Source organism: Pinus tabuliformis, chromosome J (assembly GCF_031772625.1).
Source record: "Pinus tabuliformis cultivar Carrire ecotype Pingquan chromosome J, CPIR1, whole genome shotgun sequence".
Taxonomy (NCBI): Eukaryota; Viridiplantae; Streptophyta; class Pinopsida; order Pinales; family Pinaceae; genus Pinus; species Pinus tabuliformis.
The window spans coordinates 1,218,995,370-1,219,067,458 of NC_142295.1; positions in this window are offsets into that span (position 1 = coordinate 1,218,995,370).

A 72,089-nucleotide genomic window follows, 5' to 3' on the forward strand; every position below is an offset into this window, starting at 1 on the left:
CAATAACAATCGGCAATTGAACAACAATCTGTAAGTGAACAACAATAACTATAAAAAATTCCTAACTGATAAACATTCTATATTGAAATCCATAGAAGTTACTTAGTCTTGTTCCTCAAGATCTATGATAACATTCATTCGATCGAACAACAATCAACCATATATTCACTTATTCTAACTAGAATGCCTACTTAAGTTTATCTCGCAATTTCAGTATAAAGCTAAGTGAACAACAACATAGGTTAACATCAATCTTCAAGATAAGCAAGAGAACTAAACATTAAATCAAATACAAGGATTGAATGTAAACTATAACACAAAGGAGCACTGGAACTTCTTATGGCTGGGCTTAGAGTTGCCAGAAGCCTCTGCTTAGTAAAAGCTCAGAATACAGAGATGTATTACGTGCAAACTCCTTTCATTAACTTCAAAGTAACATTTGACAGAATCACTGAATTAACAATGTTTGTGCTCTCAAAAGAATAATTAAATATCAATAGTCTCCCCCATCTAGTTGCCTTTCGACTTTATATAACATGAAACAGAAACTTGGATAACAACAAATCCTCAGGATCAGGAGATCCTGAGGATTTCACCATATAAAATCTGATCATATGATAAAACAAGAGTACTCGAGCTAATCTTCTGCTTCCTTTCCTACCCCAAACGCCGTGGCTTTTCCGTTTATGGCCTTGTGCTATCCTGCCAACTGAACAACTTTTTCCCAATCACATCTCTGTATACAAAAATAGCAAAGAATTAGTTTTTTGTACTTAATTCGCCTATTCTATCACCAACTAGTTTCTTCCAACTTTGACTGATATTTTCCTCATTTTATTCTATAAATAGAGATAATGTTATAAGGATGATCGATAAATGAAGCATTAAGTGACAAGAAATCATACCTTTTCCTTGTCCCAACATACTCCCCAACTTACCATGTTGCACGTCCTCATGCAAGAATATAATTCAGATTCAACTGGGTGAGGGAATAAGCAAGGTATACTTCTTCCTTGTATTTCCTGAAACCATTCTTTTGCTTGAGGACAATGAAAGCCTGGGTTACCTCATGATCTTTTAAATTATAATCACGACGGTATTGATCAGGACTGTACCATATGATTGGGGTTCTGCAACGACATCCTATCTAGTCTAGTCCCAATGTTAAAATCATATTGCTATATTTGAAAAACCGGGACAAAGCAGCTTGGAAGTTACGGTATCCGAATGGCTCCCGACCCCTCACAGTGTTACTGGAAACTTCCCATCTTTGTTTGGATGCAGCTAGGGCTTCTTCTTTAATATCCTAGAAATATTCCTTTCTGTCCTGAATGATATTAGTATGGACTGGCCCCAAATTGCCTATGACACCATCTTTCTTCATAAACAGCTTATGGCGGACAGATAAGAGCAGTGGCTGGGTAGGTTCTCCTCTGACCCATAGGTCAATTCCATATTCACTCCTTTTGAATGTGTTATAAGCCTTGGCCCATTTTACTTGATTAGCAGCAAAGGAAAGGAATGCTTGAAATCGAATGTCCCCTATGAAAGGGGTAGGGTTGCTATCCATGTCATCCTCTAAAACAAAATTATACATATAGATCTCACAAAGGGGGTGCTGAATCTTCTCATTGTGTCCTCTAAAACACTTAATAAAATCAGTAATGGTTTTAATTTCTATTAATTTACCCACCCTAACGACCTTAACTTTTAACAGGGGATATCTTTCCATGAGAAATAAAGCATAATTAGTAGTGGGAGCTCAACAAGACAGTGTGTCTAAATAAAGAGAACAAACAATCTCCATTTTTTCTCGAGCTTCCTACAATTGACCCTTTAAATTTTCAACCTTCTTTTGGTCAGCCTTGTATTGAGAAAAAGTATCTTCCTCCGTCTTGGTAAGTGCCTCAAATTTATTCTTTAGCCCTTGATGTTCGTGAAAAGGGATCACCTTCTCTTTATGCTGAGCTAGCTCTTGATGAACTGTTAAAATTTCATTTTCTAATTTTCTAGTAACGACTTCTTTAACCAAGGGGGTGTAAAGAGGCGTTTCATCTATTTGAACTTCTGCATCTTGGGTCTCCTCAGGGTCAGTCTGGATAGCAGCTTCAACTGCTTGAGCATTTTCTTCAATCTCGGTCTGTACATCAGTGTCTTCTCTAGTAGTGGTCTCGGTCTGGGTTTCTCTTCGGCAACCCTTAAGAAGCTTTGTCTTTCAATGTTCCTTGGCTACTCCCTGCCCTCAGTAAACATTTCCATGTTTCCAAAAACCCTTGTCGCTTCCTCCTCAAAGTCTTTCGATGGAGGGTCTTGAGGTCTCAAAGGAGTTGTGCGAGATGGTCCAGCTTCTTCTGCTTGGATTGGAATCAGCCGCTAGGCTTTTACTCTCACCGAGCTTCTATGCTTAGATGATTCTAGGGGTGCGGTGGGGTTCTTTAATTTAATATTTTCGTTGGCCCTAGGGTTCTTGGCCCTTACTGCTCTATCTCCTCATTTTCCGGGGGTGGAGCCAAGGTAGGATTTATGATACTATCCCATGTTAATTGTTGTTGTGCCAATCTATTTGTGATGATTAACTTAATTAACCCTTGATGGCTGACTACACTATGTGGGTCCTTAGCCATCCTTACCCGTCGAGAAACATCATGTAACATGGAATTTAAATAAAATGGTAAATTAACTGAAATTATTTTCTTTAAAATGGCTAGGAGTTTTAGTTTTCGAGGCTTTACCACATCATGATGGCCATTGCAAGTGATGTATCTTTGGATGATGACCGCCAGCTCTTGCCATGGTTGCTGCAATGCCGAAGGACGAATTCCTTTCCCCATTCTTACCAGCGGATCGCCTGGGTCCTCAAAGGCTTCAATTTCAGTGTATAGAAGGACACATTTGTTTGCCCATTTTGCCCCTTCCGTCAGAAGTTAAGTGACTTCGGCCAAGACTTATTCTAAAACTATCATGCTTATGCCTTTGACCATTGTGTTACCGTTCTGTAGATTTTGCAGAAACTCCAGCGTTAGCTCTTCATGGAATACCTGCAATCTGTTCAAGTACTATAACCAGCTAGCGCGTTCAAGGATTTCGTGGCCGTGATCTGACACCATCAACACTGGGGGCTCACTCCGAGTTGATCTTCTGCCCATAGTTGTTGCAATTGGGTCTGGTTCTTCTGAAGACAACTGTGTTTTACCTTTGAAATGCAATAAAGCAGCAATGTATATCACAACGATTATAAAGGAAATGACTCTACTTGGATAAGAATTATCATTTTTAGTTAAGTCATTCATCCTGTCAGCCACACTTAACGCAAGATCATATGTTTGCATGCCCGCCATTATGGTTTTCGTTCTTCGACTAATCAGAATTTCCTGCCAATTATCACATATCCCTGCACATCATGCAAAATTACTCTAGATGTAATCTGAATGATTATCATTCATTTATTCATAACGGGAATACGTGCCATCCATACGTAGGCCATCCCCCCCTCTAATGAGAGAAGGGCATCCACGTCCTTTCAGAACTCAAAAAGTAGGCAAATAACTAATGTGATATAAATGTCAGCAACCAAAAAAACACATCACACAAATCAATAAAGCGTGTAAGCGACATGCATTGGCAGATGTGAATTGGCCAAAAATAACAACAATAATTTCAAGTCATTATGTCAAATATCTTACCGTAAGTAGAATTAATCATATTAGCCTAATCAGCAGTTTATATTTAATGAATGTCATTTAATACACGAACACATGGAGGATTATAAAAATCAGCATGCTATGTAGCTTGTAAAAGTGCTACCAAATGGAATTTTTGTTTAAACATAGGGTCATCGGTGATAAGAGGTAGATGTCATATGGAAATATAAGATAATACTTCAATACCACAGCAGAGCCACCACTGCCAGCAAGCATTCATATCCTTGACATGGTTGCTTTTTAACCCTCCCAAATGACCCAGAGTCCTTTTTACTTTTTGATTATTATCACAAAGAGACCACTATGCTGGCTTGGTGACCAGATAACCATAGTGCCACTCACCAGGGTGAAACATAGATGATCAGGCTCGCTCGTGATGAGACCCCCTATTCTTCTAACAATTTATTTACCAGGAAGATCATTACCTTGGTGTGGTAGCCAAATTGGAGTGTCACCTGTTACCTCCTTATGATCGTGGTAGGATGGCTCATGAAGAGACCCCCTATCCTCTTTGGACAATGTTATAAGCATTTTGCTATTTATTTTTATTTTTACAATTTTTCTTGTAAAAAGGGAGGCACATTTTCTCCTTAAGAGTTAGGGATGGTGTAAGAAGTAAGAAGATGCCAATGGGAGTATTATACTCTTATCCATTAACATTATATCGACGAGTTTTATCCATTTAGAAGTATAAACATAATCCAACATGGATTAAACGTAATGAATCATTTCCTAATGTGTTCCAAAAGAAAAGATATTTAGACAGCCATTATAAAGATATGCCATATTATATTGATGAATAAAGATAACCAAAAAAATGATTTTAGAGGTTATAATGACATTGTTATTACCATATATCTATAGAAAAGGCACGAATGCACATGGCGCTTATTTGGAAAAAAGAAGAGGATCATCGTATAATGATTTGAGGGAAAAGGAATGAGAAAAAATCAACATTTAGCTTGCAACAAGGTGCGGTTTACTTTGCAAAAATAAAAAAATCAAAGAAAATAAAAATGAATAAGGAAGAATGCGTTGTTAAAAAACAACAGTCATTCAATAGTGTGAACAACAAAAATAAATAAAAAGAACTAGTGTTGTTCAATCAAGTGAACGACAATTGTTTAATAACTTGAACAATGAAAACTAATGAACAGAAAATATGTCGTTCAATCCATTGAATGACAGTTGTGAGAATACAAAAAAAAAAGCAGTGTTGTTCAATCAATTGAACGACAACATTCGCTTGTTTGAACAACGACAATCAACAAAAAATGTGTTGTTCAATCAATTGAATGAAAAATGTCCCATTGTTTGAATAAAAAAAAATCAAAAACAAAAATGTGTTGTTCAATCAATTGAACGACAACGTTCGCTTGTTTGAACAACATAAAAAATGTGTCGTTCAATCAATTGAATGACAAACATCCCATTGTTTGAGCAACAAAAATCAAAATCAAAAATGTCTTGTTCAATTAAGTGAATGGCAACGTTCACTTGTTTAAACAACATAAAAAATGTGTTGTTCAATCAATTGAATGACAAACGTTCAATTGTTTGAACAACGAAAATCAAAAACAAAAATGTGTTGTTCAATCAATTGAATGGCAACATTCTCTTGTTTAAACAACAAAAAAAATGTGATGTTCAATCAATTGGATGGTAAACGTTCAATTGTTTGAACAACGAAAATGGGAAGTGTTATGCTCCTATACCAATAGGTGTCATATTTCATGATTGACTGATGAAGTGCCAAATATGTTCATCCTTTTCATGCTACAAAGGTTCCATATTTTGAAAGAATCAAAAAATTTTAAAAATAAAAAGAGGGTATGCCCTAAAAGAAAAATCAAAGGGCAAAAAGAATGAATTGGTCAAAAAAAAAGAAAATGAACCCCAAAGAAAAGACCAGGAAAGTGTGCTAGCCCAATATGCCACTACTATCCTATTTTTTGCAAAGAAGTTCAATATGTGCAATCAGTGACTTCTATCACTGTTGATGGATGGCCAAACAGCTTAATCTTGGCCAGTCCATGTTTAAATTTCTTGTTTTAGAGGTAGAGAATAAAATCTGTCCAAACAGTTCAAGCTTGGCAGATAATTAGTTAGGTAGAGAAGCAAGGGTGCTCAACAGTTAAATCTGAGCCCCTGGAAGAAATAAGGGCAGACTTAGATAGGATTGCAGCTGAAAGAAAAGAAGAGAGTAAGTGTTTGCTAGTTCAAATGCACCCAATCAAAAGGAAGAGAAAAGGTTAGGTGTATTAGGCTAGGTAGGCAATTTTGATGTTGCAGAAGCAGGTTTATGAGCAATTGTGTCTGGAAAAGGTCATTTATCTCATGGATATCATAAGTGCCATGGCAAGGTGGTCACAAAGCAGATGAAGCATGACTAATTTCCCTCCTCATTTCTCCAAGAACATTTACTAACTTCCCCAGAAGGACATTGATATCTGCTCAGTACTCCTAGTTCACTTCATTTCATGAAAAAGACAAAGTGAAACTCTGTTTCTACTTAGGACATTGAAGCCACATTTCTTGTGTAAAATTGTTTTTCTTCCATTATGCTAAGCTCTCCAAGTTCATAGCCTGGATACCTTTTATTTCCCTAAGCCTAAGTTTTACTTTTTAAACTTAGTGTCTTGATCAAACCTACCTTTCATATTAACATGTTAACTTTATTATATAGTTCCTATATAATGTTTTCCCCGCCCCTATTATATAAAAAATGCATAAAAAACCCCAAAGTGTAAATATCCTGACCCCCAGCAATTATAGCCATAAATCATTGTATTTCGGGAATTATGGGTTCTTTTGGAGCCATGTAATAGCCCTCCACGCATAAAAACATCAGGATTTATTTAACATTTGGTTAAATAAATAACCAAACCCCAAACCCCGATAACCAAAGGTTATGCCTGCAAACATTATAAAACGTTGAAATATTATGGTGGGTCCCCTGCACCATAGCCCTCTGCCACTTTCATTCACCGCCAACCATCGGATCACAACCCACAGATCCGACGGCTCCGATGCATATCGCAAGCCCTTTTGTGCCAATCATTAGTGCCTAGGGAACGGTGGTTTTTCTACCGTACCCTGGGACAGGTGGCAGGTGCTCAGTATGATCACTGCCCCACCCCCTCTAATACCACCATGGCCCAAAGGCGGTGCGGGGGCCAAACCACTTACCGCCCATGCTCCCTCCCCGCTGACGTCACCCTCGCGTCATCCCACATGTCATCTGCCACCTCACCTCCGCATCATCCACCGTGTCATCCACCACGTCACTGCCAAGTCAGCCTCCATACCCCCGCTACACGACAAATGTTGCGTCATGCTGACGTCACCCGACCGAAGCGCGCCAAAACCCGCCAAAATCAAATTTTTTGTCAAAAAGGTGTAAAAATGACGTTTTTGTTCATTTCTATTTTTTTCTTTTGTGCGACCTCTGCATGTTGTTTCTTGTCCATAGCAGCATTTGACTACACAGTCTGCCACCCAGCTAAATTGTGTCCACAACTCGGCCTCTCAGCTCGTTCCGCAACCTGAAAAATGCATAGTACACTGTCAAAACAGGTATTTACCCGAACTTCATTCTTAAACCGTGTGTTTTTTTGGTTTTCTTTGCAAAATCACCTGAAAAACCCAAATTTGAATTAAAAAACCGTGCTGCCTTCAAACCTGCGCTTTATAACTATTGTTGTTGCCCATTTTTCTGAGAAATCCCTCAAACTTTGTCTCCCTCTGCAAATTTCTCCCACTAAGCTAAATACAAATCGGTCTCGGCCTGCAAATTCTCTGTCAAAACCCCTAGAAACTTTCATTTTACCTACTGTTGCTGTAAAAACCCAAACTCCAAGTTGAAGACCGCAAGATAATTTGAATAATGGAGGCTCCAGTGGCCCTCAATGTTGCTCCCCTTAATGCACCTCACAAGGAGCTGGAATGGTTGCCCTTAGCTGAAAGGGACTTCCAAATACAAGATTTAACTGGTGTCAAAGACCATCTGCAAGCATTTTGTGAAATTAGAAACAGTTACCTAAACAAAACTGATCTCTATGGGATATGGGAATCCAATCTACCCATATACTATCTCCCCTTAGTTAATGTATTTCCAGATATAATCCGCTTGTGCTATGCCAACTATGAGCCTATTCAAAGAGCAGTCATATCTCCAACTGGGACTGTCCTTTTTAATATAACTCCTGACTCAATCAATGAGATGTTGCACTTCAAACCTAGTCAGCCTCTAACTCCTCTTTCCATGAAATATTTGTTGGACCAAGGCTCTAAACTATCCATTATAGAAATAGGCCGAATTTCCAAGTTATTCATGAGCCCAAATTGTCAGCCCAGAGATTCACCTGCTTTTCACCATGTCTAGTTCAATGAAGCTGGAAGTCTTGTTATTGATATGATATCCTATGTCCTAGGATTTAAGACAAGTGAGTATGTGGATGAGACAATTTTAGCTCTGATGTCCATATTTATTCCAGGACATCCTCCTGCTGTCAAATTTGACTTTGCTACCTTCATTAGCAACAAAATCCATGAACAATTCATGAGTCTAAACAGAGAAGGAGTCTTCAAGTACACATCATATATATATCATCTGTTCTTGTACTATCAAACAGATAGTTTTCAGTTCCCTATCAAGAAATTGGATGCTAAAGGAGAAAGGAGGTCTGTGATATTTTGGACCTCAGTCTTCCATCAAGTCCATAATTCTCCTTATACTTACTGTGAGTTCATTGATTTGTTTATACATCTGGTCTCCTCTCTGCTGATGAGAACTCCTCCTCCCAGACTCTCTGGTGACATGCAAAAAATTTTACAGCTCTCCAAAAGCTATAAAATAGGTGACTGGTACTTTTACCAGAATCACACTGAGATCAGGATATATGGCTGTGAGCTATGCCCCTATAAACTGCCAAAATATGTGCCTATGAGACTATTTTCTCTTGAATACTTCAGGCAATTTATTAGCTTAGATTTGACTCATTTTTATGCTGCCAAGAAAAAAGCTCAGCTGAAATTAAGAAACCAATTAGGCCCCTTCATCATTAACAAAAAGGAAGGGTGGAAAGATGTTGAAAAGATATTGAGTGAACAACTCAAATTAAAAAGGAGCTTTTGGTGGGTACCCTATGACCCAAATGGATTCATCTGTGATAGAAAGATAAAAAATAGGCTATCAGGCTATGATCATTGTAGAATCCCTGAATTAGAGTAGTATGCTAATCAAGATGAGTGGGTAGAGGGCACATTGGTAGAAGAGAATACTGAGGAAGAAAAAATGGAACAAGCAATGAAAAATCTTGAAAACTCTTGACCTGGACTCTTTTGGACAGGTCTCTTTCAAATTGCCTCAGCAAATTGGAGTGGGCACATCATCTGCTACAACTTCATAGCAACCAGCCCAAGAAAGCACTACACTAGCTGCAGGGACATCCAAAGGCAAAGAAGTGCTGCATACAGAGCAACACGAAATGATAGATCAGCCAACATCATCAAAGAAGCAAGCTCAAGGGAAAATTCCTCCTGCCTAGACCAAAGCACCAGAGGTACCAGCATTGCAGACTCCTCTCAATGAGAAAAAGGGCAGAAAAAGGGATCGAGAAGAGACCACACCTATAAGTGGGCCAGCAAAGCAACCAGAGGCAAAGAGGCAGAGAGTGGATGCTCTACCTGAAGAGGAAGTTATAGAGGAGATCATAAAAAGTCCAAGAAGTGAGAGGGAAACCAGCCCACAGACATCTCCAATGGTGGAAACATCTACCAGTTCTCATAGGTAGCAATTGGAGAAACAACATAGTATGGAGGTTTCCTCCTCAAGGCCACAAAGTAAGCAAAGTTCTGATATTAAAAGGACATTCATGGACATCAAGGCCCAGAATGAGCCAATAAGACTGCAACTTTATGACCAAGTTCTCAAGATGACCCCCGCCAAGCGACAAAGGTTAATGTCTGCATATGACATTAAGGAAGCAAAGATGATCTTGAGTCACTTCAAGCCTAAAGTGCAGCAGCCACAGTCAGTGGCTGATTATATTAGAAAAAATCTGGAGGCCCTTGCCAATGATATTCACCCTTTGGACCAGATTGAATTACACAAGCAAACTGGAGAGATAGTCTACTCCACATTGGCAGACAAGGCAATGTTAGCTTAGAAATTGCAGGATTCATTGAACAACACATCTGCCCAACTAGAGTTGGAAAAGGCATCTTCTTTGGCCAAGGACAACAGGATAAAGTCCTTGGAAGAAATTATCATTGAGTTGGGACATGATTGCAAGGAAGCCAAGGGAATAAAAGCATTAATGAAGAAAAAAGAGGATGACATAGCTACCCTAAAGAAACAATTGAAGCTGCCAGTTACTATGCATCCAAAAACCACAGAGGTTGTGCAAGAAAAAGCAGAAGAAGACATGATGGATTTGCTGATGAAAATGAATCAAAGGTTAAATGAGACCGAGCAGGAATTGGAGAAGGCATTGCAAGAGAAACAGGAGTGTCGACCTCCCAGCCATCTCAAACAGCTCCAATAGTTACAACTTCTCCTCCTACAACAACAACAGCATCAGGTAGTAGCACTACCATGACCACTAAGGAATTGATAAAGGCTATGGAGGATCTAAGACTCCAAGTATCAGAATTGAAAGAAACTAAAGAAAAATTGGCCAAGCTGGAAATACGTTATGACAAATCTAAGATGACTGTGGCAGAGAAGACAAGAGAGGTAAAGGCACTAGAAAACAAAGTAAAGGCATTGGAAAAGTACCTCTCCTTAGACAAACCACTGGGAGAAATCAGGGGCATTCTATGGGCCAACATTAGTGAATCAATTAGTAATATATGGATATCTATTAAAATTATATATGAACAATTTGATTTGGTAACAATAGCTCAAGAAGAAATTCAAAAGGCCAGGGATTCATTGGGACACATGCCCGAACAGCCCAATAGGCTAATACAGTTTTTGAACACCCACACCAAGGAAGAGCTGGTAGCACTAGATATCAGGGATAGGACAGGCACCATTCTGACAGTCAAAAGAGTTCTGACCTTGAGGAGCTTCATACAAAATCTGGAGAGGAAGTGCCAGGACATGTAAGTGGAGATAAATGCTTTCACATAGAAGTTTACAGCTTTGCAGGAAAAGGATTTGCCCAGTTTATTAACCAATGACTATAGACTGATGACACATGAGAACTATGCTCATAGGTTGAATACATATGTGGCTAATCAAATCGCAACATCATCAAGTTCTACAGAAGAGAAGGCACTCCCATCTGGATAGAGCCTGTATGACAATTTAGAAAATATGTTTTATATTGAGCATGAAGTGAGACATCTTTTCACAATCCAACCTACTTTCTTTAGACGGATGCTGATGAAACTCTAATAAAAATGCGTAGACACCAATTACCAGGTGACTAGTGGTGGCAGAGTATGCTGGAAATTTTTTAGGCGGATTTTAAAGTTTTATTTATTTTTACCAGAACACGGCAGATATCATAAAGTGGAGAAAAAGAGCAGGTAAAAATCACGCTGGGCAATGATCTATTAAAGCGCAATTAAAAGCACCCAAGAAAGCAACGCCAGTAGCGTGGAATGTCAGTAAAGTATCCATTGGCTGACTCGCTGAGCAAATAATCAATGCATCTCACCAGCTGAGCAGCCAGCACAACATCTCTTACTTCTGCATTCATTTCTCTCTGTTTTCAAGATCATTTACTTCTCCTATAGAGTAGGTAGAAGAAGTTATTGCTAGATATTATCTCTTTGAGATATTTTGTAAACATTTTTGTACAAATACCTCCCCAAGCTAAGTATCAGGGGTAAAAATGATCTTGTGAGTTGATTCCTCCACTTTTTCCACTCCAAATGTATTGAGATGGATGACAAACAATATAATGATCCAGTTCAGATCATTTAAAATAATGTTTTATCTCTTGTTATCATTTGGATAAGGGCATTGTAATTATTGTTGGGAAAAAGTTTAATATAATGTTTTTACTTAGTATAATCTTACAGTGGTATCAGAGCCACAATCTTGGCTAGTTATGGGATGCCAAGAAAAGAAAAACAAAAATGGATCGCTCTCAATTCGAAAGGAAGAGAGGATAGAAGTCAAGGAGGAAAAAACAAAGAGACCATAATTAAGGACTAGGAAGATCCAAAAGAGTTAGACGAACCGATGGGTGATCACGAAAGTACCAAGCTTGAAAATGCATTACAAAAGATCGCCACCACTCAAGACACAATTGTGGAACTTCTCAAATTTCATATAGGGAAACCTAACTTGCAAATAAATAACGAGGAAGGTGGCTCTCATTTAGGTGGGGATGGTCCATCACATGAACATGCCAACATTCGAAGCAACCCATTCAGCAAACGAACTATGCCTCCATTCTTGGATGATTCCTCCAAGGAGAAAGACTCTCCTTCACCAATTGTGGAGACAGTTGGATACTCCATATATGAGAGGTGATGGATATAGGTACTGTTCTAGTTCTGGTTCTGGTAGGCATCATGATCGTCATTGTTATCATCCTTACAAGAGGAGTGATAGGGGATACTTTCCAGATGAGTTTAAGAAATCAAATCCACCTACTTTTGATGGATATGTGAAGAAGACGGAAGATGGAGAGGCTTGGAGACTTGGGATGAAGAAGTTCTTTGACTTGCATGAGTACATAGATAATATGAAGGTAAGAATAAATATCTTCAGCCTGAGAGGTAAAGCATACATCTGGTGGGAAGATGTGAAGCGGGTTAGAGACATTTGGACAGATGACTTGACTTGGCACGAGTTCCAAATATTTTTCAGGAAGAAATACTTTTCAAAAAGGTACTACGACAGTAAGGCCAAAGAATTCTATGAGCTAAAGATGGGATCAATGGAAAATGAAGAGTACCCGACTAAGTTCCTGGAGCCATTGAGGTATGTATCGTATCTTACATATGAGAAGGCTAAAGTTTAGATATTTGTTAATGGATTTCCATTAGCATTTAGAGATCGGATTGAGTATGATGAGCCTCGGTCACTTGACGAAGTCATTGGGAAATTGAAGCATTGCTATGAACAGTCAAAGCATAAGGATGAATCTCGGCAAGGATGGAAAGGAAAAGACAAAGGTAAAGGTAAATGGCAGTTGAAAAGAACAAGGCCTCAGAATGCAGATGAGAAAGAGAATGTCGCACCACAAAAGAGATTTAATACAACTAGATAGGGACATGGGTCACAACAATAGCATATAGGTGAGGATATTGGTCAGTTGGAGTGTTGGACATGCGGTAAGGAGCACATTAAGAGATATTGTCCACAAAATCAAGGTGGTAGGCCTTAGATATATAGTGTGCAGGAGGCACAAACTGTTGGGTATGTTGGTAAGAGCGTTCCTCAAATTTATGCAGCATTGGATAACAAACAAAAAGACCAGCAAGCATCTAACATTGAGATGGACGATAAACTTTGTGATCAATTTATTTATATCTTGGTTGGCCATGGATCTAATTATAGTTATGTTAGTCCTAACTTGGTGGATAAGTGTGGTTTGAGTAAGGAATTGCAAGAATAATCTTGGTTAGTACAGATGGCTATAGGTACAAAGAATCAAGTTCATCATTCGATAAGAACTTGTGCATTTGATTTGAATGGTATGCCTACCATAACACATTTGAATGTATTACCATTGGGATCATACAGTTTGTTTTTGGGCATGGATTGGTTGTACCTGCATAGAACCAAGGTGGATTTTTATGACAAAACCATTGAGTGTGTGGATGACAATGGGCAAGCAAGAGCCTTACAAGGAAAGAAGAAAGCCACATAAGTTAGGATGGTGACAGCTATGGAGGAAAAGCACAATCGCAGCAGTGAGCCCTTCACCCACATCTGTGAGTGGAAAAGACGATCCCCTTCCTCTGGATTTTCGGGCTCATCTTTCTTGATCTTGGCGGTGGCGACAGTGGCACTGGGATCCGCATCAATGATCTGCTTCCCTTTTCCATTCCCCTTGTCGGGTTCTGGCTCAGGGTCGAAACATGCATCTGATTCGGAAGCCTTCAACTCAGCCACCAGCGACTGCTTGGTCCGACACTCACTTGTGTTATGAGTGGGACTCTTGTGGAACTCACACCACTTCCCTGTGTCCTTCTTCGGCTTCATGTTGTTGTTCTTTTCTTGCGGCTTCGACGGGTTGTCTTGGGTCACCCCGCCTTGGCTTTGTCCTTTGGGCTTCGGATTTGCAGATCCAAAGTCTCGCTTCTTCTGTTTGAACTTTTGCTCAATTTTGACAGCGTATCGGTACGCCGTGCCGAGTGAGGATATGTTCAAGAACACCATCTCTTCCTGGATGTATTTGTGCAGGTAGCCACAGTATTTGAGTACTAGATGCAGCTCAGAATCTTTGATACCCAACTTTGTGCGAAGGGTATGAAAAATGTTTGTGAACTCGGGCACATCTTGGTCTCATCCCTACCGCAGTGTGGTCCATTTGATGTATTTGTCCTCATAGCTTCCGACAGGGTAGTACTGCTCCTTGATGGCATCCCGGAAGTCATTCCAAGTGGGTGCGGCTGAAAATAGTGAGCCTGTACTTTCATCCTTCTGCTCGCAGTAGGTTTCCCACCAGTCCTTGTCGTGGGGGGCTGCTTTGAGAAGAGCGAAAACAATCTTTTCCCGACTTGAAAATTCGTGAACAGAAAAATACCCATCTAGCAGATTTAACCATTTATCTACGGCATCTACGTCTATTTTACCCTCGAAGATGGGGATTTCAAAATTAACTTGTACCTTAAATGGCGTGGCATTTCCAGAGTCGCTATTGGAAGCCGATGTGTCGCCTCTAGGTAGCCACTGAAGGATTTGGGCAAAGTTGTCCATCATCGTGTTCCTTTGTCGCTCGAGGGCTTCTTCGAGCAATATTCTGATAGGATCTCCTGCCCCCTCGTCTTTCTTCTCATCCGCCATGGGAGGTCATCGAGATTTGCGAGGCTGGTCTTGCAAAGGTTCGACCAATTCAAGCCCTAACTCCTTATATCTCGACCTCGTTGGGGACATGCAAAGAAAAACAGAGAAAAAGCAGACCGCTCTGATACCACTGATCCGGATTTAAGCAAGAACGCAATAGATTACAGAGATAACCATAAATACAGAGATGCGATAACCATATACACAAAGATGCAGCGGAAATAATACTTCATTTCATTACTGTAAAATATTGAAATATGCTTACAAACAGAAATGGAAAGAAACCAGCTAGGGCGATGGTAGCTTATCTTTGAGAAGAGATGTGGCGGCTACATGCCTCTGAACTATTCCGAACTGTGTTACAATGAGGCTCGAAGGCCTATTTATTGTTGAGAAACAATGGAAAACCCTTCACATCCCGAAACCTAACCCCTAGAAGATGAAACGCCAAATTGTGGGCCCCGTTTGGGTAAATTGGTACATCAATTTCCCGGGGTCGTAACTTTGGCATACGATCTCCGTTTGACGCGTACGATAGCTCGTTAGAAAGATCTATCCGAGTACTACCACTTTGGGAGGCAACATGGGTACATGGACCCATGTTGCCCCAGATTCCCAAAAAAACGTCGTTTAGGGACTCAAAACGGCTCCGGAAGTTCAGGACCCGAAAAACTGCTAAAAATAGTAAACTGTGCTACAATTTAGGAAACTGAAAAAGCTGAAAGAGACAGTTGTAGGGGTCCAAATGGGATAGGTGGGTGGCCACAAACATCCACCTGGATCAGTATCGCCTTAGGGTGCACCAATATTGTTTATGAAGAAGAAAGATGGAACTCTCAGATTATGCATTGACTATAAGCAGTTGAACAAAGTGACTATCAAGAACAGGTATATATTTCCAAGGATCGATGACTTGTTCAATCAGTTGAAGGGAGCGGCAATGTTCTCGAAGATTGATTTGAGATTAGGATACCACCAGGTACGCATCAAAGAGGAGGACATTTACAAGACAACTTTTCGGACCAGGTATGGGAATTATGAGTTTTTTGTAGTTCCATTTGGTTTGACTAATGCTCCAGCTACATTTATGTGCTTGATGAATAGTGTGTTGTGTTCGTATTTGGATAAGTTTGATATTGTGTTCATTGATGACATATTGGTATATTCTAAAAATGAGGAAGAGCATGATGAACATTTAGCAGTAGTGTTGAGGTTGTTGAGAGAGCACCAGTTGTATTTTAAGCTCAACAAGTGCAATTTCTTTCAGAATGAGGTATATTACTTAGGACATGTTGTCTCCAAGGAGGGCATTGCACTACATCCGGAAAAGATAAGGGTCATCATGGAGTGGGTAGCTCCTAGGAATGTGGATGAGGTGAGATCTTTCATGTGGTTGGCAAGCTATTATAGGAGGTTCATCAAGAACTTTTCACAGATTTCTTATCCTATTACATCATTGCATAGGAAAGGTAAGAATTTTGAATGGACAAAGGAGTGTACGGCCAATTTTGAGCAGCTTAAGCAGTTGTTGACACATGCACCAATGTTAAATATTCTAGAGCTTGACAAAGAATTTGTAGTATGTACAGATGCTTGCAAGAGAGGACTTGGTGGAGTCCTTATCTAGGAATGACAAGTGGTATGCTATGAGTCACGAAACTAAACAAGCGCGAGCAAAACTACCCAAGACATGATCTTTAGTTAGCAGCGATCATACATGCATTGAAGATGTGGAGGCTCTATCTTCTTGGCAGGAGTTTTGTAGTGATGAGTGATCACATTGGGTTGAGGTATTTGTTTGACCAACTGAATCTAAATGCCCAACAAGCTAGATGGTTGGCCACAATTAGTGAGTTTGACTTCGAGATCAAGTACATCAAAGGAAAGTAGAAAATAGTGGCAGATGCTCTTAGTAAGCAGGTACAGGAAATCACTTATCAACTATGAGCTCCTATGGGACAAACTTACAAGATAGGATCTTGTAGGAAGGTCAATAGGATGGCAGGTATATGGAGATTGTGCACAGGTTGCAACAGACTACAGGTGCAGGTACAGGTACATGTAGTGGTACAGGTACAAGTATAGGTAGTAGAATAGGTACAGGTACATGTAGTGGTACAAGTACAGGTGCATGTGCAGGTGCACAGGATGTGGACTATTGTCTTGCAGCAAATGAATTGGTTAGATTTAGGGACAAGATATATGTGCCAGTCAGTAGTGAGCTCAAGAAGGTGATCTTGAGGGAGTTTCATGTGAAACCATATTCAAGTCACCCGAGCTACCAGAAGACATTGACCACAGTGAAGAAATTTTATTATTGGCCAAATTTGAAGAAGGCTCTAACAGAGTTTGTGGCTAGATGTTTTGATTGTCAGTGCGTGAAGGTAGAGTGTAAGCATCTAGGTGGATTACTACAGATGGTTGTGATTCCATAATGGAAATGGGAGGTCATTTCCATGGACTTTATTACATGTTTGTTGAGGACAGTGAGACAGGTTGACAAAGGTAGTATACTTCATTTAAGTGAAGTCTACATTCTCAGTTAGCGATGTAGCATAGGTATTCATCATAGATGTGGTCATATTGCATGGAGTTCCAAAGAAGATTGTGTTAGCCATGGATGCAAAGTTCACTTCCAAGTTTTGGAAGGAGTTGTTTACAGGTTTGGGCACAGAGTTGGGCTTCAGTGCAACTTATCATTCGTAGACAGATGGACAAATTGAGAGGGTCAACAGGATATTGGAGGACGTGTTGAGGATGTGCATGATGCATCAGTAGCAAAAGTGGGAATATTATCTTCCACTTGTAGAGTTTTCTTATAACAATGGGTATCGGGAATATTTGAAGATGAGTCTGTTTGAGGCATTATATGGGTGGAGTTGCAATATGCCCATTAGTTGGAGTGATCCAGTTAACAGGGTGTTGATTGGACCGGACATGTTGGCGGACATGGAACAGGAAATGCAGGTTATAAAAAAGAATTTGAAGGTAGCACAACTATGCAGATCAGAACATGTTGTTCAAGGAGTTCCAGGGTGGGGAACAGGTGTACTTGCGCATCAAACTAAATAAGAGTTCCTTACATATTGGATCATGTGTCAATTTGGCACCAGGGTTTTGTGGACCCTTCAGTATTAGTGAGAGGATTGGGCCAGTAGCCTATCGACTTGCACTACCTCCGACAGTGAAAGTTCATGATGTTTTCCATGTATCATTTCTTAAGAAGTATGTTAAAGATGTTGATCATGTGATTGACTGGTCTGTATTGTAGGTGGAACCAGATGAATAATTCCAGCTAGAGCCTTAGTGTATATTGCAGAAAAAGGTGCTTATTCTCCATAAATGCGCAATCGAGAGGTTAAAGTGCAGTGGAAGGACTTTAGGCCCGATTAAGCTACATGGGAGATGGCAGATCGAAGGCAGGCTATGTATCCTTCATTGTTTTTTGGTTGAGGAAAAAAACTTTTGGTATGGTGTTTTTGTATATTTTTTGGTACATGTCTGATGATGTTTTGGTATATGTACATATGTATATGGATGTGAATACCTCCATGAGATATGTTATAAAGCTCCAATAAGCAGTATGAGTGTCATGTCATTTATAGTTGTCATGTTTTTATGTTATCATGTTGGTTTTCTTCTCAGTAGGGTGATCTTTGTAAATACTGCATCGAGCTATGTTATAAATCTCCATGGGCAGTATATTTGTTTTTCAGCGATTTTGCTGAGGTATAGGTGTGGTTGAATGCCGAGGATAGTATCCCCCAAGGGGGAGGGTTCTGTAACAACGTTGGTGAAAATTCCATGTAATAACAGTTAATAAAGGCAAAAATAATAACCACGGTTGATGGGACACTTAGTCCAAGTTGAATGTTGGGAAAAACATCCTAGTGGGTGTTCATTCGTTTATTATGGCTAAGGAAATTGGCAAAGGCAAATGCCAAAGGCTTTGGAAAGGCAAAATGATATTCTTCTCACATTTATTTATGAAAATAAAAGAAAATAGGAGAAAAGGGAGGTGAAAGGTCACAGGTTGCATGTGAGGAGGAAATTGAAGCAAAATAATGGAAAATGAAGAAAATAGAGGCCTAATTGATAAAAAGGCTTCTGAGGATCAGTTTGTAACCTTTTGTTATTTCAGTTTTGGAACTCTCTCATTATTCTCTCTCTCTCTCTCACTTTTGGACACTTAGAGTTTTCTTGGAGCATTTTGGCATTGGATCAAGAAAAGCAAAGAAGGCAAGAGGAAGGAAGAAGAAAGCAAGGAAGAGCAGGATCAGGCAGCTACAATAGTATTCTTTGCAGGTATCAATTTGCATGTGTATTTTCCTTGCTAGATTTGGCATGCATGGTATTGCATGTGGTTCTTTTGCTATTATGGTATGGGCTTTTCCAGGTGTAACAATGTTTTCGTCCTAGCCTTGCCATTTCTAGATAGCTATGGTGTGATGGGGTTCTCAAGTTTTGGTTGAGTTGGATTGTCGGATGGATTTGAAGCTGAGTGAGGTGGATCTCCAAATGATAGAGCACATGGCCTAGTGGTCCTTGAACCAGATCTTGGTTCACGATAAAGCCATTGTCCTAGTAACCTGATCCAGATTTAAACAGGAATGTAACATATTACAGATATAACCATAAATATAAAGATGAAGTAGAAATAACACTTCATTTCATTAATATCAAACACTGAAATATGCTTACAAACAGAATGGAAATAAGACTAGCTCAGGCGATGGTAGCTTATCTCTAAGAAGATGTGTGGCGGTTACATGCCTCTAAATTGTGTTACAATGAGGCTCAAAGGCCTATTTATTATTGAGAAACAATGAAAAACCCTAAACATCCAAAAACCTAACCCTAGGAGATGAAGTGCCAAACTATGGGCCCCGTTTGGGTAAATTGGTACATCAACTTCCTGGGGTCATAACTTTGGCATACGATCTTTGTTTAACACGCATAATACTTCGTTAGAAAGATCTATACGAGGACTACAACTTTTAAATGACCAACAACAACTTGTTTCAAATGTTGGTCTCCATTTTCCCAAAAAACTTCATTTATGGCCTCAAAACAGCTCCAGAAGTTCAAGACCCAAAAAATTGCCAAAAGTAGTAAATTGTGCTATAAGTAAGGAAACTGAAAAACTGAAAGAAACAATGGTGGGGGTCCAAGTGGAATAGGTGGGTGGCCACCAATATCCACTTGGATCATTCCTCCACCCTTAGGAAGCAATGGTCCCCATTGCGTTGAGTTCCTCCATGAGATGAGGAAACTTCTGCTGAACTTGGTCCCTGCTGAGCCACTTGCCGTGGTGAAGGAGTTGCCCTGCTTTTACAACTCAATATAGTTGGATCCTTTGTTGTCAGGTGTTCTTGATCTACGTGTCCATGATTCGATTGATTGTGGTTTGTTCCATGCAATCTGGATTTAACCCTATAGTTTTGAGTTGTTCTACAATGTATGATGTGTCTAGCAATGGTGGGAAGTATGGTCGAAGGCAGTCCAAATTGAACACTGGGTACAAGCCAAGGAATGGGGGAATGTTGAGCTCAAATGCATTGTCTTCCACAGCCTTGGTAATGGTGTAAGGACCATATCGGAGTGGCATGAGTTTCCGTTAGGCTCCGATAAGGTGTTCCTTTTGCAAATACAACCAGACTTTTTCACCCACCTGAAACTTGTGTGGCACCCTGTTGTAACATGCATATTTTCATAACATTTATTTTTCCTTCAAAAAATCTTTTGAAAATACTTTTAAAAAAATATAAAGCGAAAGGAAGAAGCAATAATGATATATCGGAGGCCAAGGGTTATATCGGTGTACATGTATATATGTATATCACAAAACATTATATCGGAAATCAAAATGAAAAGAAATGAAGAAATAAATCGCATTTTCAAAAAAAACAAGTGTTAAAACATTAACACCAGACACGATAATATATATGCCATATTTTATAATGACAGTGGGTCCGAAACAATGTAAAGTTCTTATATTACATGTATACGACTCCGTCGATTGCGATATGGGTGGGCCGGATCCGAAATAATATATACAGCGTGTTTAAAAGTTCGGTGGGTCTGCTGTATTGAAAGCCCTTTATATGCATGCATATGGGTTTCGCCAATCAAGATTTGCGATGACGGACCCGAAATGTTATGTATTATTGTTTTATATTGCGGCGGGTCTGTAAGATAACATATTATATATATATATATATATATATATATATATATATATATATATATATATATATATATATATATATATATATATATGAAACCGCTGATTGCGATTGCGATATGGGTTCCAGACCCGATAGTTCATAAGCTATATTTTATATGACTCAACGCATCCGTCTTATCGCAGGTTCCAAAGACTTTTATTAATATTCATATATATTGTTGTTTACGCTATTTTATATGGGTTTCTGTTATAAAAGATTATAATAAAAAGGCCAGACTTAAAGCATATATGTGTTATATTCTAAAACCCCCGGCGGATCCGCAAGGCGTGCAAAAGGCAGTTTTTAAGTTATAAGGCAATTTTCAGGCGAAGCAAAAGTGATGGATGATTTTTAATGGAATCAACCTGATTCCACTCAGCATTTAACACATAGCAGTTAGTTGGAGAAAGGAAACTGCCCATTTCGGGCAGGTATTCTTCGGGCTTATGTCCCACATGAAAACCTTTGTACATCATCTGATCTAAAAGGTGTAGATCAATGGCAAGAATGAATTGGCAGGTAGTATACCTTGGAAATTGTGATGAGCTCGTATTCGAAGTGGAAAAACATGTTTTATTATGTATTTTATTTATAAAATATATATGCATATTTCCAAATATTTTCATAGTTATTGTGGCCTCGTGCATAAGTTAAGCTTTACAGGGGTTTTCAGGCCGATTGCTATTTGCGATAGAGGTCAACGGGAGGTAAATTTGATAGGTTTATAAAGCAGGAGGATTAATCAGAAATTCGTGTTAATTTCGCTGTGTAATGTGGTCAAAGCCGAAGCTTAAGAGGAAGACAATTCAATATATTTCTTGGCATTTTGGCCAATCAAAATGCCCGTGTAAGCCAAGATTACATAAACTAAATGTATTTCATTACGGCTAAGAAGAATTAAGCATCATTAGAGCGTTAACAGAGGAATTTGGCAGCAGATCAAGAGAGAAAAACAACAGTTATCATTTCTTTCTGAATCTAGTTTTGTTCTTGATATTTCATGTTCTTTGAGGTGTTTTTACCTTCTGTAAATTCTGTAGTAGTTTATTTCATATAGTTAGAAATCATTTAGATAGGTTTCAGAAATCGATAACTGTTCAACAATGTATAAAAAGTGGAAAATTTACTAAGAAAGGGTTGGAATTTTGGAGAACCCGGCCACTATATTCCTGATAACATCATTGATTAATGAAACAAGCAGGAGTTTCCAGGAGTTGTTATATATGATTTTGTAAGTTTCTCTTTCATGTGTCATGTAATGTTTTCTTCTTTTCAAGTGTAGTAATGAAGCAGCAGGTTAAAATCCCTTAAAGAGCGCTCCTATACTTGAAGTCCTCATTTCCTTCCAAGTTGTAGATAATAGTTTTTGTGAAAGACCAGCATATTATCTATGATTTATTTCTCATTATCGTAATTCCTCTAAGTTACAGATAATAGTTCCTGTGAAAGATCAGCATATTGTCTTTAACTTCACCTTCAAACTTTCCTCATTCATCATTTATATTTAGCAACAAATGGCATTCTGAGATGTTCTAGTCATACATTTATTAAGAGTCTAAGGCCCAGTTTTCCAAATCCTTCATTTGAGAACACAGTAAGAAATATTTATTAATGTCTTAAGCACAATTTCCCTATAGCCAGGAAGTTGGTTTCTTAAGGAACAACATTAATTGGCGTCATTGCCGGGGAGACAAGACAAGAGGGTTTTTTCCCTGGGTTTCAATATTTTCCTCTGGTTGTTCAGTGAGGAGGAAATATTTGGTTGTTTTGAATCAAAGCAATAGCTCTAGCTTCAAGAAGGTCCCATACAAGACTAGACACTTCACAAAATAAGGTTCAAGCTCTTTCAGATCCTGAAAGCCTGGTTTCAAGGAGGGTTAGGAAGTCTAAGATCTCAAATAGACCAAGTCCTACATTTTCTGTATCAAGTAGCAATCTATCTAAACATTCATCTAATAGAGACTCATCTTTTTCATCATCTTCATTTCAGGAACCTAGCTGTCAATATCAATCTTTTGAGTCTGTTACTTTTCATTTACCGGCTGTAATTATTCAACCTCAACCAATAACCACATTACCTCCTTTGCACCGTCCATTTACCTCTCAATCAAGTTCCACATCTGTTGTTAATCAAAGTTCAGTAAACATGGTAGCACCTGCATTTTTAGTAAACAGGTATGCACCTCTTCAACTACCACAACCTTTAAATCAAATGCCACATGATTACCTTAAAACTCTTCCACGTTTTTCAGGAGAAGATGAGCAGACAGCAGAGAATCATGTAGTAGTATTTTGTAACTTTGCAGAAAGCCTAAATGTTGAACATTTAGATGTTGTTTTAAGACTTTTGTTCAATCCCTAGATGGAGAAGCAAGGAAATGGTTCAAATGACTTCCCAATAATTCTATTCCTTCTTGGGAAGAGATGGAACGTGTGTTTATTCTGAGATGGGGAGAAAAAAGATACCATGGATATTCATTAACAAAGTTTAATGCCATAAATAAGAAGTACGATGAGACTGTGGCTGAGTTTGTCAGAAGATTCAACAAATTGTACAATAGTCTCCCAGCAGAGATTAAGCCTCCTCCTACTGGTGCAAAAATAATTTTTGCATGGGATTTTAAATCAAATTTTGGATTTACATTAAGGGAAAGAAGAGCTCCAACCCTTGATCAAATCCAAACGGATGCTCTAGAGATAGAAGCGAATCTGGTGGCTGCAGGAAAAGCACCAGAAACACAACATTCCCAAGACAAGGGAAAGGCAAAGATAGAGTCCTCTCAAATTCAATCATTGGAGGATATGTGTAATATAATTAAAACCATGTCACATAAGTTAAATAGGTTAGAGTTAGAAAATAAGAAATCTCAAAGACAAACACAATATAATGAGAATTTTAATCCCCAATTTAGAAGGCAACCTTTGCAAATTTTGCAAAAGGAAAGAAAAGATCAAAATCAAATTCAAGCACCATTATATGTAGAAGCAGATCTTGGTGAAGAACAACCTAAAGATCAGATTTCCACATTATATGCAGTTGATGAAGATAAAATCGACATTGAAGGAGAAGATTATGTGTATGATGACGTATATGCTATTCACAATCAAAATGAAATTGACGAATATTGGAAACAATTTTCTGACTTTCTGCAGGCAGAACTACATAAAAAATATGACCTGAGATCTAGGAAAAGATCAAGAAATCAAGAAAATGAAGATGTGTAGCAAGTTTCAACTTCCTCATTGAAGGCGACTTCACAAGAATCTCAGTCTGAAAAATAGGTAGATAAAGGAAAACAGCAGCAAAATACAAATAGCAAAACATAGATACTTCGAGGTGAGTCTTCTCAAAATCAAGCTGAAAAAATTCATTTGGAGAAGCTTGTTTCAATTCCTCAAACAATTCCAGTCATAAAGAAAGGTGAAGAGGAGAATGAAAATATTGTTAAACAAGGTCACTTGTTTAGTCTTACCAAGGAGTTGGAAAAGGTAAGAATACAAGTTCCCCTTACAGAATTGGCAAAAACACCTACTTATCAAAAGGAGATTGCTGAGTTTATTAATTTAAAAGAAAGTGAGAGTGATACTGTAAATCTGCAGGAAGATAAACCAGTAGTGGTTTTTGGCCCGCATGTAGAGGAAGTGTTTTCTTCAATACCTCCTTTTTATATTTCCCTATTGGTTCATTATTTCCTTCTACATAATTGCATGTTTGATTTGGGGACTTCAAATAATCTTATGCCTTTATTAGTAATGAAGCAACTAAATTTACAAGTGACCAAACCTTACAGGGATTTGTACTCTTTTGAATCAAACAAGGTCAAGTGTCTGGGTGTTATTAAGGATCTGGCAATGTCATTAGCCCAAATTCCAGCTAAAAGCTTGGTCATGGATGTTGTAGTCGCAGATATCCCTGCTAGATTTGGAATGCTTCTATCTAGATCCTGGGGGGCTAAATTGGGAGGTATTTTGAAGTTAGATTTTAGATATGCTGTTATACCGGTTTTTGGTGGGGAGGAGAGGACATTGTACATAGAAACTAGGTTTGTAAAAACAATTACAAAAAATGGAGCAAGCAACTCACCTGTGTATAGTCAGGAGAAGGATGATTTTTCTTGTTTCACACTGCATGATAATGTAGAGCTGGCTGAAGATAATCAGAAGCAACTTGCTTCAGCCAATGTAATTACAAAGCTACAAATGAAAGAAGTGTGGAAATGTTTCTTTGATGGAGCTTACTCCAAGGAAGGAACAAGTGCTAGTTTTCTTCTAATTGCACTTGGAGGTAATTTGTTTCATTTTTCTTTCAAATTAGAGTTCGAGGCGACTAACAACGTGGAAGAATATGAGTCCTTGATTATTGCGCTACAAACATCCAAACAGATGGTTTTCAAGTTAATTTTTGCTTTTGGAGATTTGGAGCTAATTATTAAGCAGATAAAAGATCACTTCCAAACAAAGCATCCTAGACCCCGGGCATATAGAAATGAGGTATGGGATTTGATTGAAAATTTCTTTTAAGCTTTTAACATTCAATTCATTCCAAGGGAAGAAAATAGATTGGCAGATTCATTGGCTGTGGTTGCTAGCACTTTCAAGCCTCCTATTAATCCAAGATTAAGATATGAGGTAGAAATGAGACACATACCTTCCATTCCTGATAATGTTAAGAACTGGCAAGTTTTTGAATATGACCATCAGATTAAGGAGTTTTTGACTATGGTTGAGGAGTTCCAGGGTACATAAATTGATCAAGACGAAGAAGATACAATAGAAATTGTAGGAGCCGGTGGTTTTAAAGATTCAATAGCAAATCAGAAGTTCTTTCAATTGAAAGACAATTTTCTTCCAAAGGGACTTATCCCTCTTGAAAGGCTTTTTAATTCCAATGATGTGGTTGTGGACTCAGGGAAAATCTCACAAGATGAACTTATTCAGGATCACAACATTGGAACGCAGGAGAATCCCAGGTTAGTCAAATTATATGTTGGAGTTTCACCTGATTTTCAAGAAAGATATATTAAACTTTTCAAGAATTATGTTGATGTCTTTGCATGGTCCTATGAAGATCTCAAAACTTATGATGTAAATATTATTCAACATAAAATTCCTTTGAAGGAGGGGGTTAAACCCTACAAACAGAAGCTTAGGCAGATAAATCCTCTGCTTCTACCATCAATTGAAAAGGAGGTCAAGAAGTTGCTTGATGCTAAAATCATAGTCCCACTCAGATATTCTGATTGGGTGGCTAATCTGGTACCTGTGAGAAAGAAAAATGGAGAAATAAGGTTGTGTGTTGACTTCAGAAATCTAAATAGAGCTTCTTTGAAAGATAATTATCCTTTGCCTAAAATGGACCATGTGCTGCAAAAGGTAACATGATCTTTTAGAATGTCAATGCTAGATGGATTTTCTGGTTATAACCAGGTGGCTATGGACAAGGAGGATCAAAAGAAAACAACGTTCACAACTCCCTGGGGAACATTTATGTATGCCAGAATTCCTTTCGGATTGATGAATGCAAGAGCTACATTTCAAAGGGCTATGGACATCGCTTTTGTTGGAGATAAGTTTGTAGTAATATATTTGGATGATATTACTATTTTTTCTAAGTCTGATGAAGAACATTTAGATCATTTGAAAAGGACTTTTGATAAATGTAGAAGATTTGGACTTTCTTTAAATCCCAAGAAATCAATTTTTGCTCTAGAGGAAGGAAAATTGTTGGGACACATTGTTTCCAGAGAAGGAGTGAAGATAGATCCAGCCAGAGTACAAGTTGTGCAGAAAATACCATTGCCCAGAAGTAAAAAGGATATTCAAAAGTTTCTGGGAAAGATTAATTTCCTGAGAATATTTGTATCCAATTATGCAGAAATCCTAAAAGAAATCACTAATATACGAAAGAAGGATAATGAAGTGTGTTGGACCAAGGAAGCTAAAGAATCATTTTCCAGAATTAAAGAGGCATTGCAGGCAGCTCCAATCTTAATCAGCCCTGATTATCAGAAGCCTTTCCAAGTTTTTTCATTTGCCTCATCAAGTTCGATAGTTGTTGTCTTATTGCAGAAGAATGATGAAGATAGAGAGAAGCCAGTTGCATTCTTCAATAAGATTCTTAGGGATTCTGAGCTGAAATATAATATTCTCGAGAAGTAGGTGTATGCCTTGGTAAAAGCCCTGAAATCTTTTAGAACTTATGTGATGTAGTCCCAAATCACTACTTATGCGCTTAATGCTGCAGTGAAAGACGTATTATTGCAGGGAGATGAAGAAGGCAGGAGAGGAAAGTGGTTTGCCAAAATCCAAGAATATGATTTGGACATAAAGCCCACAAAGTTGGTAAAAGGACAAGGACTGGAAAAAATGTTAACAAAATCAAACTTTCAGGCATTGGGAATTAATTTGTTGGCACCTGTAGATGAAAAAGCAGCTGAAGAAAATGAAGGAGAGCAAGATCCAAGAATGAAGATCAGGTATAAATTTTTATGTTCAGAATGGTATAAACATATAATTCATTATTTGTGCTTTCTTTCTTGTCCTCAATCCTTAGACAGAACAAAGTATAGGGCACTAAAGATCAAGGCACAGCCATATGCGATTGTGGAAGGAAGATTGTACTGGAAGGATCCTACTGGAATTCTATTACTGTGCTTAACAGAAGATGAATTTACAGAAACAATCAAAGATTATCATGAGGGGTTTTGTGGGGGACATTACAGTTGGAAAGTAACTGCACACAAGATCCTTCAGGCTGGATTTTATTGGCCTACCTTATTTGGTGATACATATAAGTTTGTTAGAAGTTTCCAAAAGTGTCAGTTTTTTGCTGAGAAGAAGAGATTAGCTCCTTTACCTCTAATTCCAGTCTTCATAGAGGATCCATTTAGACAATGGGGATTGGACTTTGTTGGAGAAATCAATCCACCTTCAAGCAGACAACACAGATGGGTTCTCACAGCAACAGATTACTTCACCAAATGGGTAGAGGCAATTCCTACTAAGAGAGCAAATGACTAGATAGTAATGAAGTTCCTGGAAGAAAATATTTTCAGCAGATTTGGATGCCCTGTTAAAATTATAATAGACAACGCTCAAGTCTTCAACTCAAGTAAGTTCACATCTTTTTGTCAAAAGTATAATGTTATTTTGTCTCATTCAACAGCTTACCACCCTCAGGGAAATGGACTAGCTAAATCTACTAACAAGACTTTGATGAAGATCCTAAAGAAAACCATTGCAGAAAATAAAAGAGATTGGGATTCTAAGTTAAAATTTGCTTTGTGGGCTGCTAGAGTAACTACAAGAAGATCCACAGGAAAATCACCTTTTGAGTTAGTATATGGAACTCAGGCTCTGTTTCCAAGTCAACTTGTGAAACCAGTGATTGCGATGATTCAGGAGGCAAAAGAAGAGCCAAATGCTTTGGTAAGAAGAATGAACAAAGCGGTGGAGCTTAGCGAAAACAGGGACAAGGTAAGAGACAACTTGATTATGTATCAGTCTAAGATGAAAAATATTTTTGACAGAAAAGCCAGGGAAATCAATTTCAAAGTTGTAGACTTAGTATTGAGATGGGATACCAGAAGAGAGGATAAGGGTAAGCATGGGAAGTTTGATCCTCTCTAGTATGGCCCTTTTAGAATTTCTGAAGTGAGATCCAATAATACCTTCATCCTTGAAAATCTTGATGGTGAGACTTTACAGCTGCCTGTTAATGGGCAATATTTAAAACACTACTTCTAGTTCTAAAGAACAAGTATCATTTCATTGTGAATACCGGAGTGAATTCATTGTACAAATGCCATAGTATTTCAGTTTATGTAGAGCAATATATGACTCCATGCCCGAGGTGAAGGCACTAATTTGCGGTTCTTAGTGCTTCTGTGGCAAAAGCACTATCCCCAAGTGGAGCCAGATGTTGTAACATGCATCTTTTCATAACATTTATTTTTCATTCAAAAAATCTTTTGAAAATACTTAAAAAAAAAAAAGATAAAACGAAAGGAAGAAGCAATAATGATATATCGGAGGCCAAGGGTTATATGGGCATACATGTATATGTATATCGCAAAACATTATGTCGGAAATCAAAATGCAAAGAAATGAAGAAATAAATCGCATTTAAGAAAAAAACAAGTGCTAAAACATTAACACCGGACCCGCTAATATATATGCCATATTTTATAATGACGGCGGGTCTGAAACAATGTAAAGTGCTTATATTACGTGTATACGACTCCGCCGATTGTGATATGGGTGAGCCGGACCCGAAATAATATATACAACGTGTTTAAAATTTTGGTGGGTCTGCTGTATTGAAAGCCCTTTATATGCATGCATATGGGTTCCGCCGATCGTGATTTGCGATGACGGACCCAAAATGTTATGTATTATTATTTTATATTGCGGCGGGTCCAAAAGATAACATACTATATATATATATATATATATATATATATATATATATATATATATATATATATATATATATATATATATATATATATATATATATATGAAACCGCCGATTGCGATTGCGATATGGGTTCCGAACCTGATAGTTCATAAGCTATATTTTATATGACTCAGTGCGTCTGTCTTATCGCGGGTTCCAAAGACTTTTTTTGATATTCATAAATATTGTGGTTTACGCTGTTTTATATGGATTTCTGTTATAATAGATTATAATAAAAAGGCTGGACTTAAAGCATATATGTGTTATATTCTAAAACCCCGACGGGTCCACAAGGCGTGCAAAAGGCAGTTTTCGGGCGGAGCAAAAGCGATGGATGGTTTTTAATGGAATCAACCCGATTCCACTCAGCATTTAACATGTAGCAGTTAGCTGGAGAAGGAAAATGACCATTTTAGGCAGGTATTCTTTGGGCTTATGTCCCACCCGAAAACCTTTGTACATCATCCAATCTGAAAGGCGTAGATCAACGACAGGAATGAATTGGCAGGAAGTATACCTTGGGAATTGTGTTGAGCCCGTATTAGAAGTGGAAAAACATGTTTTATTACATATTTTCTTTATAAAAGATATATGCATATTTCCAAATATTTTCATAGTTATTGTGGCCGCGTGCATAAGTTAAGCTTTACAAGGGTTTTCAGGTTGATTGCGATTTGCGATAGAGGTCAACAGGAGGTAAATTTGACATATTTATAAAGCAGGAGGATTAATCAGAAGTTTGTGTTAATTTCGTTGTGTAATGGGGTCAGAGCCGAAGCTTAAGAGGAAGACAATTCAATATATTTCTTGGCATTTTGGCCAATCAAAATGCCCTTGTAAGCCAGGATTACATAAACTAAATGTATTTCGTTACGGCTAAGAAGAATTAAGTATCATTAGAGCGTTAACAAAGGAATTCGGCAGCAGATCAAGAGAGCAAAACAACAGTTATCATCTCTTTCTGAATCTAGTTTTGTTCTTAATATTTCATGTTCTTTGAGGTGTTTTTACCCTCTGTAAATTCTGTAGTAGTTTATTTCATATAGTTAGAAAGCAGTTAGATAGGTTTTAGAAATCGATAATTGTTCAACAATGTATAAAAAGTGGAAAATTTACTAAGAAAGGGTTGGAATTTTGAAGAACCCAGCCAATATATTCTCGATAACATCATTTATTAATGAAACAAGAAAGAGTTTTCAGGAGTTGTTATATATGATTTTGTAAGTTTCTCCGTCATGTGTCATGTAATTTTTTCTTCTTTTCAAGTGTAGTAATGAAGCAACAGGTTAAAATCCCTTAAAGAGCGCTCCTATACTTGAAGTCCTCATGTCCTTCCAAGTTGTAGATAATAATTTCTGTGAAAGACCAGCATATTATCTATGATTTATTTCTCATTATCGTAATTCCTCTAAGTTACAGATAATAGTTCCTGTGAAAGATCAGCATATTGTCTTTAAATTCACCTTCAAACTTTCCTCATTCATCATTTATATTTAGCAACAAATAGCATTCTGAGATGTTCTAGTCATACATGTATTAAGAGTCTAAGGTCTAGTTTTCCAAATCCTTCATTTGAGAACACAGTAAACAATAAGTGACAGTAAGAAATATTTACTAATGTCTTAAGCACAATTTCCCTACAGCCAAGAGATTTGTTTCTTAAGGAACAACACACCCGTTTCTAATCATATCGCTGCTTGTACTTGACATTTGATTTCTCCAAAATGTCATGGACCTGTTGGCAGATATGTTGGATGTGTTCAATGAAGTTGTTTTCCTTATCAACTTCGGACTGGACATGAGCCGAATATGCCTGAGTAGCTACAAATGACATGGCCACATCAATGAGACATAGTGGCTGGAATCCCAAGCCCACCTAAAATGGGTTGTGGTCAGTTGAGCTGTGGAGAGCCCAGTTATAGCTATGTTGGACATAGGGGAGGCTCTCATCCCATGTGTGTGGATGCTTTGAGTTGTACATGCGTAGAATGTGTACGATCATCCTATTGACGACCTCTATCTTACCATCAATTTGGGGATGGAAAGTTGTGGACTTAGTGAGCTTGGTGCCCAGCATCGACTAGAGATTGTACCAAAATGTACTAAGAAAACTGTTGTCCCTATTTGAGATGATAGATTGTGGGATCCCAAAGTGTACCCACACTCGTTCAAAGAAGATTTTAGCAGTGGCTTCTAATATGATATTCTTCTTGCAGATCGCCATAATGGCCATCTTCGAAAATCTATCAATGACCACAAAAACACAGTTGTTGCCATGGTTAGTAGAAGGAAGGCCCAACATGTAATCCATGGAGATGGATTCCCAAGGTCTACTAGAGGTAGGAAGTGGAGTATAGAGGCCTTGCTTCTTGATAGTCGGTTTGGCAATGGCGCAGGCATTGCAAGATCTGATGTACTTCCCAACATCCTGTCGAAGATTCAGCCAATAGAAATACTTCTACAGTACTGCCACCATTTTCTCGACCACGAAATGCCCAACGACCAAACTGTAGTGCGCTTCCCAAATCATTTTGGGATGCTCACTTGAAGGAACACAAAGGTGTCCTAGGTGGCATAAAAAGGCATCCTGGAGGTGAAAATCTAGAACTTGTTGACCCTCCAATAGCGTTTAGTATGTGTGGCCAAATTCTGGGTTGCTTTTGTAGAGAAGTGGCCAATCAGAAGTCTCGTGCCCACAAGAGTTGAGCACGATGGTTAACACCATGATTGGTGGTCGGATGAGGCAATTTGCAACATTATTGGTGTTTCCCTTCTTATACTTGATATTCAAATGGAACTGTTGCAGTTATGTGGACCACTTCTGATGGCGATCATTCTGCAACTTCCCTTGCATCTATATGAACTGCAGGGGCCAACAGTCTGTGTGGATAACCGTTTCCTTCCCCAAAATGTAATTATTCCATTGTCGACAAACCTGCACAATGGAATACATCTCTTTTTCATAAGTGGGATACTTCCAGACTGTGCCTGAAAGTGTCTCACTGTGATATGCCACTAGATGCCCCTGTTGAGTAAGGACTGCCCCAATAGCATAGTCTGTTGGCTTAATGGGGCCTGACCCAAGTTCGGAGTTATTTAGCCAAACAAATCCATACACTACTGGCCCTTTCGGCAACAAACTGCGGAGCGCGGACTGAAGTCTCACCCGAAGCAGTATGGGGGGATGTTGGAACCAAGTTTTCGCACCCTTGAGATGTCTAAGGTGTCGATTTAGTCCAACTGTGCCTACCTTCGCACAGGTCACTTAGCACACTGTTCTAACCTGCGAGACCTTCATGATCTATTATAATCGCCTTCGTGTAGCCCTAACCAGGGGCTGAGATGCTTTCGCGCAGCTAAGGTAGCGACCTGTGTTATTTCCCCAAACTACACCACGTATCTTACTTATCTTCTTACAAATGTTAGTTAACTTCGCGTAAACATATATTCTACCTTGTATTCACTTAATCAACACAGTCATATATGTTCGCGCATCATATAAACAATAGAAATGCAATTTATACCCAATATATTCAACGCAGAAAACAGGAAATAAATACACAGAATTGATTTGAAAACTTCTCTTTATTAATGCTCCAACGGTTGCAGACTTGACTCTCCCTGCACACTCAGCTGTAGGGGTTCACGCACTTAGCTGCGGACTACTAGGCCTCTGCGCACTCAACTATAGAGCCTTCTCCTACTCTATGACCCAAAACTAGACTTTTCACTTTAGTTCCGACTCAATTCTTCATCACCCATTACCTTTATTCTTCAATCCCTTAACTACTTAGAGCCTCTCTCTATTTATACAATCCCATGGTATGCGGACCATGGGTAGATCTCTATAGCTGACATTACATTACAAAATTAAGGGCGGACAACCTTATGACTCATTTACAAGCTATGTGCTCCACACCTACAAAATGCGGAGTCTTTACATCGAATTTACAACTCTTAACCAAAATCCGGCCTTTAAGCCTCAAAAATTCCCTTGGGGAATCCCGCGCCCAACAGGCCCCGAACACAAACATCGTGACTTGCCCTCGAGTCACTCTGTCAGTGTGGAGATCTTTGCGTGAAGACCTCCCAACTCTGCCTGGATCGCTGCAAGATTGATAGTGCACTGAGCAGTTGCCTACTGCACTTCCTGGATGCGCTATTCAGAGACTGATGTAGCTGAACTACTTCCCTGAACCTATTCCTATGTTCCCTGAATCTGCACGAGCTTGGCTTCAATAGATGTGGTAATGACGTATGCCTCATCAATCCATGGTTGTAAATGCGCCTTCAAAACTATTTCCTTATGTCACCCAATGTCTACCTGTTCCTTGAGCATTTTTGCCTGTTGCATCCGCTCGAGCCTCTGTGTAAGGCCCACCATCTGCACGGTCCCTTTTACTTCATAATACTTCTGTTGTAGCTCATGCACCTATGTTTCTAGGCACTATATATTTGGGTCCTCTTGCAGAGTAGTGAGAACCTTGAATGACTCTTCAAATAGCTTTGTGCAGTCTTTCACTGCACTGTTGACCTCCGTTACTACCACTGTAATTGCGCTGGCGCGCTGTTCCTTAACCTCTGGTGGTGTTGAAGGCTGCACCTTCAATTGTAGCTTGACTATCTGAAGGTTTAGCTCCAGCTAAACCTTGTTCATCTTTTCCTTCACCTTGCGCACCCCTCAACCACCTACACTAGTTGTCGGTTTTGTGCCACTACCTCGTCATGCTGCAAGCTCAATTGTTCAATATTGAAGCACTGCTCGCTCATGACCTGGAGCATGAAACCTTCCTTGGCTCGCAGTTCTATAGTAACCCCATCCTGCAAAACATAGATCATCTCCCGAGGGAGCGCAACCATATTTATTCCAACTCCCTTCAGCCCACTGACCATAGGCCTATTGGCCTCATTTTCTGTCACATGCTCCCTCTAGCAGTTCTATAGTGTTGGTCACCCAGGCGTGCATCATTTCCTCAGACGCGGCCGTGCCTACTACAAGGCTGGTTGACACAGTCCCAGCCTGTGGAGTGCGCACCTGCAACTCCTGTATCTGCACTCGGAGAGCCCCCAACACCATCTGGTGTTCCTCCGCAAATTGTTGGAGGGCCTCCGCGGTGACGTCCCTCACCATCTCCCCAATGTCATGCAGATCCCCCTCAGTGATGGTGATCGGGTCGAAAGAAATCTTTGAGGCCTTCGATTTCTTCTGTGGCCCCACTTGCTCTCTTGGGCGTTGTCATTTGAACTACATGTACGCCGCATGTGGGTCCTCGCCACCTTGCTCGGTATCTGTTTCCTATTATAGCGAATGTGACTTTTCTCCCCTGTGCTCTTCCTCAGCTGCCTTCTACTGCTCTTCTGCTGCCTTCGTAGCGTCCCATGCCGCCTGGGCCTTTTCTACTGCTACTTTGTTCCGTCGCTTCTCTGCCAACTATGTCATTCACAGTTTTGCCTCCTCCTTTTTCCTTTGTGCAGCGAACTTCTCTGCTTCCACCGCGGAGCTAGCTAGAACGCGCCACTCCGGTAGCCACAACTCAAGAAGGGTGAATATGACATCGTCAGTTGCCAGATAAGGGAGCTCGTTCCATGTCTTCACAAGGTCCTTCCACGTCCTAATGTACACATGGTGGAAGTCTGCCTTAAACTCCATAAGGCTCTACAAACTGTAGTAGATAGTGGGCGATAATCGCAGCTTGTGATTAATCCCCATTCTGATGTTCATCTCCATGAACACCCAGAATATCTTATTGTCCCTGATTCTCTGCGCATCTCTGGTTTCCCACAACGAAGTGTAGTTCGCTGCCTTCGGAAGATCCTGCGTAATCATTGGGAACTAGCTGTCCTCGAGCAATTCCCAAGCCACCAGAACTATGGATAGTAGAAGCCATGCATAGTGGAAAGTCTTCCCCTGCTCCTGTGCCTCGTGGCAGTTTTCCAGGAACTCTCTGCATAAGTAGTATGTCCAATTAAGCTGGACCCCTTCTACGCATTGCGTAGAAAGTGCAACCATCGACGCGGGCACCTCATCCATGCAGCACTTCTGCATAACCTTCCGGCCAATATTTGCGTCGCGAATTTGACTGTAGCGTTGTTAATGCTGGAAATCGCGTACCCCCTCTTCTTCTTCTCCAGCTTGAACTTATTCTTCATGGCCTCCGCGATGGCCAAATCGTCACTCTTACCCTTCGAGATATTCGTTGGGTCCTCCCCCTTACAAGGGAGTCGTGTCATTCTATGAATTAGGTGGTCAGTGACGGGGATGGGCTCCTCCAACCACAAGCACCCATCATGCACCAGGTAGAGTAGTTGCTTGATGACAAAAATAGTTATTGGGGCACGATGGTAATGCGGCACCCAGAGCAGGTTTAACAGTCCTACCTTCTCCACACCTCATAGCCATTGGTGCGACTCCAACTCTATAACTCTCAGTGGTGTGTTTTTCTTCTGGTGCATAAGCTGTGCGGTTGTCAAATGTGGGAATTTTGCATGGTCTGCGAGATCCCAATATTCAAATTTTAGAACCGGCACTCGTCCCAAGTGCGCTCCGTAAAAAATGATGTCGTCGGGGAGCAGCGGAGTCTGCAGAGAGATTTTTCTCTCATCTAGGTCTTTGGGCACCCTTGCTTTCCCCTTCTGCAGAGGAACATATGCAGGTAACCTAGTCAAAGGGTCTACACCCTAGGTTTCTACCTCCATATCTACGTCCTCCTCCTTTTCTACCAGGATTTCTTCAAATTCTTCCTCCTCCTCATCGGCTTCCAAATTGATCACCTTCCCCTTTTCTTCCATGGTGACCCTCATCCTTAACGGATTCCTAGGGGACACACGCACCAGGACCATAGGCTCCTTGTCTTTCTTGGGTCTCGGCATGCACAGCGATTTAGGGATTTCTGCAACTATCCCGACACTTCTGGGGGTTCTCCTACCATCATGGCCTACGCAGCCTCCTCAACGGTCATTGCTCCGGTATCCATGGCTTCCTCGGGCGATATCATACTGCTGTTCCACAATTCTCTCAATGGCTCAAGTAAGTGCTCAAACAATGCTTTTGACTTCAAAAGATCAAACAAATCTGGGTTCATGAATCTCTGGGTGCGCAACAGCTCAATTCTCAAATTGCCAAGTGTTGTTTGCTGGACAGCCCTTTGTAGTTTATAACACCTTTTGAATTCGAATTCAACCGTTCCCCCCACTTTCGGTCCATTAATGCTCACTTGGCAGCAGATTTTCCCAAATCTAGCCCATAAAGTCCGCCTTAATTACCTATCGCCTGCTCCATTTGTTCTCAAACCAAGCATCACATTGTGAATAGTGACTATAACAGTCACTTTCCAGTTAACCCGCACGACGGCGCAGCTACCCTTGCACTATCGCAGACCCTGTGACACTTCCCTACTACGCGTAGTCCTGACATCGTGTAGCTCCCGGGCAGAGTAGTTTATAGTCCCGTGCCTCCTTTCAGCTGCCTGGAGCGCTAAGACTGTGCTTCCTACAGCTAGTGATATGGTCGAGCCACCTGTATATGGCTTCAAATGACTACCGTTTACTTTTCCTAGGAAGAGTTCGTCGTTTAATTTCACCAACTGCACTACGCCACCATCTGTGATTTCCTTAATAACATATGGTCCCATCTAATGCATTCTGAGCTTCCCTGGGAATTTATCAAACTTACTATCATATAACAACACCAAATCGTTCACCTTAAAATTGTGCAACTTGATATGTCGATCGTGCCAAGCCTTTTTGCACTAATTTTGTACCTATTGGTGGAATCCAGCCAAAAATAGTTCTTCTTCAAGCTCCTCCAACTGCGCGAGCCTTTAGTCCAGGGCTCCGCGGTCTGTCATACCTATGAGCACTGATATGCGTAGACTAGGCATGATGTACTCCATAGGGATTATGGCTTCTACTCCATAGACAATCCTAAAAGGTGTCTGTCCTGTTAATTTCTTGCATGTCGTCCTATAAGCCCATAATACTGAGGGTACGCGCAGGTCCCAATCACTTCGTTGCGCATTTCATACCTTGGTCAGTGCAGTCTCCAATACTTTGTTAAACGCTTCTAATGTCCCATTAGCATATGGATGATCTAATGTGCTTTTCTGATGATACACCTGAAACTCTTCCGTCAGCGCGCTGACCGTCTCATTCAGGAAATGTGTACCGCGATCACTCATCAAGATCTTTGGGCATCCGAATCGCGTCAATACATGTTCAAACAGAAGCTTCAGAGCTGTCACAGCCGTGCAATATTTTATTGGTTGCACTTCTGCCCAACACATCAGGTACTCTATCGTAGTAATAATATATCTCGCACCTATCTTTCCTTGAGGTTTGATAGGTCCTACAAAGTCGATCACCCACTTTTTGAAGGGCTGCAACGTAATTTGTGGATTCAAAGGCATCTCGTCCCTCCATGACAGATTACCCATTCTTTGACATACATTGCATGCCTAATAATGTGCTTTTGAATCCTAATGAAGGGTTGGCCACCACAACCCTGCACGGAGAATCTTATGCACAGTTGCTCTCCCTCCATAATGACCTCCCACAACGCCCCCACGGATGCTACTTTGTTCAAACTCAGGTACGCACCTTCGCAGTATCTCATCATTCCCCATCTTGTATAAATGCCCTGCAATGACAGAAAAATTTGTCGCGTGCACTACTAGTTCCTTCTTCTGTTGGATAGAGTATCCTTCTAGCGCAGTTCCAGTTGTTAAAAAGTGAATTATATCTTCAAAATGTCCATCTGCTACACGCACAACGAAGAGTTGTGCATCAGGTAGTCCTTCCTCCAAACTAGTAGGTTCCTCCCCTATCTCGATGTGCAACAGATGATCAGGTCCCGCGTTCAGTCGTCCAGGGTTCACAACAACTTCAAAATCGTATTCTTGGAACAATAAAAGCCACCTGCATATGTGCCCTCCCAACACTGGCTTATTGACCAAGTATTTCAGCATGTAATGATTTGTATACATCTTGAAGTGTCACCCTAGCAAGTAGTGCTGATACTTCTGGAGTGCATTGTTTAGTTACAAAATGGGTATGTATTTACTATTAATCTCATCATCTTTTTTTACTTGATTCTTGTCTTTTCCATAACTTGATGCGCTAATATATTGAGGAATTATTTGCAGTTACGATTTAGCTAACTTTTACCCTTCTTATGTAGGAAAGCGATAAAAGGGACGATTGTTGTTCCCTGATGTTGGAACAACAAAATCCGACAAGCAAAGGAAAGAACGAGTCGGTTGCAGACAAATCTGAAAGTGAATCAGAGGGATCAGCACGGAATAGGAAAGATGTCTGAAGTTAGAAATTAGTGCGAATCCCGATCTTGAGGGATCGCATGTACCTTTTACCCTTTCTGATTATAAAAGAGGACAATTGTAAGAAGAAATGGAGGAGAAATCTATGTTATTTTTCGAATTGTAATTTGAATTACAAGACTCTCGCTGTTGAGAGAACACGTCTATATTGTAATGCTATTTAAGTTTGATGATTAATATATAACTGAAGTTGTTGTTCGCTCGCGTTATCTGAAGTAACTCAGCAGTGTTTGCTGGTGGCTAAGGGCCCGGCCTCTGGTGGATTTAACTGCTTTATTTGTGTCATGCATTTCCAATTCTTGCAAGTGTGATTGGTTTGATAGCTTTCCTGCTTTCTGTGATTTTATCTCATTCACTATTTATTGTTTTCCTGTAGTGACAGAATATCTCTGCTTTATATGATTTACCGCACTGTCGTTTGATTCAGTTTCTCTTCATTACAGATTAAGTTACTTAGATAAGTATTCGGATTGATTTAATCAACTGTAAAGAGTTGGATTATCGCTATCGAACTCTTAGATTGATATTATTGCCATTTAGATTGTTTACTAGAAATTGTGTTTGATATAATCATCTGTAAATAGTTTGATTATCACTTTCGGACTCTTAGATTGATATCATTGCTATTCAGATTGTTTACTAGAGATTGAGTTTGACTTAGATTAAAATCACTTAAGAAGAGATGAGTTATTGCTACTGCACTCTCAGCTGATGCCGTTGTTATTTGAATTGTTGTAGGATTTGATTTCGTTAGAAGATTGAGTTTTCTTTAATAATTGCAATTGAAGTTTATTAGATGCATGTGTTTACTTTTGTATTGAAAGATCTATACTATGATTTAGGAAACATTACTCTCTGAATTAATAGCAGCCACATACTGTGTACACTCTTGAAATAAGAGGACTTTCCCAGGTTGATGATTAATGTGGGATAATTAGGAGTTTTAAAAGGCACCTGTTATCAGCCAACATTTTGGCGCTGTTGCCGGGGAGAGTGTAGCCATTTACAAAGAGTGATGTATATCTGATTATTTATGTTGAGAGAGAACTGGGTATTAAAAACGGAAGGTAAGAACCTGTGTACGGAGCAAGTAAAATGCCTGCTCCCCCGCCGGCTTTCCAGCAGAATTGTTAGGAACTTAGTGTAGAGATAAACATTTGAATTGTTTGCATGAATGACTAAGAAGAAAAGACTCGAAAACAATCCAATTCCACATCCCAAACCAGAAAAATCTAAGGGACCAGTGACCATCTGTAGCCTACGCTGAGGTCCACAGTAAAACGGAAGGAACTGAGCAGAGTTTTCAAGACATTGAAAATTCATGTCCAATTCCCTCCCAAGAAGGGAATTCTTGTAATATTTGTGAAGGAGGAGGAGAAACAGGGGAAACAGAGGAACCAAGATCGCCTCAGGTATTAATTGAGTAAAGGACACCCAGTATCCCAGACCAAGGGAGTGTTGTTAAGTTCATTCCCACCCCTTCTAGACATCCTAGGGATAACTCTCTAGCTCCAAAGATCCCGGAAGGGTACTGGCATATATTTGATAAAATGGCCAATAATCCACAAGCACCCCAGACCTCTACATTATAGTGTCCCATCATTGACACAGTTGTCAACACACCCGTGAAAGGTATCCCTCTACAAAATATTCCTACCTTTCATGGACTCACATCAGAGGATCCAGATGCATTTTTGTTTGAATTTGATGTATTATGTCGAGGTTATGATTACACCACATATCCCCAGAAACTAAAGCTATTTCCCTCTACGTTAAAGGGTGCAGCCCTGCGTTGGTTTATGGGACTAGGTGGGGGTACCATAAATGATTGGGATCAAATGAAAACTGCTTTCCTTAAAAAATATCAGGACTATTGCAGATCTAGGGAACTAAAAGATGAAATATTCCAAATGGTAGCAAGACCTAGTGAAACGTTTGAAGAGTATGTGGAGCGTTTTCAATATAACCTCCAAAGGTCTCCCTACGCAACTCTGCCTTTTCTTGATAATGCGCTAAAACTACACTGATTAAAGGAATGAAAGACCAATGGATAGAGACATTAAATATTATGGGTAAAGGTGATATATTTGAAGAAGACTATGCTAACATTATTAATTTGCGTATCAGGTGCTCAAGAGGCAGTACGAGATTGAAACCAGCAGAACGCGATATGACCACCAGGGACAGCAAGATCTCTGGCAAAAGCATTACTCGAGCAGAAATCGGTAACCTCCTTGAGGATTTCAAAACAGACATTATGCAATCCAAGCAGAAGCAGGCTGAAGCAGAACAGAACCTGGTAATATTTTTCCCTCGATGCAGGAAGAAGCATAGTCACAAAGAATGCCCGCTAGATATGGTACAGACCTGTGCCATATGCACTAAAGATCATACCATAGAAAACTGCCCATCACTCGCAGGGTTAAAAGCAGTCTTCAAAGAGGCAGAGGAAGAAACAGAACCAGTCTACCTGCTAAATCAGCGTCACCAATGGCAAACACGAAAAACAGGTATTCCTAATGACCCATATTCTTTCTTTCAGCCCTTGCAATATAATTCTCAACAATACACAGGAGCTACATGGCAGAACCAACCACCTTTTCCTAATTGGTCACAACAACCATTCTCTATGCCACCTTGGTCCAATCAATCAAATCAAAACAATAGTTGGCCAAATTCCTCTTACTTCCCACCATTCTGGCAGAACAATACATATCCATCCCAATGGCCACCCTCCACTTCATAAAACCAAAACTGGCAGTCAAGCTGGCAAAGACCTACAAACCAGCTAGTAGGAACAATCCCCCTGCCTCAACCTACACTACCAGCACCTTACACATTGCAACAGAACCCTCAACCCAATCTACGACCACAGCTCCCAGCCCAGCCCAACCCAAATCCCAACAATAGACCTGTCCAATCTGTACAAATTATTGAAGGACCAGAGCCAGAAACTGAGTTGAGGGAGTGTAATGAACTCAAATTAAGGTCTGGGTGGATAATTGAGTCAGAGGGGGATAAAAACATACAAATAGAAGATCTGTTACCTGTAGAACAAACACCTCAAATGGAGAATACGGTTAAACAGAAAAGCCACGATCAAACTATTACCTCTTCTCCACCATTCCCAAAGAGATTGATTATACCCCGCCCGATAGAATATCCTGATTTCGATCTTCTGGGAGAATTAAAAAATCTTTGTGTAAAAATACCCCTCCTCCAGGCTATTCAGGACATTCCAATTTATGAAAAAACTATTAAGGAATTTTGTACTAAAAAGCCTAAGAGGAAAATAAAAACAACCCCAACTGTCCATGTAGTCGGGACTTTATCTGATTTATTATCAGGTAGAGAAACACTGGTCAAATATGAAGACCCAGGAAACCCTATAGTCACAGTACAAATAAATGGATTTTCCTTTCCTAATGCATTAGTTGACTTAGGAGAAGCCATTAATATTCTCACAACAACAACCGTAAAAAACTTGGCATTACAACCTTGGATCCAACAACAACCTTGCTGGAACTTGCTGACCGATTGGTTGTCAAACCAGAAGGGACATTACAGGATGTAATGGTGTTTGTAGATTCTTGGGAATACCCAACAGATTTCTTTATTATTAATCCTAGAAATAAGTTAGATGGACATCCTCTAATTCTAGGAAGACCTTGGCTAGCAACCGCAGATGCTTACATAAGCTGTCGAACAGGCAGTATGACTATAGAAAGAGGAAGTAATGTGAAAAATCTAGCTTTATATCCTCCAGCTCAGCCAAGCCTAACAATAATAAAAACTAGAAAACAACCTATATCATATTTAACTGAAAACATTCGATCACCGCTAACTATAGAAGATGCTCTCGAATTTAAGAATCAAACAGAAGATGACATCATTAACACTTACATTAACCAACTAGATGCCATATCCAATCTAAAATGTCAGATGATCGAAGCAGCCCTGGATAACGAAATTGAAGAAGAACCCTTAAAATATATTAATGACAAGACAATACCAACAACAATTGTTTATAACATCAAAACCATTGAAATTGAGCCAGGGAAAGTCCTAAACATTAACAAAAACCTGACTGATGACCAGGAGCAAAGGCTTGTTCAACTTCTTAGAAAACATAAAAACGCCTTCGCTTGGGATTACCCAGATATGAAAGGGATTGATCCCCAATTATGCATGCACCACATCTATACAGAGAAAGATGCGAGGCCCATTCGACAACCTCAACGGAGGTTAAACCCTCACCTTAAAGATGTTGTTAAAGATGAACTACAAAAACTGTTAGATGTAAATTTCATCTATCCTATATCTGATAGCAAATGGGTATCTCCATTAGTTTTGGTGCCTAAAAAGAATGGGAAATGGGGTATATGTGTCGATTATAGAGAGCTTAATAAAGCAACCCAAAAAGATCATTTTCCCCTCCCGTTCATTGACCAGGTCTTGGACACATTGGCAGGTAAAAAATTCTTCTCTTTCCTAGACGGCTTCAGCGGCTACAACCAAATCCAAATTGCCCCTGAAGACCAGGATAAAACTACCTTTACCTGCCCCTGGGGGACATTTTCTTACAGGGTCTTATCTTTTGGACTATGCAACACACTTGCCACATTCCAGAGATCCATACTTAACATTTTTTCAGACTTGATAAACGAGGGACTCGAGGTGTACATGGATGACTTTACACCCTATGGAGATGACTTCGAGCTGACATTACAAACACTAGAGAAAGTTCTGCAAAGATGCATTGCTACCAGGCTCTGCTTAAGCCATGAGAAATGCCACATGATGATGACCGAGGGCCTCATCCTGGGTCACTACATCTCAGTAGTTGGAATTCAGGTAGATCCAGCAAAAATTCAGATAATCCTCTTAATACCTACCCCCTGCACACAAACTGAGGTACATAGTTTTTTGGGATTTTCTGGATATTATAGAATATTTACAAAGAATTTCTCACAAATTGTTGCACCATTATATGCATTAATAGGAAATATCGATTTCATATGGACTGACAAATGTGACATTGCTTTTGAAGATTTAAAACGACTAGTATCAACAGCCCCAGTATTACGGGGCCCGAACTGGGATTTTCCATTTCAGATTTCATCTGATGCATTAAATACAGCCATTGGAGTAGTTCTCGGCCAGGAGGAAGATAAGAAACCTTATGCGATGTACTACATCAGCAAAAATTTAACTCCTGCTGAGTTGAATTACACTGTGACCGAGAAAGAATTTCTAGCTATAATCTATGCTATTAACAAATTCAGACACTATATAATAGGATACCTGGTGGTTTTGTATACTGATCACTCTGCTATTAAATATTTAGCTAATAAACCTGTTACAACTGGAAGAGTGACACGATGGTTGATCCTTTTGTAGGAATTTGATATAACAATCAAGGATCGACCAGGAAAGGAAAATCCGGTGGCAGACTTCCTCTCACATGTGCCAAAGACAGATGAATCGGCAGCAGTAGAAGACCAGTTCCCTGATGAGCACTTATTTGCTGTAACTGTGAAAACACCATGGTACGCAGATGTTGTGAACTACCTAGCAATGGAAAATTACCCAAGCACTTGACGCCCAGTGAAAGAAAACTAGTAGTACAACGCATCACTCGGTTTTCTTGGATTGGAGGATACGTCTTTCACACAGGAGCCAATATGCATATCCGAAGGTGTGCCAGGGAGGACAAAAACTTTGACATCCTAAAAGCTTGCCACGATGGACCATGTGGTGGACATTTTGCAGACCGCAGGATTGGTCACAAAGTCTTACAGATGGGCTATTATTGGCCCACCATTTTTAAGGATCCCAAGAAGTTTGTCCAGGCATGTAATAGCTACCAAAGAATGGGCCACCCTGGACAGTCTGACGATATGCCCCTGCATCCACAGTTAGTCATTGAACCTTTTGAACGCTGGGTGTTAGACTTTATTGGCCCAATAAACCCATCATCTAATCAAAAGACATATATACTGGTTGCAACAAAATATGTGACTAAATGGGTGGAGGCAGAAGCATTACTAAGGGCAACGGAGGGCTCAGTAATCCACTTCTATATGATTCTAGGTTTCAAGATTTCCCGGGAAAACTCCAGACCAGATGGTTAAGCCCCCATGAGATACAAGAGGTGCATGATAATGGCACCCTTACATTAGCCACCATTGATGGGTATGGCTACTCTTTTAAAGCAAATGGACATCGAGTACGCCTCTATCATAAACTGCTTACAAGGGAATCCTTTTTCCAGCAGTTACGGGAATATTCCGCAATACAAATTCGTGCTGAGGAGGACAACCCTTCCACAGTGCCATTTCAGTGAAGAATTTACTTTTTTTTTTGAAGCCTGTACTTAAATTTGCCTTTTTGTTTGATTGGATTTGCTTGGATAATAGATTGTATATTAGTTTTTTTTCTCTATTTTTCCTTTGCAGTTCCATATAGGGAACAACTGTTGTTCCCTCCAGGGAACAACAAATTTCGTGTGTATATTTCGCTTTGTTGTTCCCTACAGGGAACAACAATTTTCATGTGAATTTTGCTTTGTTATTCCCTACAGGGAAAAACCGTTGTTCCCTACAAGGAACAACAATTTCCGTGTGCATTTTGCTTTACTATTCCCTACAAGGAACAGCTTCTATTCCCTACAAGGAACAACAATTTTGTGTATATTTCGCTTTGTTGTTCCCTACAGGGAACAACAATTTTGGTGTGAATTTCGCTTTGCTATTCCTTACAGGGAACAGTTGTTGTTCCCTCTAAGGAACAACAATTTCGGCGTGCATTTTTTTCTCGTTGTTCCCTACAGGGAACAGTTGTTGTTCCCTTTAGGGAACAACAATTTTTGTGTGTAGTTCACTTTGTTGTCCCCTATAGGGAACAACTATTGTTCCCTATAAGGAACAACAAATTTTGCGTGCATTTTCTTTGTTGTTCCCTGCAAGGAACAGCTGTTGTTCCCTACAAGGAACAGCTGTTGTTCCCTACAGGGAACAACAATTTTTAGCGTGTATTTCCCTTGTTTTTCCCTATAGGGAACAATTGTTGTTCCCTATAGGGAACAACTGCTGTTCCCTATAGGGAACAACTGCTGTTCCCTATAGGGAACAACAATTTTCGTATGTATTCCCTTTGTTGTTCCCTATAGGGAACAACACCGTTTTGTGATTGTTTTCTTTGCTGTTCTCTACAGGGAACAGCTGTTGTTCCCTATAAGGAACAACACATTTTTTTGCGTATTTTTCTTTGTTGTTCCTTACAAGGAACAACCATTGTTAGCTCTAAGGAACAACACTTTTTGTGTCGTTTTTTTCTTTCTTTTCAAGAAACAACACTTTGTGAACATTTTTGAGAACATCCTTTTCCTTGCATAATCTTCTCTAGACCATCCTTTATGATCCTCTTAATGGCATTAAAAGTACAATATATATTTGAGGACAACAAGTATGGAGTCTAATGGAACAGGCAAATACCTTGAGTACTATCATCTTTAACAAGATTGCTTTGTGAAGATAAAAAAAAAAAGGACACAATTATCTAGATCACTTCACTATTCTCATTTCCACTATAAACCAAACTGATTGATTATATGTACCATGCTGGTTCCCCCTTTCCTGTATAACTCTCTCTTTGTATTATCAATAAGATTATGGGTATATTTTTTCTATATTGATATGTCAAACTTCTTCCGCCATCCCTACTCTTAAGGAGTGATGAGCCCCCCTCTATGTATAAAATGGGGACTAAAATAATAATAATAATAAGAAGAATAAGAATAAGAATAAGAATATATATATATATTTACTAACAAGTGTTATGACTTTTTCTCCACAGATGGAGGATAGGGAGTCTCATCACGAGCCAACCTACCATGATCATAAGGAAGCAGCGAAGTGGCATTCCCACTATGGCCACCACACCAGGGATATGATCCAATGGATGCATAAACAAACAAAGTCCTTGGAAACAGGAGGTCTCATCACGAGCCAACCTGACTACTTTCGTTACTTCCCAGTGAATGGCAATGTGTTCACCTGGTTACCAAGCCAACACATTGGTCTCTATTATGGACATCATAAGACACTTCCCCAAATTATACATAGAGGACCATGGTTCCCAAGGGTTAAGAAGCAACTCTGTCGAGGCTATGGATGCCTGCAGGCAACAAAAGATCTTTTGATGGTATTGAAGCTTTATTTTACATCAATAACTATTATAATACCCTCTTCTTATGTTTTATCTTTTCTATGGAGAGATTATGTCCTTAAAGTACCTTGAACCTTTATGCATGAGTAATTTTGTAAAAAATCAATCACAAGAGTTTTAAGTGGAATAAGGCAGTAATGTATTATTTATTGCACATGATGTCCCTTTTTCCTTATCATATCACATCACGATAGCCTATCACTTATTGATAATTCTTGGTACAAGCCTTGATTTCACCACTCCAATATCCTTTATGATCCTTGCATTAATAAGCGTACCTTGCCAAAACATCACCCTTGTACTTCGCCGCCAGCACTTTACCCTTTCATTCATTCGGTCGTAGGCGACCCATCATTTCGAAGGGGGGCAGGGACCTCCAGCGTACTTATGTATGTGCTGTCATTTTTTCATTGGGTTTTGCAGAATGATATGACATTACTGATCACAGGGCATGTGGTATGATGACAGCCTTCAATAACGGTATTTATATTTATAAAGTATCACCTGATAGAACCATTGCAACCATTTGTTGTTCCATCACTCAACTCTATTTGTTGCTGTGTTTTCTCTGCTACACTTATCGTTTGCAGAATTCAAGCAGTCTGGGAGGAAGAACAGTGCGCGGAGAGCCACTAATACTGGTTGTTTCTGATGCAGCCAGGGAAATTTTAGCTCAAGCTGGGTGGATAACATACTTTACAAGGTTTCAACCACCCAACGAGGAAATTTCCATCGAATTCTTATGAAATATTTAGAATGGACAATCCATGGTAAGGGGCAGGAAAATCACAGTATCAGACACTGTGATAGCAGAAGTATCCGGGTTACCGGTAGAAGGACCATTGTGGGCTGGTAAGTGGTTGAAGTTGCATGACGCTATTAAGGATTTCACGGATGAAGGATAGGAGCTGATCAAAAAGGACAAAGGCGTTCGGCCATATTTGCTTGGAGAACCATAGGGAGAACTATCAAAAATCGTCCAGAACTACATTACATGTGATGGGCGCAAAGACGTGGTAAGGCCACGTCAACTCAAACTCTTAGCAGTTCTAAAACGAAAGTGATTTGTAAATTTACCTGCATTATTGAATTCCTTACTGCATGACACCGCCGAGAGGCTAAGATGATCCCAACACATAGAAACTGTAGTAAGCCACCACTATATGATTAGGCTGATAGTTAGCTATAACCTCGCCCAGCAACAATCAAGCTGGGATGAACTAATATTAGCTCTCGAAGGAGGTTTAGCTCTGCCTGCACCTAACCCTGTCCCGAAAAGGAAGAGGACTACCCTTGCAAGGAACATACCTCAAAAGCGCAGACAATCCACAAGGCTGAGGTCAAAATTAGGAGTGACCGAAAATCCTCAAGGCAATGTCAGTCAACCCATAGAATTATCTAGCCCAGGAAGTGAACAACACTTGCAGCTAGAAGAATAGGATAACCTTGAATCAGACCATGAGGAAGAAACAAGGCACTCTGGAGGTGAGCAAAGAAATGAACTGGGACTTCCCTCAACACCAAATACGAGTCCCCAAGTTGATTTGTTGCACGATCTCGAATTGGCCCAGATCTTGGCCAACATGAATGTTTACATACAACCCGAAATCCCGCTTAATTTTAATTTGGGAGCAACCCAATCTCTAGAGAACTCTGGCCACAACAAAATTCTATCTCCATCAAAAGATGTAAGCCGTGAAGCGGAAGTAGATGCAGAGGCCATTCAAGAAGAGGTGAACCAACCTGGTGACACACCTCTAGTAGAAACCAGCGAGGTAGGCGTAAACACGGAAAACATAGGCCAAGAAGAAGAAGTAGAAATAATTCGAGAAAGCGATTACCAATCTGGAGACACGGTCCTTTTAGAATAGAGACAGGATGAGCAATCGGGCTTGTTAGAAGCAGAAAGTATTAACAAGACTGTCAGCAGAACAGTTGCTCCTCCAAAAAAGTATAGATCCAAATTGAAGAAGCTCGGGAAAGAACAGCAAAAGCTTCACAAAATAGTAAAAAGGCTTAGAAGAAAAATAAAGAAAATCATAGCAGGAAAGGTCCCGGACAAAACCCTGGAGATAGTAAACGTGGTTGTACAGACATAATCATATGAAGGAAGGGCTATAGGGATTCAAACTAAGCCCATACCCACTCAACCTGTTATCACTCAAAAGGAATAGCATGCAATTCTAGTAGAAGCAGCTACCCAGACAAAGGATGTACCCTCTTACAACATAACTACCCAGACAGAGGATGTACCCTCCTACAACATGGCTACTCAGACGGAAGCTTGGACCTCCCATAATAAAGAAATACAGACATAAGGCATCCCTTCTCATAGCAGAAGTACTCAGACAACAATTCAAGCCAAAGATGTCACGACACACAATGACCCCATTATATTGAATCTTCAAGGAGAATTAGCACAGGCTCGGCTCGCTTTAGAACGGCTTGAACAAGAAACTGTTTCCCAACAAAAATACCAAGAGTTGCAAAGGCAGCTTCAGGAAATGAATACAATAGAAAGCGAGACCTTCGAACAATACAGAAAAGAAGAAGAGAAAATTGATGGAATCAAGCTCCGATTAGATAGGGTCATAGCTTGGATAGACACCATCTGCTTGTTATATACAGATGTCTTGGTATGCAGAGCTCCCGCCACTAATTATGCCTTGTTTTTGTTAGAATGATACTTGCTGTTGAAAATTAAAGCCAGGAGAGCTATAAATTCAATCAAATTAAAAACAATTGAAGATTTTATAAATTGTTGCAAACAACATGGGGTAAAATATCAAAGGCCGCTTTGTGAATTTTACCTACACAATTTTGTATTAGAGGAAGAGGTGGAAAAGAACCCCAACCCTTTTGTGGGATATGTTCAATTCCAAGCATTTATCTTGTTTGCAGTCAATCAACTGAAATGGTTCAAGGCTCATAACGCGTTCCAAAGACAAGAGCATGGATTGGATCTTTGGGTAAGAAGTGAACCCAAGCACCCTTTGCAAATGCTTGCCAACCATAAGAGTCTGATGACAACGGAAGGGGTGATTAAAATTTTAAGGCCTATTCAGAAGGAGATTGTATGGACAGGAGTAGCATACTTCCTCTCCATTCAAGAAATTTCTTTGGCTGCAGCCAAGCTCAAGTGGGCAGTTTCCACTAGTAGTGTACAGGATAGAGAGCCATTTAATTGCAAAAATGTTAAACTAGCTGCAGACCATTTTGTCACTTATAGCAATCTCATTTTGAGAGAAGGACCTTATTGGTTAGGATGTCAGTTTCGTAGCCCCATCATTTGGTATCCTCTTGAAGGTTATCGGGCTATATACGAATTGCCTGAAGGACAGGAAGGGCCCGCTTTTGAGCTCTTGGCCCAGAATCATGGTTGTAGACCACTTTACGACGTTCCTTCTCTAGCCTACTCTTTAACTGCTCTGTATATGAATTACTTGCTTTTCATGAGGACATGAAACGGGGTAAGCAGGGGAGTATGTTGAGTTACAAAATGGGTATGTATTTACTATTAATCTCATCATCTTTTTTTCCTTGATTCTTGTCTTTTCCATAACTTGATGCGCTAATATATTGAGGAATTATGGTAAGAAATGAAGGAATTATTTGCAGTTACGATTTAGCTAAATTTTACCCTTCTTATGCAGGGAAGAGATAAAAGGGACGATTGTTGTTCCCTGATGTTGCAACAAAAAAATCCGACAAGCAAAGGAAAGAACGAGTCGGCTGCGGACAAAGCTAAAAGCGAATCAGAGGGATCAGTGCAGAATAGGAAAGAGGTCTGAAGTTATAAATGAGTGCGAATCCCTCAGGATCTCTCGACAAAGCTGAAATCGAATCAGAGGGATCAGCGTGGAATAGGAAAGAGGTCTGAAGTTAGAAATGAGTGTGAATCCCTCAGGATCGGGAGATCCTGAGGGATCGTATGTACCTTTTACCCTTTCTGATTATAAAAGAGGACGATTGTAAGAATAAAGGGAGGAGAAATCTCTGTTATTTTTCGAATTGTAATTTGAATTACAAGACTCTCGCTGTTGAGAGAACATGTCTATATTGTAATGCTCTTTAAGTTCGATTATTAATATATAACTGAAGTTGTTGTTCCCTCGCGTTATCTGAAGTAACTCAGCAGTGTTCACTGGCAGCTAAGGGCTCGACCTCTGGTGGATTTAACTGCTTTCTTTGTGTCATACAAGTGTGATTGGTTTGATAGTTTTCCTTATTTTTGTGATTTTATCTCATTCGCTATTTATTGTTTTCCTGTAGTGACAGAATATATCTGCTTTATATGATTTACAGTACTGTCGTTTGATTCAGTTTCTCTTCATTCTAGATTAATTTACTTAGATAAGTATTCGGATTGATTTAATCAACTGTAAAGAGTTGGATTATCGCTATCGGACTCTCAGAATGGTATTATTGCCATTTAGATTGTTTACTAGAAATTGTGTTTGATTTAATCAACTGTAAAGAGTTTGATTATCGCTTTCAGACTCTCAGATTTATATCATTGCTATTCAGATTGTTTACTGGAGATTGAGTTTGATTTAGATTAAAATCAGTTAAGAAGAGATGAGTTATTGCTACTGTACTCTCAGTTGATGTCGTTTTTATTTGAATTGCTGTAGGATTTGATTTCGTAGAAGATTGAGTTTTCTTTAATAATTGCAATTGAAGTTTATTAGATGCATCTGTTTACTTTTGTATTGAAAGATCTATACTACAATTTAGGAAACATTACTCTCTGAATTAATAGCAGCCACATACTGTGTACTCTTTAAATAAGAGGACTTGCCCGGGTTGATGATTAATGTGGGATAATTAGGAGTTTTAAAAGGCACCTGTTATCAGCCAACATGCATACACCATAACAATCCCCTCGCATTCAGTGGTGGAATATTTATTTTTTGCTTTAGATAATTCGCGACTCGCGAACGCGATAGGGTGATCCAAGCCTTCTCCACTATCCTGTGTGAGTACTACACCCAGCGCTATACACAACGCTTCAACATGAACATGAAATTCTTTCTTCCAGTTCGGGAAGACAAGAATCGGCGCAGTAACCATATTCTCCTTCAATATATCCAGGCTTTTCCTACAGTCATCGTCCCAGTAGAACGTGACATCCTTCTTCAATAGTTTTTCCATCAATGCGGTGATCTCGGCATAAATTTTGATAAACTTTCTGTAGTACCTCGTATGTCACAAGGTAGCACGCAATTGTTTTACACTGCGCGGTGCTTCCAAATTCAGAATCACTGCGGTTTTTGCGGGGTCTACCATCAACCCTTGTTTACAAACCACATGCCCCAACAGGTTCCCAAAAGGAACGAGGAACATACATGTTATGGAACCAGCTCAAGAAAATATAGAAAAGAAAGATCAACGCCTTAGAATTCAGCCTCTTCGAGGGGGCAACCTCCTTTACATTACATAAATGAACAATTCTTCGATGATACAAATGAAAAACCTCCTTTCTATATATAGGAGTCTAAGGAGTCACAATATAATCCAGCCGACCTAACAATAATAATATAAAGCCACAAAAATAATAATAAAGGGATTCTATGGGGCACAGAAATAACAATATGTGGGTAATAGGGGCACAACAATATAAATAAGGGGTATAACTACAATAGTAATGGGGTAATCACTAGTATTATAGGGACCCAACATGCCCCTCTCCTTCAAAAAAGTGTTGTCCTCAACGCTTGAGCAGTTCTGGATACTTCTGCATAAAATTCTCATCCTCCCATGTGGAATCTTCAGTGGATAAGTTCTTCCACTTGATAAGATACTCTGAAATTGATCGATTTCGTAGCTGTCGAGTTCTTGTTTCTGTGACTGCTTCCGGTTCCAATATAATTTTTCCTTCCTCGTCAAGTTCTGGAAATATTGTTTGAACTGGGAGCTTGTCGCCTATAACCTTCTTTAAACATGAAACATGGAAAACTGGGTGCAATCGAGAAGCTGCAGGAAGCTCCAATTTGTATGCCATAGTACCAATCTTTTCCAACACCTTGTACGGACCATAATACTTTGGTGATAATTTATTATCCTTCTTAGCTTGCTTTAGGGACATTTGCTTATATGGTTGTAGCCGTAGGAATACCCAATCACCTACATCAAAACTTCTTTCACTGTGATGTTGATCTGCCTGTTGTTTCATTCTATTTTGTGCCAACATGAGGTTATCCTTTAAGAGTTGGAGGACTTGTTGTTGATGTTCGATGTGATGTTCCACTGCCTGAACCTTAGAATTTTCTCTTAAATATGATGTGATTGATGGTGGTTGGTACCCATAAAGTGCCATAAATGGGGTCATTTTTGTTGCTGTATGGAAGGAAGTGTTATACCACCATTCAGCCAGAGGCAACCATTTGACCCATTGTGTCTGTTTATCAGATACAAAGCAACGAAGATATCCTTCCAAACATTTGTTTACTATCTCAGTTTTCCCATCAGATTGAGGATGATAAGATGAGCTATGAGCTAACTGAGTAACAAGACAAGAAAATAATTATGTCCAAAAATTTCCAGTGAAAATGGGATCTCTGTCACTTACAATAATCTTTGGGTTTCCATGTAGCTTTTGAACTGTTTCCATAAATGCAGTAGAAACTGTACTGGCTTTAAATGGATGTGATAATGCACAAAAGTGTGCATACTTGGTAAGTCTGTCAACTACCACCATGATGACACTCTTTCCCTCAGACTTGGGTAAACCTGTGATAAAATCCATTGAAACCTCCTCCCAACATTGGCTTGGAATGGATAAAGGTTGTAATAGACCCGGTGTCTTAATTGTTTCAACTTTATTTTGTTGGCAAACCAAACATTCCGCCACAAACTTTTGAATATCTGATTTAAGGCCATCCCAAAAAAATTCCTTCTTAACCCTGTGGTAAGTTTTTAAAAATCCTGAGTGCCCTCCTAAGGGAGAAGTGTGCAATTCCATAAGAATCTTTTGTTTTAGCTGGGAATTCTTACAGAGGTATAAGCGATCTTTGTACCATAATGAATCATTTTGCCAGCTAAATGTATCAGAAGTACTTGAATCTTGTTGTAGCTTTCGAATAAGTGCCCACACTTCTTCGTCATTCTTCCATTCCTCCTTTGCTTCATTTATCCAATCTGGTTGGATAATAGAAATGGCACACAACAATGCTTCCATATCCTCATCCTTTCTTGAGAGTGCATCTGCCACCACATTTTGCTTCCCTTTTTTGTAGATGATTTCAAAGTCATAACCCAACATCTTTGTGACCCACTTTTGTTGCTCTTCAGAGGATAATCTTTGTTCTAAAAAGTATTTAAGGCTATCATGATCCGTTTTTACCTTGAAGTGTCTTCCCATTAGGTAGGGTCGCCATTTCTTAAGTGCATGGAGTATTGCCAACATTTCCTTCTCATAAATAGCTTTGCTTAAAAACTTTCCCTTGATTGGACGACTTTCAAAAGCAATGGGTCTTTCATCTTGCATTAGAACAGCACCAATTCCATTTCCTGAAGCATCACATTCCACAATAAAGGTTTTTGTGAAGTCCGGTGTAGCTAAGACTGGTGCTTGGCACATTGCCTCTTTAAGATGTTTAAAGGCCTTTGTTGCTTCCGGAGTCCATGAAAATGAATCTTTCTTCAATAATGTTGTTAGAGGTGCTGCTATTCTCCCATAATTCTTAACAAACTTGCGATAATACCCTGTCAACCCAAGAAATCCTCGCAAATGCTTTATGGATGTGGGGATTTTCCATTCCTTAATGGCTTTAATTTTGCTAGGGTCTACCTTAACTCCTTCATGAGATACAATATGACCCAAATATTCCACCTCCTGGACTCCAAAGAAACATTTGGATCTTTTTGCATATAATTGTTTCTCCTCCAATAGTTGTAGCACCTTGTCAACATGTTCAACATGATCCTTCCAAGACTTGTTGTAGATTAGTATATCATCAAAAAATACTAACACAAATTTTCTAAGGAATGGTTTGAAAATTGAATTCATCAAACCTTGAAATGTTGAAGGTGCATTGGTAAGGCCAAAAGGCATGACCAAAAATTCATAATGACCCTCATGAGTTCTAAATGCCATTTTTGGAATGTCTTCAATCTTCATTCTGATTTGATGATATCCCGAACGAAGATCCAACTTGGTGAAGTAAATTGATCCATGCAATTCATCCAGTAATTCATCAATGACAGGAATGGGGAACTTATCTTTAATAGTGAGCTTGTTGAGCTCCCTATAATCTGGACACATGCGCCATGATCCATCCTTCTTGTGCACCAATACTACTGGAGCTGAGAAAGAACTTTGACTCTGTTGAATTATACCAGCCTCTAGCATTTCTGCAAACATACGTTCAATTTCACTTTTTTGGACATATGGATATCTGTACGGCCTGATGTTTGGAGGAACACTTCCTGGAATCAGATGAATAGCATGATCATGATCACGCATAGGTGGGAGACCTTTGGGAGTCTCAAATACCTTGGAATGATTGTCCAGGACTTTTTGGAGATCTGGAGAAATAGATGATTCCAATGTGGAAACATCTAGCGAACATAATTGTGCAATTACACCTCTTTGTTTCTTTTAGAAGCTTTGTCATGCCATTAGAGCTGATTATCTTTCCTGGTTTCCCTGCAATACCCCTTAATTCAACTTCCTTTCCTTCCACAAAAAATTTCATGAAAAGTTCTTGAAAATTAAAAGCTATTGTACCCAAGGATTGTAGCCATTGGACTCCTAGTACAACATCAGCACCTCCCATTGGAATGGAAAGCATTGGGCTAGTCAATACATATTCTCCCATGGATAGCTTGATATTATGGCACTTTCCAGAACAATTTATTGTTCCTCCATTTGCAATCATCACTTGACACTCTGGTGCTGGATATAGGAAGCAATTCAATTCTTTTGCTACCCTACAATGAATAAAATTGTGGGTGCTTCCTGAATCAATCAACACTATTACCTTTTTCTTCTTGATTTGTCCTTCTATCTTGATGGTTTGAGGAGTGGTAATTCCCGCCAATGCATTACAAGATATGGTCGGATTTATTTGTTCTTCATCTAGGCTTTGTTCCTGGAATATATCCTCTTCTTTTGACCTTTCTTGCTCCTTTTCTTCTTCCTCTTCACAATCTATGTAGAATAATTTCTTCTCAGCACACTTATGACCTTTTGTGTATTTTCTATCACAATTGTAACAAAGCCCTTTTGCTCTTTTTTCTTCCAATTGTTGTGGTGTCAACCTTGTAGGTTGTGGAAGACTATGGGCAACAACACTTCCGTCTTTATAGTTGTGAGTGGTATGCTTCCTAGTTGCCATAATTTTGCTTTCCATTTTTCTTGCTAACCTGAATGCCTTCTCTAATGAATCAGGTTCCCAAAGGCGCACATCATGTTGGATATTATCCTTTAAAGAACCTATGAACACATCAATCCTATGCTCCTCTTGAATATCTTTTACCCTTATGTTCAATTTTTGGAACTCCTCAATGTGCTCCATTATTGAACCCTTTTGTTTGAGACTTATCAATTGGCTAAAAAAAGTGTTGCTTTTTGTATCCTCATAATGTGCTATCAATTCTTTCGTAAAAATTGCCCAAGTGATAAATTGTTTACGAGAACAAAGCCATTGATACCATACAAACTGATTTGGTTCCAAATATAAAGTTGCCATACGTACCTTTTGTGTGTTTTGCACATTATTGAGATCGAAGAATTGCTCCATCTGTAATATCCATGTGGCGGGATCCTTGCCATCAAACTTCCTCATATCGATTTTTGGAACATTGTGAGTCTTCGATCCAACATTAGAGTCTATGGAATCATGATTAACATTTCTTTTGTTCTCATCATGAGTTTCCTTTAGTACTCTTTCACCCTTAGTGACCACTTCTTGTAGCAACTTATCCATCTTATCATCCATGCCATCAATTTTAGCGTCCATGCGATTCACCTTAGCTTCCATGCCATCCATCTTAGCTTCTACACCTTTCTTTAAACCGTCCATCTTAGCTTCTACATCTTTCCTTAAACCATCCATTTTAGATTCTGTTTCTTTTTGTGCAAGTGACACTCGTTGCACTTGTTCTTGTAATTTTGATATATCATATAGCATTTCTTCTTCTTCTTCATGAGTCATGCTAGAGCTTTCAGGTTCCTTACTAGGTGTTTGCATTTTCTTTCCTCGGGGCATCAGTTACCGATAATAATTCTCTAATATGCCCTTTGAATTCCTTCAAAATAAATTTTCAAACCAAGCTTAAGCAAAAATTAAAGAAAATCTACACACCTTTCTTCACTTTGTAGGAGCTCGATATTGCCTCCGATGTATCTCTGTTTTGATTATCTAGTTTTGAATTTGTGACCTGTAGTAGCCCTCTGTGTCCTCTTTCCAATGCCACAAGTCTGACCCAAATTGGATTCTCCAAGGAAGAGTTATGCGAAATCTCCCACAGTGACTTGATTATAGACTAGTTCAGTAGAGCGAACTTGTACGACGTGCCACGTCTCACTATTTCAACCTTTGACTCTAAAAAATATATAAAAGAAAACTACATTCCGTCCTCTTTCTGTACCTTCTTACGAAATTTCAATCCGATGCTCAGAAAGAAAGTTATGACGATTTTCCCCAGGTCACCTGTTTTGAGTGTAATTCAGAAGTCTGCAAAAAGACCAACTTCCTCAGATCATATCTCTGAAAATATCACGCGAAAAACTCTAAAATTTGGACCCAAGGTTCAGTGCAATTTCTTCTCAAATGGGTTTTTCTGCGACTTCTGAAACGTCACAGAAAAAAAGTTATAGCGAAAATGCCACGATGACCTGTTTGGAGCAGCGAAACCCTAGAATCCAAAGCTCTGATACCAAATGTTATGGAACCAGCTCAAGAAAAGATAGAAAAGAAAGATCAACGCCTTAGAATTCAGCCTCTTCGAGGGGGAAACCTCATTTACATTACATAAATGAACAATTCTTCGATGATACAAATGACAAAACCTCCTTTCTATATATAGGATTATAAGGAGTCACAATATAATCCAGCCGACCTAACAATAATAATATAAAGCCACAAAAATAATAATAGAGGGATTCTATGGGGCACAGAAATAACAATATGTGGGTAATAGGGGCACAACAATATAAATAAGGGGTATAACTACATAGTAATGGGGTAATCACTAGTATTATAGGGATCCAACAATACACTTTTTGAGGTTGAATGCGATTTGGTATCTTCAGCATGTATCCAGCATCAAGCGCAGGTTCGCTACATGGCACTTAACCAACCCAAATACAATCCATTCATCGAAATATACCTCCAAGAACTTATGAATATATTCCCTGAACGGCACAACAACCACGCGCGAAAAAATAGTAGGGTCATTCTTCAATCCAAATGGCATGACAGTATATTGAAATCAACCCCACTCAGTCGCGAAGGTTGTCTTGCTCCTATCCTTCAGCGCGATTCTGATCTGGTGATATCCTGAGAACCCATCAGTGAAAGAGTATGCTTCCTGACCGCCTACATTGTCCAGCACCTCATCTATGAACAGAGTGGGGAATGGATCATGTACACACACATCATTCAACTTTTTGAGATCCACACATATTCTTATTTCTTCCTTCTGCTTCTTCTCTTGTACCACCATCGGGCTTAGCCAATCGGATTCCTCTACAAGCTCAATAATGCCTGCCACAAGCATCTTGTCTAATTCTACATGGAACTTCTCCTTGTATTTCGGATTTAGGCGGTACGTGTAGAGTCCCTACTTTACACCTTATCATCCATCATTACCTACTGTTTCCATCACTTTCCTCTCTCTTTTGCCTCATTTTACACCCAGATCATTACATTAGTTGTCATTAAACATGATCAAGTGAGCTTTGCTAATGGGTGATTGTTTTGTTTAGTTTTTGACATACTTGCAGGCATTCCGCAGTCATCTGCTGATTCTGCAGCCATCTGATGATCCCGCAGCTATTTTGTTGATTTCAAGGTTCCACGTGCTATTTTGCAGAATGAGCCATGTGGGCATCTTGGAATATACGTGCTCGAGGTTCCTATGCCATCAGTTCAACCGGCCACGTCATTTGTACCTCCGGTCAAAGGGGGTCAAGTTTCGGTCAAATAAAGGCAGCTTAACGTGGATACGTAAGCTGTTTGATCACGTCGGTGGAAAAGGTGACCTGTCCATGTTTTGAAAGCCGTGGGGGACATGATCTAATGTTAGATTCATTGCCCATATCGACCAGGACCTCCAGCTTGACCACGAAGCCTATGACATGTTAATTGCACCTTTAATACGCATGACAGTTAGTTCATTTTCTGTTTTTATGTTTACGTATTAGGCCATCTTGCAGATGCCTATATATACTTGCGTCTGCGTACGCTGATGTTAACTTTTCAGATGCTGTAGTGTATGTATTTGTGAGAATTTTGGCACGTTTTCAAACTCTGTTTTTATAAGAGCTGTTCCAGCACTTTTGGATTATGTATCTCTGCATATAAAGTAATGGAAACATTGTTTTGAAGTCTTAAGAGCATCTGAGTTTTCTGTGGATAATATGAATGGAGGGCCCCTGTTCGTATTAGCCGTGTAAAGTATTTCATGTTTATATTTCTGCAATTGCTTTATTTTACACTTAGCATTTCCTTTTCTTGAGTTATGTACAGTTTGACTTATTTTCATTGCTGCAGCCTTTATTTTCACTGATCAGATTTGCTTCTTTGTAGGTTTTGACCCGGGATTGAGTGTGTTGTGTTTGCTTTAAAAATCTAATGGTAGTTGCAGTTGTCTGATTTATAATGCTGCCTTTTTATTCTATTTTCTAGAGTAGTTTTTAGCTTAGTTTTGCAAGTTGGATGCTAACTAATTTATGCTCTCTTTATCATGAATGGCTTATCTTTTAAGAGAACAGAACATTAATTGATTGCAGCTTGTTTTTTAGTAGACTTGGCTTGTGGCACTAATACTTTTTCCACTTGGTACACACAATCACATATGTAGGAAGCAGTATGATGGAAAAGGCTTAGTAGTGTTACAATTTGTCAATTAGAGTTTTTATCAATTCTTGGATTTGTCTTCAGCTACCCCCTAATCGTGTTTTACGCAGTACTAAGTGGTAGAAGCAGGGAGTTAGGGGGAGATAACCATTATCATCAATCCTTGAAGTGATTTTCTTGTTTCTTTTATTTGCAGCAATATGAATTGAGACTAATGCCATTAGAACGTGGTCATTTACTTTCAAGTCATTTCAATTCATTCATTTCTTTCAAGTTCTTTTCCTTTACAAATTCAGCAAGTAATTAGAAATCACCAATCACACACTTTCACTCACCTAGAACTCACTCTTCACACACTTGCACTCATCTGTCTATAATCATTACTCCATCCTAAGAAGATAAGTTAACCATAAACAACACCCCCAAACGACAAAAGCTCTAAGAAAGTTGCTTAAGTACATATAGTACACCCTCACTTCGTCAGCTTACGAGCCCCGGGTTGACAATTAATGACATCAATTTAGGAACACTAAATTGACTAAAAATTTTGGCGCCGTTGCCGGGGAAGTGAAATTAAGTAGCCATACTTAGAGAAAAAAAAAAACATAAAAAAATTTTCAAGGAAAGAAGTTAATAGCCTATCCAAGTATGCTCTCCTCTTGCACTTTAAAGTGATCTGGAGGATCAGAAAGGAGAAAGTTATTGATTTAGTAGTTTCTTGAGTATGCTCTCTTCTTGCACCTAGAAGTGAACTGGAAGATCAGAAAAAGAACTATTAACTTGACTTGAAGAAAAAATAAAAATGACATGCATAGAGCTAGAGATTCTAGAGGACGGTTTTTAGCTAGAGCTCGAAGTTCAATTTTTACAAGTCCATCTGCTTCAAGGGATAGACCAGAGACACCTCCCTTATCCCCAACCGAAACTCCTAGTCCTAGAATTCCTGGAATTCAAGAGCCAAGAGTTGACTCTCCTACACCTTCTATTGAGTTTGAACCAGGAAGAGACTCTTCTCTTTCTCCTACAGGAAGACCAATTGTAATTGAGGAATTGGAATCATCTGAAGAAGAAGGAGAAATCTCTTCTCATTCACCTTTTGTAGAGGAACCAGAAGATTTTGAAAGCCCTGGGAGAATCATCATGACAGAGGAAGAAGGAGGAGGTAGAGGCAGAGGTAGAGGTAGAGGAGGAGGAGGAAATAACAATAACAATAATGGAGGTAGAGGTCCCATTGGAGGAGGAAATAGAAATGGGGATAATTCATTTGGGTTTCCCATTGTTGATGAGGATTCCCGAGCCACTATGAAAAAAATATCACCATCTGTCCTCCCTAACTTCCATGGGTTAAGGAATGAGGACCCTGAAACATTCTTATTTGAGTTTGAGGTGGTGTGTCGAACTTATGACTACCTGGAGGACTCTCAGAAACTCAAGTTGTTCCCTTCAACACCGAAGGATCAAGCCTTGAAATGGTTCATGGGGTTACTCACTCAATCCATTAGGACTTGGGATGAGATGAAACAGACATTTTTGGATAGGTATTTAGACTATTGCATGCCTACTAATCACAAGGACGAGGTTTTTAAAATGATACAAAAAGAAGATGAGAGTCTAGAAGATTTTCTTGAAAGATTTCAATATAACTTGAAAAGAGCAAAAATGAATACCTTGGATGAGGAGACCTTAAAATCCCTCTTGTTAAAAGCCATCAGGGATGAATGGATAGACATCTTAAACATGATGGGGAAAGGGGATATTTCTCAACTTTCTCTCAATGACATAGCAGAACTTTGTATCCATCTCTCAAGGGGCAAATCAAAAACTCAAAAAGGGCCTAGAGATCCTTCTCTCCTTAGGGTGAATAAATCTGCAACAGGATCAGTGAGTAGGGCTGAAATCGGCAGTATGCTTGATGAATTTAAAACTGACATCTTAGGGAGTCTTAGTGAACAACTTGATACCCTTAAGATTCACAATAAACAAAAAGCAGAAGCTGAAGCTTTGGCTATCTTTTGCCCGAAATGTAGAAAGAAACATGCTTTAAGGGAATGTCCCTTAGATGCACACGTTGTAGAAACATGTGTAATTTGCTCAGAAACTCATGAGACCAAGGATTGTCCTTCAATCCCTAGCCTCAAAGCAGTCTTTCAAGATGATCCAGATACACTCGAATCTCTCTGTTTTATTGCAAGGAGACCTTGGCAAGGACAACAGAATCAAGGGTTTAACAACTCTATGAATTCTCAATCCCAACCAAGTTGGAATCCTTGGCAACAACCTTGGCCTCAACCTCAAAATGCTTTCCAAGCGTGGATGCAAAGCATGCAAAATCCATATGGGAGATTTGCACAATTCTATCAATATCCTCCATCATTTCAGAATCAGCAAGCTCCCCAACTTCCAAACCAAGGTCAACAGTTATCATTGCCATACCCTCAACAACAACAACCTCCTCCACAAAATCAAAATTTTCAATTAGCACTTCAATCCCAGCAGAAATCAAATCAACTTCCCTCTCAGCCATTACCAAACCCAAATAATAGGAACCCTCAAAATGCTTACATGATGGAAGGTCAACCATTCCCTACCTACATGGTTGTTCCTCTTAATGAAGTACAACTTAGATCAGGTAGAATCCTAGATCAACCTTCTACAAGAATTCAACAACCAAGCATTTCTGAGGAGGAATCTCTCAAAGCCAATAAAGGTTCTGAAGTATCACTTCAAACCCAAAATATCCAAAAAGAAAAAGAAAAAGAATCAATCTCTACAACTCCCCTAGTTGAGCAACCTACACCTACAGCTACACCTCCCTTTCCAGAAAGATTGCAAATTGATAAAGGGGTGGAAAAGCAGATATGGGTGCCTGACTATAACTTCCTAGATGAATTGAAAAATGTATGTATCAAGATCCCCTTGTTACAAGCCATTAAGGAAATTCCCATTCTAGCGAAGACAATAAAGGAGTTGAGTTTGAAGAAAACAGTAAAAAGAACCAGAGATACTAAAAGGATACATCTAGTTGGAAAAATTGCAGACATAATGATGGGTAAGATTACCATGCAAAAGTATGTAGATCCCGGTAGCCCTATTGTCAAAACTCATATTAATGGGGTTGAAATCCCAAATACTCTGATTGACTTAGGGGCCGCGATCAACATCATGAGTAGACAGACCATGGATCAGTTAAAGTTTCCTAACCTTCTCTTTACACCTACTTTACTGCAGCTTGCAGACAGATCAATCATTAAACCTGATGGTGTATTGGAAGATATTCCAGTCTCTCTAGATTCTTGGGAATATCCTGTTGATTTTATGATTTTAACTCCCAAGAACAATCTAGGAGGACATCCTCTTATTTTAGGAAGACCTTGGCTGGCCACAGCTGATGCTTTCATAAGCTGTAGGTCTGGAGACATGTATATATCAGATGGTAACTCCACCAAGAAGTTTAACTTGTATCCCCCAGCAAAAGCTATAACAGAAATAGGAGAAGACGAATGGGTAGAGGATGAAGATACTATAGAACCAGTTCTAACCATCTCTGAGATTAATGAAGACAGTCAAATTCTAAATACATTAGAAAATTTTGAAGTATCTTTAGAATATGACTCTGAACATTTTCAGATAGATGCAGACATTGAATGTCTCTCCTCTAGACAAATGTCTCTCTTCTCAATGGAAGAGTTTGGTAGTTCTACAGTTGAAATCTTCCCAGGAAAAACTTTAAACATTAACAAAAACTTGGGAAGACCACAACAAGAAGAATTAACTAAACTGTTGCAAAAACATTCCACTGCCTTTGCATGGGAATACACTGACATGAAAGGAATCGATCCTAAGACTTGTATTCATCACATCTACATTGAAGAGAATAGCAGACCTATTAGGCAACCACAAAGAACGATGAATCCAAACCTTAGGGAAATCGTGAAAGAATAACTGCAGAAATTGCTCAAGGTAAACTTCATTTACCCTATTTCAGATAGCCAATGGGTTTCTCCCTTGGTTATAGTGCCCAAAAAGAATGGTAAATGGAGAGTTTGCATTGATTATCGAGAATTGAACAAGGCAACATTAAAGGATCATTTCCCTTTACCTTTTATTGATCAGGTACTAGACACTTTAGCAGGTAAAAAGTATTTCTCATTCTTGGATGGTTTTAGTGGGTACAATCAAATTCAGGTAGCACTTGAAGATCAAGACAAAACCACATTTACTTGTCCTTGGGGAACTTTTGCCTACCGAGTACTCCCTTTTGGATTGTGCAATGCACCTGCTACATTTCAAAGGGTTGTATTAGGAATCTTTTCAGATCCGATTCATGATTGTGTAGAGGTATACATGGACGATTTCACAGTTTATGGTAATACATTTGAAGAAGCTTTGGAAAATTTGGAAAAGGTACTGGTAAGATGTAAGGAAACAAATCTTTCTTTAAGTCATGAAAATTGTTTTATGATGTTTACTGAAGGGATTGTTTTAGGACATCATATTTCAGGAGATGGAATTAAGGTCGATAAATCCAAAGTTGAAGTCATCTCTAAGTTACCTGTTCCAAATTGCCAGAAGGATGTTAGAAGTTTTCTTGGGTTTACTAGGTATTACAGAAGATTTATTGAAAACTTCACTAGGATAGCATCTCCTCTTTTCAAATTTCTTACCAAAGACTGTGAGTTTAAATGGGATCCTGAGTGTTAATCTGCCTTTGAAGCTTTAAAGTCTAGAATATCTGAAGCACCCATCTTAAGGGGGCCAAATTGGAAACTCCCTTTCCACATCTCTACTGATGCTTCAGATACAGCTCTAGGAGCTGTTTTGGGACAAAAGGATTTGATCCCTTATGCCATTTATTACACAAGTAAGAATTTGACTCCTACTGAGTTAAATTATATTGTTACAGAAAAAGAGTTCTTAGCTGTGGTACATGCAATTAACAAGTTTAGACATTACATAACCGGCTATGAAACCTTCGTCCATACTGATCACTCTGCCATAAGATATTTAATGAACAAACCTGTCACTAATGGTAGAGTTACAAGATGGCTTTTACTCTTACAAGAATTCAACATTACTGTGTTAGATAGACCTGGAAAACAAAACACAGTAGCTGATTTCTTGTCTAGAATCCAAAACACTAATCAGGATTCTCCAGTAGAAGATAAGTTTCCAGATGAATACTTGTTTGCAGTGACTACCAAGACTCCTTGGTATGCAGATATGGCTAATTATCTTGTTACAGGGAAACTTCCTCTACACTTATTTCCTAATGAGAAAAGGAAAATCATTCAGGAGAGTTCACATTATGCTTGGATTTCTAATGAATTGTTCAAAACAGGGCCAGATTGTATAATCAGAAGATGTGTTCGGGAAGATGAAATGCCTGACATTCTTAAGGCATGTCATGATGAACCTTGCGGCAGGCACTTTGCTGAGAAGAGGACAGCCTATAAAATCCTTTCTCTAGGATATTATTGGCCTTCTCTCTTTAAAGATGCAAAGCAGTATGTTAAAAGGTGTGACAACTGCCAAAGAGTTGGGAAACCAACTCCTTCAAATGAAATGCCTCTACAGCCTCAGGTATGCATCGAACCCTTTGAGAAGTGGGCTCTAGATTTTGTTGGACCAATTAATCCACCATCAAAGCAAAAGAAATATATACTGGTTTGTACTGATTATGTTACTAAGTGGGTAGAAGCAAAAGCATTGCCTTCTGCCACTGAAAATTCAGTTGTTCAATTTCTTTTTGAGGATATTTTCACTCGTTTTGGTGTCCCAAGGGAAATTGTGACAGATCAAGGCAGCCAGTTTACATCCAATTTGATGGAGAAGCTGATGGAGGAATATAAGATTAAGCATAGAACATCCACTCCCTACCATCCGCAATCCAATGGTCAAGTGGAATCTACCAATAAAGTTCTTGAAGGAATTATCACCAAGACTGTTCATCTTCATAGAAGAGATTGGGCGGAAAGGCTCCCTGAAGCCTTATGGGCCTATAGAACCACATGGAAGAACACAACAGGACATTCTCCCTATGAACTTGTTTATGGGAAGGAAGTCCTGCTTCCTATTGAGTTCCAAATCAAGACCTTCAAGATGGCAGTCCAATTGGGAATGAGCCTCTCAGAAGCTCAAAGACACAGAATGGACCAGCTAAATGAGCTAGATGAAATGAGACAAGATGCAATTCTCAGGACCGATCTAGTTCAGCACCAAAGATCTAAATGGCATGATCGTCATATCAAGGAACGAAAGTTTCAGAAAGGAGATTGGGCTCTATTGTTTGATTCAAAATTCAAAGACTTCAAAGGAAAGTTTCAAACTCATTGGCTTAGGCCATATGAGATTGATGAAGTCTTTAGCAATGGAGCAGTTTGAGTAAAAACTATCGATGAATTTCATACTCCTCTTATTGTGAATGGCCACCACCTGAAAATCTACCAGAAGCCATTCTCAAAAGAAGAGTTTGTCAAATTATTCAAAGAAGATTCTGCAATTAGGCTGGTGGAGAAGGATTCTTCTCCTCCATCAGCCTAAAGCTTTGGTTTAAAAAAAAAAAAAGAGAATAAATGTATGAGCCTGAAAACCAATCTCTGATTGGCAGTCTCATACAGAAAACCTGAGGTGAAAATCAGGGTCACCTGACACCTCATGTTTTCCAAAAAAAAATCTCCTTCTTCCCTTATTTCATTTCATTTCATCATCACCACCATTTCATCCACCATTTCATTCATTTTCACTCCACCTCATTTTTTTTTATTCATCCATCCACCCACTACACTCCATCTCATCAATAAAGTCATTTTTTTACAACTAAAATTGCTTTTGTGCAGTTGGAGGCTACTACTGTAGATTCTGCAGCCATCTGAGGATTCTGCAGCCATCTAATGATTCTGCAGCTCTCTGTACCTGCACAAATAAAAAACACAGTCTGTTTGAAACTTCTTTACAGCACAGTAGTCATCAATAACAAAATGGAAAATAGTCATGCAAAAATCAGTGAAGGGTTAAGTGGCAAGTCATCAAAGGCAAATCTAAACAGGAATCTGAGGTATGTTTCAAATCCTAAGCTTACAGTTATTCCATTATGCAAAGTTTTCTAAGTCATGTTTCTTGCCACTAAGTATAATGATTACTAGCCATGAGACCATATATCCATGTATCATCCACGACTATCAGTCCTTGATTACCATGATTTTAAATCTCACTTCCGGCTGCTTCTTCCATTTAGATCTCGTACTTAGGTGATGTAACCTAATGTACTACGTCTCCACGACATTAACTCACGCAGCCAAGTGTAATTTCAAAGCCGAGATCTAAGGACATAGCCGTTGTTCATTCATTAACCCTTCTACCCTCTTACGCTCATATCATTTCACTCCCATTTCCACTCACATGTTTCATTCCATCTACGCTGCCATTCACCATACTCTGTTTTTTTTTCCTCTCCGATAATTCTAATCACCAGTGGGGTCTATTACGGCCGTATTCAAAGTTGAACCCATAACCCACTGTGTTGAGGCCGTAAATCCACTAAGTCAAGGCCATTTTAAAGCCGAGCTCCAAAACAGAGCCGTGAATTCACTGTGTAATACCCTTGTTGAAGCCGTGTTCCAGAACAGAGTTGTGAATTTACTATGTAAAACCCTTGTTGAAGCCGTGTTCTGAAACCAAAGCCGTAAATTGACTGTGTGAAGCTGTTTTGAAGCCATGTTTCAAATAGAACAGAGTCGTAAAAGCAAATGGGGAAGCTCTTGAGGGCAGAACCGGAAGGTTCAAAGTTTTTGGAGGGTTATCCTCAGGTAAAGGAGGCATTACAAAAGGCAAACTGGTTACAATGTGTACAGAAGTTCAAAGACTATCATAAGGAGGTGACAAAGGCCTTTGCAAGGTCCTTTAGAGAAAAAGATAATCACGTGGAGATAGGAGACTTACAATTCACAGTCAATGAAAGCAGCATAGCTCAAGCTACCTCACTTCCACAGACCAGAGAAAGGTGGTTTAAGAACCGGGCAGTCCAAGATCAGCAGTGGAAACGAATTTTGAAAAACCCAGGTATGGACACAAGTATCTTTACCAAAGGGATTCCGATTTCTTATGTTAAAGAAGAGTTGACCACTTTACTCTTGTTAGTGCAGAAATTTTTCACTTGTGAAGGAATATTTGGGGTCTTATATGTTTATCATGCAAAGGTTATGATGCATTTTCTAGGTGATGACATTAATCTCCCTTACTTTCTATTTTCAAGTCTTAAGAAAATGTGTGCAATGGTCCAAAAGAACCCTAGAAATGTTAAAGTACATTTATGTCATCACGGTCTTGTGAAATTGCTGGTAGAGGAACAATTAAAATCAAAAAGAGACTAATGGGAGAGGTTTCTCATAAGGAACCATTTTCAAGAGTTAGGAGAAACTTCTGGAGGATCCCCTCAAGTGCCAAAAAGAAGTAGAAGAAAAAGAGGAGAGGGGGTTAACCAAGAAACTACTGCCCAAACAGAAACCACTGTTCCTGATACTACTATGCCTGAAACAACTGCCCAAGAGGAAACAGTTCAAGACCAGTTTGATGAGGAAACTGATATACAGCATTCTGAACAGGATATTGATCCTGGATTTACTGAAGATGATAACCAAGCTGCCCAAGGAATTATCTCTGAAACCCTTTCAGAACTTGCTCAAGAAATTGCTCAGAAAAGGAAAGAAGGGAAGAAGAAGCGTAAGCAAGATAAGGGTAAATCTGTAGTCCAAGAAACTCCCCTCACTCCTGAGGATATTAGTGAGGAAGACACTCAACCCCTAGCTCAAAGGATGGCCAAACTTCATAAAACTGCTCTCTCTAAAAAGGAGGAAAAACAGAAGCAAAAAGTACCAAAAGAAAAACAGCAGAAAGCACCAAAAGAAACACAGAGTACCTCTGTAAGAAGGAGCAGCAGATTACAAAATAGGAAAGTAGGGGCCACAAAGGGTAAACAGTCATTCTTCATTGACTTAAGCTCACCTCAAAAAGGTGCTACAAGTCCTCCACACGCTGAGCACATTGAGACTACTCCTCCACGTGAGGAAAGCCCGTTTGAACATGAACTTGAGCGTGAACCTGGATCTGAATTTGATTATGAACCAAGTCCCAAAAAGTCACCTGAAGTGGACCCGGAGCAGCAAAAAGTGTATAATTATCTGGAAACCTTGGAGAAAGCATCTGCTGGCCCAAGTATTGTTCAGCATTTAAAGTACACTCCTTAAAACAGGAAATTTTTGAGATTGAGGTTCTAAATCGACATATTAGGCAAGAAAATGAAAAGTTGAAAGAGCAAGCCAAATTGGACAAGATGATTCATGATAACACCATGTTACATTTGGGCCTATGGCAGAGAAGTAACAAAAAGTTAAGGAAGAGATGCAAAAAGCTAAACAGAGCCTTGATCAACCTAAAGTTCAGATGCTTAGTAAAGAAGCCAAGGGTCAATGTATCTACACAGAGAAAGAAGAGGAGGTTGGATGTCTTGGCAGAGGCATCACAGCAGGTTGATTGATCAGTGTTTTTGCATGATGACATGCAATGCCCTCGTAGTGGGGGTATGTAGAGTCCCTACTTTACACCTTATCATCCATCATTACCTACTGTTTCCATCACTTTCCTCTCTCTTTTGCCTCATTTTACACCCAGATCATTACATTAGTTGTCATTAAACATGATCAAGTGAGCTTTGCTAATGGGTGATTGTTTTGTTTAGTTTTTGACATACTTGCAGGCATTCCGCAGCCATCTGCTGATTCCGCAGCCATCTGATGATCCCGCAGCTATTTTGTTGATTTCAAGGTTCCACGTGCTATTTTGCAGAATGAGCCACGTGGGCATGTTGGAATATACGTGCTCGAGGTTCCTATGCCATCAGTTCAGCCGGCCACATCATTTGTACCTCCGGTCAAAGGGGGTCAAGTTTCGGTCAAATAAAGCCAGCTTAACGTGGATACGTAAGCTGTTTGATCACGTCGGTGGAAAAGGTGACCTGTCCATGTTTTGAAAGCCGTGGGGGACATGATCTAATGTTAGATTCATTGCCCATATCGACCAGGACCTCCAGCTTGACCACGAAGCCTATGACGTGTTAATTGCACCTTTAATACGCATGATAGTTAGTTCATTTTTTGTTTTTATGTTTACGTATTAGGCCATCTTGCAGATGCCTATATATACTTGCGTCTGCGTACGCTGATGTTAACTTTTCAGATGCTGTAGTGTATGTATTTGTGAGAATTTTGGCACGTTTTCAAACTCTGTTTTTATAAGAGCTGTTCCAGCACTTTTGGATTATGTATCTCTGCATATAAAGTAATGGAAACGTTGTTTTGAAGTCTTAAGAGCATCTGAGTTTTCTGTGGATAATATGAATGGAGGGCCCCTGTTCGTATTAGCCATGTAAAGTATTTCATGTTTATATTTCTGCAATTGCTTTATTTTACACTTAGCATTTCCTTTTCTTGAGTTATGTACAGTTTGACTTATTTTCATTGCTGCAGCCTTTATTTTCACTGATCAGATTTGCTTCTTTGCAGGTTTTGACCCGGGATTGAGTGTGTTGTGTTTGCTTTAAAAATCTAATGGTAGTTGCAGTTGTCTGATTTATAATGCTGCCTTTTATTCTATTTTCTAGAGTAGTTTTTAGCTTAGTTTTGCAAGTTGGATGCTAACTAATTTATGCTCTCTTTATCATGAATGGCTTATCTTTTAAGAGAACAGAACATTAATTGATTGCAGCTTGTTTTTTAGTAGACTTGGCTTGTGGCACTAATACTTTTTCCACTTGGTACACACAATCACATATGTAGGAAGCAGTATGATGGAAAAGGCTTAGTAGTGTTACAATTTGTCAATTAGAGTTTTTATCAATTCTTGGATTTGTCTTCAGCTACCCCCTAATCGTGTTTTACGCAGTACTAAGTGGTAGAAGCAGGGAGTTAGGGGGAGATAACCATTATCATCAATCCTTGAAGTGATTTTCTTGTTTCTTTTATTTGCAGCAATATGAATTGAGACTAATGCCATTAGAACGTGGTCATTTACTTTCAAGTCATTTCAATTCATTCATTTCTTTCAAGTTCTTTTCCTTTACAAATTCAGCAAGTAATTAGAAATCACCAATCACACACTTTCACTCACCTAGAACTCACTCTTCACACACTGGCACTCATCTGTCTATAATCATTACTCCATCCTAAGAAGATAAGTTAACCATAAACAACACCCCCAAACGACAAAAGCTCTAAGAAAGTTGCTTAAGTACATATAGTACACCCTCACTTCGTCAGCTTACGAGCCCCGGGTTGACAATTAATGACATCAATTTAGGAACACTAAATTGACTAAACAGTACGGCCTCTGCTTAACTGGCTTCACGTCAGGTTTTAACGTGATCTTCATTACCCCTAAATATCCGATTATTCCTTTTAGATCCGTGAATTTAGTCGGGAATAAGTCCTGATATTCATGGAGTAATTCAGCGACCTTATCCACCATTGCGTCATCCCAATAGTCCCAAATCTTTGTGAATTTAGGTTCCGCCTTTGTACCAATATTCACCTACTTAGTCTTCACTAGTGCGGTTATGTCAGGGTTCTCGATTTGTGGTCCTTGAACCTCGCGTTGGCATTCTGTCTCTGGAATATTAATTTTCCACGGATCTTCATCCTCTTCACCAGAAGTTACATTATAACACTCCAACGCCCATCTTAACTAAGTAGTCGATTAAGGCTGAATCAACTCTACCGGCTCCAGTGGTATCCTAAAGATGGCTGCTTTTACTTCTTGTAGCGCTTCATCAATACTATCCCACCCATCCTCAAAATTGAAGGTCATCACCAACCCTTTGCGTAAAACATCCCATTCACTTGTCCTGTGGCGGAGCTCTATTTCTATATACCAGTTCATTGGTATAACATCCAGGGTATGACAAAATAGGTGCACCCACTTAGGTTGTGGCTTTTCCCCATAAGCCTGCATCCACTTAGCCAGATGTGTGCATGGATCATCCTGCCCATTGTACTTGTCTGTCAATCGCACCCTAGGCTTCCCAAATTGTTTGCACATCATTCTCCTAAATTCGCGCCAGTTTTCAAAGCTCCCTTTGTGCGTACCC